The sequence below is a fragment of the Malus domestica genome, chromosome 15 (assembly GCF_042453785.1).
Source record: "Malus domestica chromosome 15, GDT2T_hap1".
Taxonomy (NCBI): Eukaryota; Viridiplantae; Streptophyta; class Magnoliopsida; order Rosales; family Rosaceae; genus Malus; species Malus domestica.
In genome coordinates this window covers 13,617,574-13,674,651 of record NC_091675.1, presented here as the reverse complement: position 1 = coordinate 13,674,651, position 57,078 = coordinate 13,617,574, and the positions used below count along the sequence as shown (strand labels likewise).

At 37.1% G+C, this 57,078-nt stretch overlaps 10 protein-coding genes across 13 annotated transcripts in view; 7 read left to right on the top strand and 3 right to left on the bottom strand.

Moving 5' to 3' along the window:
- The first annotated feature begins 5,386 nt into the window (after window positions 1-5,386).
- On the top strand, window positions 5,387-7,969 carry LOC103424923 (zinc finger CCCH domain-containing protein 39-like). Its single transcript, XM_017329443.3, has 3 exons — window positions 5,387-5,718; window positions 5,823-6,717; window positions 7,427-7,969. The coding sequence occupies exons 2-3, from the start codon at window positions 5,949-5,951 to the stop codon at window positions 7,678-7,680; spliced, it is 1,023 nt and encodes a 340-aa protein (XP_017184932.2). The 5' UTR covers window positions 5,387-5,718; window positions 5,823-5,948; the 3' UTR covers window positions 7,681-7,969.
- A 371-nt stretch (window positions 7,970-8,340) lies between these two features.
- LOC103400448 (nudix hydrolase 19, chloroplastic) lies at window positions 8,341-10,842 on the top strand. The gene is made up of 6 exons (XM_008339098.4): window positions 8,341-9,113; window positions 9,326-9,466; window positions 9,550-9,654; window positions 9,775-9,874; window positions 9,984-10,076; window positions 10,294-10,842. Exons 1-6 carry the CDS (start codon window positions 8,511-8,513, stop codon window positions 10,578-10,580), a joined length of 1,329 nt encoding a protein of 442 aa, XP_008337320.3. The 5' UTR covers window positions 8,341-8,510; the 3' UTR covers window positions 10,581-10,842.
- A 1,251-nt stretch (window positions 10,843-12,093) lies between these two features.
- LOC103400532 (NADH-cytochrome b5 reductase-like protein) lies at window positions 12,094-15,821 on the top strand. The gene is made up of 13 exons (XM_017323009.3): window positions 12,094-12,376; window positions 13,237-13,279; window positions 13,493-13,568; window positions 13,741-13,800; window positions 13,904-13,954; window positions 14,113-14,167; window positions 14,288-14,358; window positions 14,439-14,490; window positions 14,734-14,811; window positions 15,018-15,107; window positions 15,208-15,321; window positions 15,436-15,504; window positions 15,612-15,821. The coding sequence occupies exons 1-13, from the start codon at window positions 12,218-12,220 to the stop codon at window positions 15,666-15,668; spliced, it is 975 nt and encodes a 324-aa protein (XP_017178498.3). The 5' UTR covers window positions 12,094-12,217; the 3' UTR covers window positions 15,669-15,821.
- Window positions 15,822-16,161: 340 nt separating this feature from the next.
- LOC103400530 (zinc finger CCCH domain-containing protein 32-like) lies at window positions 16,162-19,450 on the top strand. Of its 2 annotated transcripts, XR_011576752.1 has the most exons (4): window positions 16,162-16,479; window positions 16,799-16,909; window positions 17,414-18,999; window positions 19,085-19,450. XR_011576752.1 is itself a non-coding variant. In XM_070814778.1 (3 exons), exons 1-3 carry the CDS (start codon window positions 16,408-16,410, stop codon window positions 18,941-18,943), a joined length of 1,713 nt encoding a protein of 570 aa, XP_070670879.1. In that variant the 5' UTR covers window positions 16,162-16,407; the 3' UTR covers window positions 18,944-19,450. The 2 variants fall into 2 exon arrangements, 1 of the variants encoding a protein (XP_070670879.1); XM_070814778.1 differs by having other exon boundaries at window positions 17,414-19,450.
- A 1,079-nt stretch (window positions 19,451-20,529) lies between these two features.
- On the top strand, window positions 20,530-21,451 carry LOC103400445 (uncharacterized protein At1g15400). The gene has a single exon (XM_008339094.4). It carries the CDS (start codon window positions 20,928-20,930, stop codon window positions 21,267-21,269), a length of 342 nt encoding a protein of 113 aa, XP_008337316.3. The 5' UTR covers window positions 20,530-20,927; the 3' UTR covers window positions 21,270-21,451.
- A 4,678-nt stretch (window positions 21,452-26,129) lies between these two features.
- On the bottom strand, window positions 26,130-29,608 carry LOC103400446 (uncharacterized). Of its 2 annotated transcripts, XM_070814773.1 has the most exons (3): window positions 28,949-29,608; window positions 27,862-27,940; window positions 26,130-26,702 (listed from the first exon to the last, which is right to left on the bottom strand). In XM_070814773.1, exons 1-3 carry the CDS (start codon window positions 29,441-29,443, stop codon window positions 26,656-26,658), a joined length of 621 nt encoding a protein of 206 aa, XP_070670874.1. In that variant the 5' UTR covers window positions 29,444-29,608; the 3' UTR covers window positions 26,130-26,655. The 2 variants fall into 2 exon arrangements, with proteins under 2 accessions (XP_070670874.1, XP_008337317.3); XM_008339095.4 differs by lacking the exon at window positions 26,130-26,702 and having other exon boundaries at window positions 27,668-27,940.
- Window positions 29,609-32,662: 3,054 nt separating this feature from the next.
- Window positions 32,663-35,021, bottom strand: LOC103400447 (glyoxylase I 4-like). Of its 2 annotated transcripts, XR_011576655.1 has the most exons (4): window positions 34,620-34,944; window positions 34,194-34,299; window positions 33,487-33,906; window positions 32,663-33,072 (listed from the first exon to the last, which is right to left on the bottom strand). XR_011576655.1 is itself a non-coding variant. In XM_017323023.3 (3 exons), exons 1-3 carry the CDS (start codon window positions 34,772-34,774, stop codon window positions 33,643-33,645), a joined length of 525 nt encoding a protein of 174 aa, XP_017178512.3. In that variant the 5' UTR covers window positions 34,775-35,021; the 3' UTR covers window positions 32,663-33,642. The 2 variants fall into 2 exon arrangements, 1 of the variants encoding a protein (XP_017178512.3); XM_017323023.3 differs by having other exon boundaries at window positions 32,663-33,906; window positions 34,620-35,021.
- Window positions 35,022-48,360: 13,339 nt separating this feature from the next.
- Window positions 48,361-49,209, bottom strand: LOC139191703 (uncharacterized). Its single transcript, XM_070812700.1, has 2 exons — window positions 48,805-49,209; window positions 48,361-48,708 (listed from the first exon to the last, which is right to left on the bottom strand). The coding sequence occupies exons 1-2, from the start codon at window positions 49,207-49,209 to the stop codon at window positions 48,361-48,363; spliced, it is 753 nt and encodes a 250-aa protein (XP_070668801.1).
- A 3,824-nt stretch (window positions 49,210-53,033) lies between these two features.
- On the top strand, window positions 53,034-56,257 carry LOC103400441 (mediator of RNA polymerase II transcription subunit 17). The gene is made up of 8 exons (XM_008339092.4): window positions 53,034-53,260; window positions 53,374-53,572; window positions 53,674-53,787; window positions 53,875-53,960; window positions 54,254-54,626; window positions 54,713-55,177; window positions 55,263-55,580; window positions 55,763-56,257. The coding sequence occupies exons 1-8, from the start codon at window positions 53,172-53,174 to the stop codon at window positions 56,084-56,086; spliced, it is 1,968 nt and encodes a 655-aa protein (XP_008337314.3). The 5' UTR covers window positions 53,034-53,171; the 3' UTR covers window positions 56,087-56,257.
- Window positions 56,258-56,719: 462 nt separating this feature from the next.
- LOC103400440 (uncharacterized) overlaps window positions 56,720-57,078 on the top strand; it is a 2,815-nt gene continuing 2,456 nt past the window's right edge. The window contains exon 1 of the mRNA XM_008339091.4: window positions 56,720-57,078. This exon is cut by the window's right edge and continues 877 nt beyond it. The gene's annotated coding sequence lies outside the window, so the exon portion shown is untranslated.

The window sequence follows — 57,078 nt, the reverse complement described above, 5'->3', positions numbered from 1 at the left end:
AAATTAGGCTTATCATTTACCATTACACAAAAAGAAGGGTTTTTACAACCCAACCAAGCTCATTACCTAAAGGAAACAACAACAAACCAAATTGAAGAGATGTCGTTGCCCGGGATGCCTGCACAAAAGAATTGATTAGGGCTGGGTTCGGTTTGAAACGGTTCAGTTTTTTGCCAAAACCGAAACCAAACCGAAATTTCGGTTCAGTTCGGTTCAAAAATTTTTCGGTTTTTTTCAATTCGGTTTTTTTCGGTTTGGTTTCGGTCCGGTTCGGTTTTTTTCATTATTATTATTTTTTTTTTAATATCTGGATATTAGTAAACTAGCCCAAAAGAGGACCTGCCAAACTAGCCCAATAGATCCAACAAACAATACAGAGGCCCAAGCCATAAAATACAACAAAAGAAAACCTAAGGTTCTACTGCAGCATCCGCCGCCGAGCATCCCTACTAGCACTGTAGCACAAACCCTCGCCATCAACCAATCGACGCCTCGCCGATTGTAATATCCGGCCACGAGCACCTGTCCGAACACAACCAAACAGACGAGATCCAAGGGTTTAATAAAGAGTATAGATCCAAAGACCAAAGATCTTTACCACATAAATTCAAGAACAACATCAGCCAATTTTTCTTCAAAAATTCACAAAGCATAGTCAACAAATAAATTCACATAGCATAGTCAACAAACCAAAGAAATAAAAACTTTTAATCAATACATAAAAAAAATAAAAACTACCATTTTCAGCACTCAAAGAATTAAACAAGAAACAGGAAAAAAAAAAGGAAGAAATTGAATACTTACTATTAAAGAAATCCAAAGGAACAAAGATGGATGTCTGGACCGTGCGACCTCCATATGAATCCCAGATTAAAAAACTATTTGGCTTGTATTTGAAAAGCAGAGATCGAAAGTTTATGGAGAAAGCAAGGAATATTAGATGAGGAGCAGAGAGATAAGAGGCATACGATTTGGAGAGGGAAAAAATGGGGATTGTCAAATAAATTCATCACAAACCCTACGCCTCTTGTGGTAATCCTTTGAAAAGGTAAGTCCATGTTACAACCATGGACTTGGCAGGTTGGAGAGAGGAAGAGAGGAAGAAGAGTTGAAGGGAGGAAGAGAAGAATGAGGGAGAGATCGACTGAGGAAGCAGAGAGGAAGAGCAGCAGATGGGAGAGATAAAGAGAGAGTGTGTGTTTGAGAATGAAAAGGTGAAGTAGTGACGGCTGCTAGGGTTTGTAAGCTTTATAAATTTTACAAAACATTAAAGATTAGAATACCTATAAATATTATGCTGGTACAATTATAGCAATACAAAGCCTACTGTCAAGTTGGCTTGAATGAGCTATCCCCAACCTAGACGGAAGGGGTTCGAATCTTCATTCCAGCAGGTTTTGAGTATTTTTATTTGATTTTCATATTTCGGTTCGGTTCGGTCCAGTCCGGTTTTCATATCTCAAAAACTGAAACCAAACCAACCAAATTCGGTTCAGTTCGGTTCATCAAATTCGGTTCGGTTTTTTTCGGTCTTGGTTCGGTTCGGTTGTCGGTTTTTTTTCGGTTTTCGGTTTTTCCAACCCACCCCTAGAATTGATAAGTTCATCACAGTTAAAGTTTCATTCCACTCCAAATACATAAGCAAACCCAGAACATAAAGAAAACGAAAATGGGTGACCTGCTTGATTTCTCCCCTTCTTCGTTTTGAGTTTTCGATGCACAAAGGAAGCACACGAGCAAAAGAACAAGGCAGCAGAAAAACAAAGGCTCTCGTGACTTGCATAAAAGAAGAAGAAAAAAAAAACCCTCTGCGATTTAGGAGGAAAAGAGGATAAGTTGGAGCAATTCAAAAGAGTTTGAACTCCACCAATCTTACCCATCTTCGTTTGGAATTCAACGGCTAAAAACCCCAAAAGGAATTTCAAAAAAAAGGTGAAAACATTGCGAAATCGACGGGGAGCTTGAGTATATCGACATCGCTGTTTGGAGGAATGAATACTGGAACTGGGAAGATCTCTAATTGGGTTTTTGAACTGTGCATCTCATGTGGGACTTGGAGTCCCACTTTCTACTTAAGGAAAAGACAAAGTCTGATTTCATTTTGAAACGTGCATCTCACGTGGGGCTTGGAGTCCCACTTTGTCTTCAAGTCTCAGCTACTTAAGGAAAAGATTGAATTGTGCATCTCACGTAGGGCTGGGAGTCCCACTTTATGTCTTCAAATCCTAAGCTACGTAAGGAAAAGACAAAATCAAACTCCTATTTCTCAAAGCCTATTAGGTAAATACCAAAGGTCATATATGGGTTTTAAATAAATCCAAATAGCTTCTCATTTTGCCAAAGTCTGAACACAAATCCAAATCAAATATCTCACGAACTACGCCGATTTGATTCCGTTAAAGATACGTAGGCAGTCTGATATCAAATTTTAGATGCAATCATAAAATCGAAACGAATCCCTGGTTTATATAAACTAAATTCACTCCTACCACTTTGACCAAGTAAATTACAAAATTCTACAAAAAGTAAAAGAGAAGTCTGCATCCCACGTGGGAATGTTGCTCACATGGAGAAGGAGAAAGGTTGCTGATGATAAGAGGAATTTAGAAGCCAAAGTCCTATTTGAACACGGGACCCTAATCTCACAAAAACCACGTTTGAGATAAAAAAGAGAAAAAAAGAGAGGAGATAATGATGCTTGCTGCCAGATTGGAAAGAAGCTTGGGTGTTAGGTCAAACGGGTTCAAAGTCCCACGTCAAATGGGTTTGAAAGTTCAAAAAAAAAAAGATTATAAAAAAAGGAGCTGCTTCTTGAGAATTCCATCAAAAGCCTTTTGTGCTAGGACTTCGACGCCACGTGACATCCTATCTGGATTGGGAAAATTCAAGTGTACAAGGGAAAGAAATAAGAAGTTTTCCGTAAACAAAGTTCTCAAATTAATTGGGAATGTCGCTCGCGTGGGACCCTCAATAGAAAATGCATCAGAAGAAGTTACGTTGATCAACCTTTCCCAAACCGTGTAGGATGAGTCTCACCATATGAAAAACTCTTAAAACATGCACATCACTGACTCAACAGGCATGATCACTCACTTGTGCCTAATTACAAGTGTACCAAAGGAAGGAAGGCATAGACAAAAAAAGTATGGTGAATTAAATCCAACCATGGAAAATAGCTCTACAAAAAGAGAGGCTTAATGCATTGATCCAAACTCACTCTTCAAGTTTTGATTGGTTATTTATCAAAAATGTCCATCAAATTTTTATTTAACGGCACGAAGCCACGTCAAGATTCAAAAGGCATGAAGCCGTATAAAAAATCAAATGGCACAAAGCCGCTACAAATGGCACAAAGCCTTTACAAATGGCACAAACCCGCTTCAAATGGCACAAAGCCATATCGAAAATCAAATAGGCATGAAGCCGCGACAAAAGTCAAAGGGCACGAAGTCGCGCATGCTCCAATGGCTCAAAGTCTCGCCCGTACGAGCTAAAACTACATAAGGCATCAAACACTCCTTGCCTGCACGAGCTAAAACTGCGCAAGGCATCAAACACTCCTTGCCTGCACGAGTGGAAATTGCATAAGGCATCAAACCCCAACAAATATGCAAAAAACTACGAGTGACTTGACCCCTCAACAAGGGTACGTAGGTAATCTAGGGCTCGACCTAGGTGCAATCACAAAATCAAATAAACACCAAAATCCCCAAATTACGATTTATTCAAATTGGAATCAAAGGGTATTCCTTTCCCAAAAGAAGAGTTGTAATTAATAGGCGCGTAGCCTAGAATGTGTCAAACTCGAATTAATAAAAATCATCTTCTGAAAAATGAACAATGGTGAAATTGTATCGAGTGGATTATTTGTTTACATATTCGTGTACAATTTTTGCTCAACAATGCAAGAAGCAGATAACTTATGCTTCTTGGTTCTTGCATGCATTGCTTTTGGAACCCAAAAAATTTTATTCTAAAAGTGTTTTCAGACTTCAAATTTAAATTGTTGTGCTTGTCAAAATTAATATAAACCATATTGTGATTTAAAATTAATAATATAGCGGTTGAATATTGATGACATAGAGATTGTTGAAACCAAATTCGCACACCACCATGCGTAGAGAAGATGCACAAACTCAACTACCTGTATAAGAGTAAACGAACGTAAGACAAACTGAGCACTGGTGGGGTACCGGCCAAAGGTTCCCTGATGATCAAGTTACTAAGCAAGTTATGAGACTCAAGCAGTGGGCAAGAAAACAGAGTATGTCATAATTGCTTTTACCATAGATGATTCCTAGATGAGTGTATTTAATATTTATACTAGTCGAGAGAGATCTTTTAGAGTGTGAAATCAGTATTGAAATAGGAGAATCCAAGAGAATATCTAGGAGTAGATGTAGTGTCCTCTTAGGAATGATTATTTGCATCGCACGCTAATTCCTAGATTATAGAAATCTCCAAGAATATAGGAAACTTATCTAAGCCCCAATCAGATCAGGTTTCGTATCTTGTAGAACAAGAATGATCAATCTCAGCGAAGACGGTAGACTCCGCAACCTTTCCGGAACACAATTGACTGGACTTCTGAGTTATTCATGTTTCGATCTGGCCAAGAAAAATCAAGGTGCCACATCGATTAAACTCTATTTTGGCACTTAGAGTTGGTTCATGTTTACGGGAAGAAGAACGTTGTGGTAGATGATCTTGCCATTTGAAGTTATAATATGAATCATGGGTGCCATTATTTTGAAAATCCACCTAAATGAATTGGAACTCATTTATTTGATGATATGATCGAAATCTCTAGGACTCAAGCTCCTTGTAATAATTTATTGATCTAGGTTTGCGCTGATCCATCCCTTATCTAAATTTTATATTAATGAAAATTTTATGGTCAATCAAAAGATGATGAAAATACATTTAATCTTGTATCACAAAATAAAGTTGTGAACAATAAATTAATTTTGCACAAACAAAACTTTATAGTTATTTAAAAAAAAAAAAACCACAAACTCATCCTCATTTTCACGTTCTATGTTTATCTTTCTCTCTTTATTTCTCATTTTAAAAACAAAAATAAAAATTATCCACACACTATGTAAGCCTACGCTAGCGTTACCCAAAAAAAACAAATATCCCATTTTGGTTAATTTCCCTCACTAAAAAGAAAAAGCTAAAGCAAAAATGGAAAAAGGAAAGAGAAAGTGAAAACCCAGGAAGATACACGTGGAAAGCCAAAGGTGGATGGCCCACAAAATTAGTAGTCCCCGCAGGTGACGTAACCAACCCTCCTCCGTGCGTGCATTTACAAAAGGTTAAACAAAAATTTACTGCAGCCGCCGTAACTACCACTTAGCCAAGTCAATACCCGCCAGTATTTTACCCCGAAATCGCAGGGTTTTGGGACGCGTTTAGGGGTTTAAGGGCTTCTTACACAACTCTTCGCCCACTCAGTAGTCGTGGGTGGGACTCTGAGAGCCAGTTGTGCTCACCGATTTCCCTTCTCAAATTAGGGTTGTTTTGGCGGCTAGGTTTTGACTCAATCCCAATTACAATTTGATTTCTCTGCAAATCCTATTGCTTCCAGGCTTTATGCGTTCATCTTTCCAACTCCAATTTGGTTTTTTAGCCCCAGTTATTCTCTGGGTGTCTTGATCAAATTTGACACTCCAAGTTGTGAACTTTGATCATCCCTCTCATCAGAATCAATCAAAGGTTGGTGGGTTTGTGTAGAAATTTGGGATTTTGCACAGGTTTTGTGATTTGGGTTTTCTTGAATTGGACTCTGCTTGTTGATCTGATTGTGTTATCTGGTGCAGGTCTTTGATTCTTGCTTGCTATCATACATTGAATTTGTATAGGTTTTGTTGGGGGATTGAAAGTTTTGATCTTTATTTGATTGGTTTACTGAGGAAAGTTTCGGCTCTAGAGTAGTTTTCTGAGGTATGAATTTTTCTGATCACTCACAATTTATGCCACCGCAAACGCCTTACAATGGCGGTGGCAGTGACGTGGTTAATTGCTGGCCGCCTGCGTTTTCAATGAACAATGATGACCAGCATTCTCAGGTTGAGCAGCAACCTTTTAAAAGGGCTAGGAATTCTGAAGAACGCCAATCGAATCCGATGCCATACCCGCCCATGAACTATAGGGTTCAGCAGCCGAGTGCCCCGGTTAACAAGGGAGCAAGCAACATTTTCTATAAGACCCGTTTGTGTGTAAATTTTAAATCCGGTATGTGTAGGAATGGTGAGAATTGTAACTATGCACATGGCATTGAAGATATCCGCCATCCCCCGCCCAATTGGCAAGAACTTGTTTCCATACGCGATGAGGATCGGCCATTGTCTGGTAATTGGGATGATGATCAGAAAATAATCCACAGGATGAAGCTGTGCAAGAAGTTTTATAATGGTGAGGAGTGTCCTTATGGAGATAGGTGTAACTTTCTTCATGAAGATCCATCAAAGTTTAGGGATGATTCGGGTAGGTTTAGGGAGAACACAGCAATAAGCATTGGAACTACAGGAGCACCAGTGGCTCATGGGAGTGGCTCTAATCCTCCTGAGGAAAATAGGCTTGTAAACACGGGTATGGATGCTTCCCGGGGAAATGTGAAGCCAGTGTATTGGAAGACAAAGTTATGTAATAAGTGGGAGACAACGGGTAAATGCCCCTTCGGCGAGAAATGTCACTTTGCTCACGGGCTAACAGGTTCTCAGTGCTTGTGCTTAGTATCTTAAATTAACATTTATCGTTATGCTTGCTTCTCTGCTTAGTATGATCAATTTTAACATCAAATCTATGTTAGACTTTAAATTTAGGCCAACAATCGTATTTGGAACTGAATCATTGTTAGCTTTTGCAATAGGAGTCCTGGCATTTTACTGCGATTTGTAGACGAGGTTAGAGGAGCAATGGTGCTATTACTTAAAGCATGTAGGTTTCGTTTTGAATGACACATAAGCTGACTGGCAATGTTGTTTCATAGATTGAAATTATTCTGAATACAGGGTAACAGAGGTACCTTTGTAAATAGATGTTTCGGGTAATTATTCCATTTCATTTCAAAGGAAACTGTTTCGGTCATGCGTGCATTTCTTTGATTCTTATTTCAAGGCCTATGCACGAGTGTACTGTGTGGTTGTTGGTGTGATTTTGAACTTTGGTATTCCTAATGCCTACTCTAGGAATTATATATTTTGTCATGTACTCAGTATATATGTTAACAAGCAATCTATGGAGGTGTAGCGTTTATTTGTTTTTTGCGAATGGCATGCTGTTAGATGATTAGGGATTTTTCTAAAGATATTTGTGTATCGTGTAAATGTTAAGGAAGGTGATTAAAGAGATGGTTAAAAAATGTGGGAACTGCCCTTTAGATGCTTGCACTGGTTTTCTACTATTGAACTTTTGATTTCAGAGTTGCAAGTGCCCGGTGGACGTACTGTTGAGGCAGAATTTCTGAATACCCCTCCCTTTTCAATACCCCAAGTTGTTGCTGCTGTCAACTCATCCGCAACTGCAATAGCAGCACTTCCTCCTTTAAATGAAGAAGGGGGGCAGAGGAAGAAGGGCATGCTAAAATGGAAAGGGTCTAAGAAGATCAATCGCATATACGCTGACTGGCTTGATGATGTTCCGCTGGTGCACCAGCACAACTTAGTCGAGAGCTAAATTTGAGTTCAAGCTCTTATCTCGGAGGCATTTTCGAATTGGTTCAAAAATTCCAGAGTGCTGCTGCCGAGTTTCTAAAGTTTTGATCTTGAGGATAATTGGATTACAGCATTTGATCATTGTTTGTTGGTCGGTCTATAGGTTTCTGTTTCTTGTTATTTATAGTATTGGTTCCTCTATCCTCAATAGAGATTGTTCTAATAATGTTGCAAAACTAGCTTCTTCTTTTTTTAATTTTTTTTATAAAATGACATTAATGACTGTGAATAAAGATTTTATGTTCAATTTCTATTTTTCTAGTTTTTTTTTTTTAACAATTAATATTATCTACACTGAGATAAGGTGTATGGGCTCAAACTCACAATGGGCTAGCAATAATGTGGCTCAAATTCGTCTTTGGGGAGAATTGAACCTAAAACCTCTCGTTTACAAATGAAGAGGAACATCTCAAAATTGTAGTGACATTTTATAAAAAAAAACTCAAGTTTGTACACCCAAGAGGCCTCGACCACCGAAAGAAAACTATAAATTTATAACTCTTATGTTCAATTTCCCTTCTCCCAATCTCACTTATGAAGAAAAGGAATTATCAATTTCTGAGAGGGCCCGAAGAAGGGGTCCAGTCCAAATATTTGAAGGCTCCCCCCCGGTTAACCACTTGGGCTTTCTCTGAATTGTAATTGTGTGTGGCCTTGTCTCATGGCACGGGGCAACGGCAGCTGTGCGTCTCAATCAGTGACAGTTGTCATCACTCCAGCCTCCTTAGTCACCACCTACCACCGTTCGCTTTCCTTCTCTCTCCTCTAAAACCGCCACCACCCAATGTAAGCATGGTCCGGCTCTATCTCCTCTCTTCTTCCACTCACCTCCTTTCTTTCTGTAGAAAATCCACTCTCCACACCCTGACCATACGAGCTCTTTCTTCCACCTCCACCGCCGCCACCATGTCCATAAGCCTCCAGTCCCACGCCTTCGCTGGCAATCCTCTGCTATCCAAGACCCCAAATCCCAGCGACCCGTTTTCACCATCCCAAGCCCTCGAGACCCTCAAGACCCAACTTTTGGAAGGGGCCCAATTGCCCTCTTCCCTCGGCTTCAAGGTTCTGCCCTTCAGAAAGGGCAGGCCTTTAGCCTCCTCCAGCGGTGGGGCCGGCGATTCCGTGCCAAATTGGCATCTGGGTTGGATCAGTTTGTCTGAGTGTAAAGGTTTCCTGGCCAATTGTGGGGTTCAGCTGAGTGGAGAGTCGCTGGTTTATCTGGGTTCTCGGCCCGAAGACGATGTCGTTTATTGGGCAATTGATGTTTCTGCTGAGAGTAAATTGGTTACTGAATTGGGTAGCAAGCAATTGTGTTTTGTTGAGCTGAGGACGCTTATGGTGGCTACTGATTGGGCTGATGCTCGAGCTATGGGGGAGTTGGCTATTGCTGGACATGTAAGTGCTGCTCAAAAGTGCTTAAGAATGCCTAATATTTTAAAATTGACGTGTTAGTGAGATCAAGTTCTTTGAATTGCAATGTGAATGTCTTTGGTATGTTTAGTGAATGAACCAATTGAAGTTTTTTATTGCCGTGCACCAGTTGTATGATGGTCTCAATCGGTATTGGAAATGGTTTAAGATATGTTGAATGATTTTGGTGTGATCAGGCCAGGGCTTTGCTAGAATGGCATAGTATATCACAGTTTTGTGGACATTGTGGAGAAAAAACAGTCCCCAAGGAAGCTGGGAGGCGGAAGCAATGTTCTAGTGAGCAGTGCAGAAAGCGGGTCTACCCTCGTGTTGATCCGGTATGGTTGTGCTTGTGAGTTTCCATTTCAAGCATTGGTTCAACCTCTTGTTTAGTTTTCCCATACCTTTACCTTTTGAACAGGTTGTCATAATGTTAGTCATTGATAGAGAGAATGACCGTGCTCTACTAAGTAGACAGTTTCGATTTGTACCTCGAATGTGGAGCTGCTTAGCTGGTTTTATAGAGGTGAGCTCTATGGGATATATCACTTTTGTTAACACTTAATAGTTTTAATATCAGTATCAATGCTAACTTTCGGGAGATCCGTAACAGTTTAACTAGTTTCGATCCTTTTGTTGTCCTTAGCCAGGAGAAAGCTTAGAAGAAGCAGTGAGGAGAGAAACGTGGGAGGAGACCGGAATTGAAGTAGGAGAAGTTGTCTATCATAGCTCTCAGCCATGGCCTGGTATAAACTTTGTGTATGTGTGTTGTTTACAGATTATTGTACACCCCATATGGATTTCTTTCTTTGTTTTATGTTGATTGATTGAGTTCCTGTTTTGGTTTGTTTCCAGTTGGACCAAGTAGCATGCCGTGCCAGTTGATGGTTGGGTTTTTTGCATATGCAAAGTCACTTGAAATAAATGTGGACAAGGAAGAGTTGGAAGGTACCCACTAAATTAGCTTATATTTACGATTTTATTGGACCTTCGACCATGTTTCCCCTTTGCTCTGTCCTGAAATTTATGTTTCCCATGAAAAAACCTGCAAGAATATAGTACTTATGCGAGGCATTGCATCTGATAGTCATAAGAGCAACCTTGTACGCAGCCGATCAGATGAATTTCTAATATTTGTTTCTCCTTAAATTTTTTGTTTAACTAGATGCTCAGTGGCACAGTAGAGAAGATGTAAAGAGAGCTTTGACATTTGCTGAGTACAAGAAGGCACAGAGAACGGCGGCATCAAGGGTAGAACAGATGTGCAAAGGAGTAGAGAAAGAGCAGAGCTTGTCTGCCGACTTCAATGTTGAAAGTGGCGAACTCGCCTCCATGTTTATACCCGGGCCATTTGCAATTGCCCATCACCTTATCTCTTCATGGGCCTATCAGGATGCAACCGATGGTGCTGCAGCTCTAAAACAATCTAGCGGTTCTACTTCGAATTTGTAGCATGGTTCAATTCTTTTCACCCGTACTCCAAATTCCCGGACTGCTAGTCTTTCGATAATCAAATAAGCTCCGATATATGTTGATTTGGATGGTGTAGGGTTATGGATGTTTGAATTTTTCTTCTTCTTCTTCTTCAAGATTCACATCATTCGATCATTGTAAAAGTTTATCGTTCAATTTTTATTTGATGACATTTTGGCTGTCCACTTGTAACTCATAAATCTGCGTATATATTTCAAACCAGAAGTTGATTTTATAAGAAGTTTCATCTGAGTTGATTTAAAGATTGTTTATATCTTCAGAAAAGAAGAGAGATGTGGCACAAATGGTTTGCTCCGATCTCTTATCCACCGTTGCCGGTGACCCTTGCCCATTTTATCGTTGACCTAGCCAAAGCGATCCATGGGATCGATACATTTCTTAAGAAGAAGATTGTCCGGAGGCAGAACGGCCTGCAACTCGTCTGAAACAATGATCACGGCGTTCACCGCCCTCACCGGCAGGGCCTGGACTACAATTCTTGACGGCTCTCGTGCCCCCTCCACGTCCTGTATTTTTATCGCTTTCAATTGCCGGAATCAACACATGCTCCATGGTTTGTGTGTCAGGGTACCACAACCTCAAAGCCCTGTTCATTGCCATGAGACCAGAAAAACGTTTTCGCCGGTGACTTAAAACGCAAGTGAAGTTTTCGAAGAAAATCGGAATTGGTATCTTCCAGGCTTTCACATATTTTTGATAAATATGTAAGCAAGAAAGTAACAATAAATTAACAAAATTGACTTTCTAGCTCTTCTTGGTGCACACCAGCCATCTAAGTTGCATCTGCAGCAAGCACTCCAATCCTTACATTACGTCCTTTTTCCAGTGGCTTCAACTTTGCTTCCCTGAGCTCCCGGGTCACACACTCATCGACGTGAAGGAAGCACGGCGAACAGTACGAACATCTATAAATAACACATGAGAAGATCCATCAAACTGCTTAGTGTCAAAATTTCAGAGCCTGTCAAATGATTCACTACTACTCTACAGCGATAGTCCTCAACTTAATAACACTAACATATATATATATATATATATATATATATATATATGTATGTATGGAATTGTTATTAGCACTCTAACAATCTCATTCTTCATTTTAAACTTTCTATTTTAAGAAAAAAAAAATACACTTGTGAGGAATTTAGAATAAGATTTTTAGGATACCAATAACACCTCTCTATATATATATTTTAATGCGAGACCTTATATTCTTCAACAGATCAAACCGTTTACTTTACTGCACAACTCAAGTGGCCTTGATGACCCAACAAATGTGGTATTTCAAGTATTCGTATTAATCATGTGTTTGTACTTTGGCGGGACCCATAAACCACATTGGATTAGTACGTTAGGCCTTAAGGTTCGACCAATGGGCCATTTGGATTCCACTTCAACAGACCAGGCCCATATTTGAATTCACGGCCCACCCAGTGAAAAGTATCCGATTCATAACTTGGGGCGTTGGGATGTTCGGCCCCGCCAATCACTGACTTCCACGCCATAGACGTAGAATTTACCGACGAAAAATGGAGCCAGAGTAGAAAGAAAGCAGCAAATAGTGAGCAGTATTTTCTTCTCTTCCTCGCTGAAAAATGGCTACCTTCTTCCAGAGGCTTTCCAAGGCGGCGCCGATCGCCTTCAGCAGCTCGTTCCGAGGCCAATCGAAGTCCAGCTTTCGTATTCCTTTCGGAGCTGTCGCAGCCGTCTCCGGCGGAATCTCCTACCTCTGCTACTATTCCTCGCCGGATTTGGTAATTTCTCCTGCTCATTTCATCTGGGTTTTGATCAGATCGTTCATTTATCTGTGAAGCAATGTGGTTTAGCTCAGTAATTATTTTTCTGAATTACGGTGACACTGATGTTATCTTAGTGGTGCTCCCAATTGGGTTTCTCGAATATTTCATTTCTTTTGATGGTATTAAGCATTTGAAGAAATGGGTTTATTTGTGATGGTTTTATTCATGTTTTCAACATTTGACTTATTTATTCATAATTTATAAATTAGAGTGCTGGGTTTGTGATTGTCTGTGTGCTTCTGTATATCTAATTTGGATTTTGTATGTTGGCTTATTAGTTATATATTTGTTGGCTAATGGGTTCGTATTCAGCTTTCTCTTGTCTTTCCTACTTTCACGAAAGAAAATCAAGGGGGTTTTTCAGGCTTAAGGTGGTTCGTGTTTTAAGACAAAGTACATGCCTGCATCTTATAGCTTTGAAAACGTGAAAAACCCCACGATAAACTATCCCTGTGGGTGATTGTATACCTTATCGTTGGATTATCTTTCTTTCTTATCGTTGAAATTTGATCATGTGGTTTTTTAAGTCTAAAGGTTATGTGATGTGAATATCGGAGTTGATGGTGTTTCATTTTAGGCATGTATGTTCCTTTCTAAGTGAAACCTGCATGTGATACATTTGCAAACTACAATTTTCGTAACATTTTGGGACTTGAGCTTCCTAATGAGATGAAAGGTTGTTCGTTGTTTTCCTGCTCATTTTGGTATAGGTTATATTAGATGATCTGCCAGTACTAGCAACTCATTTGTCATTAAGAGTTTAGGTCTCAAAGTCATTTTTCTGTATTAAAAACTAACACTCGTATTTTTCACAGGCTTATCTAGACGAAGACAAAGAACAAGCTGGCCCAAAAGTTGGTGAGTCTCTCTCACTCTACATCCCATGCAACACACGGAGAACATGACCATTGCGAAAAGAAAGTTGGCTGGACTTTTTGATAAGACTAATAGTTAAATGAAAGGCTTTTGTTTACATCATGAACATAGTTTTGTTTTTAAGTATCTAATACTTATGGTTTGAAGCTTAATTTATGGAAACATGCTCAATAGATGCGTTTACTGTGTTTTCAGCACTTAATCCAGACAAGTGGATTGAATTCAAGTTGCAAGATACTGCAAGGGTTAGCCACAATACACAATTATTCAGGTATTGTCCTCTAGTTTCTCTCCAGAAGCCTTGAAACTATTATTTGAAAGAAATTCTATATTGATCAGAAGCACTATAAACAAACGTTTGTAAGGTGTCCTGATTTATGTTCTTGTAGAATGTTTAAACATCAATGTGACTGATTTTTCTTAGTTTTCTCCAAAATTGGCAGGTTTACATTTGATCCAACTGTTAAGTTGGGTTTAGATGTTGCTTCATGTCTCATTACGAGGTATTCTGTTTATAGCTACTCTGCTTTGTCTTGAGATTCCCTATTGATAGGAGTCTGTCACTACATTGATTTACTTTTTTGTCCCTGTGATCATGTACTCTAGGGCTCCATTAGGACAAGATGCTGAAGGGAAACCAAAATATGTCATACGCCCGTAAGTCTCTTTCTGCCCCCATGTCAAATGCTGATCTTATTTTCTCCCAATTTCGGGACTTGAATATGTAACTTTGGAAGTCTTTGAATTTTATATTTCTCTTCTTGCATCCATTTGTATGGGTGATTGATTTTATTTTGGCTTACCTTTATGCTCAGGTATACTCCTATTTCAGATCCAGATTCCAAGGGATACTTTGACTTGTTAATTAAGGTATGCTGTCAATTATATTCACCTATCCTCCTGCTTTGGTTAAGTTTTTGAGGATTTATGGATCCTTAGATGTAAATCATGTAATTCAAGCTTCTTTCATTTTGTTGAAACTCTACGCAGGTGTATCCAGAAGGAAAAATGAGCCAACATTTCGCAAGCTTAAAACCAGGCGATGTAGTTGAAGTGAAGGGGTAATTTGTCCACATTCACAAGTAATAGTAGTCGATATACTCTAAATCATCTTCTAATCAGGTGCATCTGTTCCTTGCAGGCCCATTGAAAAACTTAGATATACTCCCAACATGAAGAAACATATAGGCATGGTATGAGTGACTTGAATAGAATTATATATTTAAGACAACAAATTTGCTTCACCTTTTATACGAATTTCTCGTGGGTTCCATGCATTTGCGTCGTTTTAGCTTTAGCATTTACAGTAGCGGTGTTCAGTTCTTTCTTGCATTGTCTGTTTAATCACGTGAATACTTACAAAAGTTAAGACCATCGGTGTATGATAAATCTGTGTAGTCACTTTGTCTGAAGTGCGATTTCATTCCTTCGTACAGATTGCTGGTGGTTCGGGTATTACTCCAATGCTTCAGGTTATTGAGGCCATACTGAAAAATCCTGATGACACGACTCAGGTAAGCAATAGCCTATATCATTAGTCTTCAGTCACATCACAAGATTCACAACTGCAGTTTCATCAATATATGTGTACCTATATACATAATACTAACAGTGTAGATATATTTGTGGTATTCAACAAAGTCAATTCTATGTAATTAATCACTGTATGACACTGTCCTTAAATATATTTTGTGTAAAATTGACGGTTTATGATGCCTAGGTGTCACTTCTTTATGCAAACGTCTCCCCAGATGACATACTGCTTAAACAGAAACTTGACATACTAGCAGCTAGCCACCCAAATCTAAAGGTAGAATTTGTCTCATCAGAAGATACTATCGCTGCATCACTCCAAATTTGGGTATTTATCTCATGAAATGAGGCTTTATTTTGTGAAAACAAAAATGCAGGTATTTTACACGGTAGATAATCCAACAAAGAGTTGGAAAGGGGGAAAAGGTTACATATCAAAGGACATTGCAGTTAAAGGCTTACCTGCTCCTGGTGAAGATACTCTCGTCCTGGTAAGTGTACTTGTCGATATCAAAGGACCACATACTGCAGAGGCACCATGTACTTGCCGATATCATTTTCTAGTTCAATTTAACTCATTGATCGAACTTCATTTGCTTGTGCAGGTATGTGGTCCTCCTGGGATGATGAAACATATATCTGGTGACAAGGCTAAAGACTGGTCTCAAGGAGAGGTAAAAAAATGCGTTGTCCAGGTTTTAAATTTTGCTGTAAAACCAATTACCATTTCTCTCAATGTTCTTCTCAGTTTTCTCATAAGTTTCTATTTGTTTTGTTGCAGGTCACTGGCATACTAAAAGAACTTGGATACACTGAAGAAATGGTTTACAAATTTTGATTCAGCGAATATGATTTAGCTTTTAAGAAGCAATCACTAGGCTTTAATTCAAGTTTTGTGCAATAAAATGTGTTCTTAGGAAGCATACGCGACTCGTACTCGAATTTGAACTCTTTTATTTAATAAATTTGGGTTGGCCTTTGATTTTAAAAATTGATTCTCATTTTGAAAACGAGTATCAAACTTGATGCAACTCGATCTTTAAAGCGTGCAGAAATGATTTCCTATTTTGAAATTTACGTATCGTTTGATTCTGTATAACGTAAATGTATGGACAACCACTTTGAAAATGACATTACTTATACCTTGTAAGTAAACAAATCATTAAAGTCATTAAACTCAGGCGTGAGGAAGTTGACCGTCCGTCGGAAGATCTGCTGGACGGTTGCCCCACCGGCGAACCGTGACACTGTTAATTTTTTATTATAAAGGAAAATCTAACATGTGTACGGTTACCTGAAAAAATTATTTAAAAAGAGCGAGGAAAAGAGCAGGGCCTATATAAACCGAAACGAGGAGTCGCAGCGCCAAAGGACCCTAAACGCCACAACCAGCAAAACCCAAACAACACACAGAAAGCACAGCACAGCACAGACCTCCCTCACTCTCCGTTCCCGATCTCTCTTTCGCCATCGCCGCAGTATATGCCATGCACATTTCTTAGCACCCTCCGACTCTGACATTTCTCTTCAAGTTTTTTTTTTCTCTCACCATTTTCTTCTGATTTCCGCTTCGAAAAATGGAGGAAGAGTTGGTGAAGAGAAACACCGATTGCGTCTATTTCTTGGCTTCTCCTCTCACATGCAAGAAGGTTCGGCGACAAAAACAATAACCCGTTTCGTTTTTTTGTTTGAATTTGATTTTACTTTTGTGTTTGATTTTGTCCAGTGCTGCGAGTTGGGGTTCTTTCTTTGTTTCCATTTGTTACAATTTGCCCTGCATTTGAAGGATTTTTGGGTTTTAGTGTTTCTGAAAGAAGGGCAGGATCTAGGGTTACAATTGCTTGATGTATCGAATTCGAGTGTTCATTCTTTATTGGGTTCTGTATGCACTGAATGTATTTTCAATTTAGCACATTTTAGTGTGATATTTGTTTGAGTAGTGACATTGGTGGTGGTGTTCTTTTTCAGGGAATTGATTGCGAGTTTCGACACAGCAAGATTGCGAGGCTCAACCCGAAGGAATGCTGGTACTGGTTGGCTGGGAATTGTCTCAACCCGACCTGTGCTTTTCGACACCCTGTACGCTCTTGTTCCCTTTTTTTTTCAACTGCATCATTGGGCTGTGCTTGATTTCTTTATCCTCGGTTTATGGATTCTCCTTTCTAGGTTATGTGTAGGTTGGGACCTAGAACATGATATGTTTAAGATGATTTTACAGTTTCACAATAAAATACATGTTTTCGTCAAAACAATATTCTTAATGTTTCATATATGTTTCTGGTTCCATGTGTGTAATCTTTTCATTGATTGTTTGTCCTTCTTAAGTTCCATATCACATGTCATTAGGGCGACAGAAACTCTTGATGTGTTGTTGACTTACGCACATTTAAGTTAGTGCTAGTAATTGACATTTAATTTGTACTCTAAATTTGATACCCTATCATATCTTGAGGATTTGCTTACACCCACCTTCTTCTTTTCAGATGGTTTTATGTAACGTTTATCGATTCATGACTGTTTTAATGATCTTTGCCCTCCCTTGGTCATTTGACAATGCCAACTGACACTTTTCTGTTTTGATAGCCCTTGGATGGGCATGGTGGAACACCATCAGAGTCTTCCCCGCCTTCTGTGACTTCAAACAAGACCAGTGTTCCTTGTTACTTTTACTCCAATGGCTTCTGCAGCAAAGGTGATAAATGCTCTTTCTTGCATGATACTGATGGTAACGCATCAAATGGGAAATCTTCAAAGACAGCCTCTGCATGTAATGAAGCACTTGCACTTACTTCAGAAAACGAGGCAGCTGCAGGGAATGGAGCACTTGCACGCATCTCAGAAAGCAAGGCACCTGCAGGAAACGAAGCACTTGCACGCACTTCAGAAAACAAGGCACCTGCAGGAAACGAAGCACTTGCACTTAATTCAGAAACCAAGGCATCTGTAGGAAATGACACAATGTCAGCGCCAAGAATCACACATCTCAACCCTTCTGAAACTGCCTCGAAGGCAATAGTTGGTACAAGATTCCATTACAAAGAGAATCTTAGTTATTTTGAGCAGCGGGTACAAAGAGATGTTCCACAGAAAAGTGTCTATACTCAGATTTCTACGTCTGGAGATGAAGAGACTGGTGAAATTAGGTCAGACTCGCTTCCAGAAGATAGCTCTATTCGTACCAAATCTCATTCATGGACAGATCAGAGTTCAGAGGATGAAGATGGTGACCTTGTGCCAGAGGAACGCTGGGAATCCTCCCCAGGATTTGATGTTCTTGTTGATGGAAAATCAGACAATTTGGGTTGTGACGATGATCAGGAGTACTTTCCAACACTTCACGGGGAGCACAGGGAGCTGAATAGCCGCTTCTTGGGCTATGATTTTGAAAATCCAGACGAGTATGTTCCCGAATATCCTGATGCTAGACTTCTACATGACAGAGATATGTACAATGACTGTCTGGATACCAGGATTATTTTTGGTAATCAGGGACCAAATCCGGTCTACACGAAGGAGAGAATGTCGGATTCGATGTTCTCCAGCAAGAGGAAACATATGCCAAGGGAACTGTTCGATGGTGACGAGGATTTTTTGGATCTCCGAGACCGCCTGAGAAGGCGAAGAGTGACTGATGGTCGTTCAATTACAGGCTTATCAAGAAGGCACGAATCACTTGGATTGTTTGGCAGGCCTCAAAGACATGGACTGGGTAGGGGGTTGCATGGAAGATTGGCATCAGTAATGGGAAATAACACTTATGAATCACTTAGGGGGAATGGAGCTTTCTCCAATGGTGGAATTCAACGCGGTTCACTTAGGCATGCACAGGAATTTAGATATAAGAAGCATCACAAGGAGAGAAGGCCGGCAAAGCAGCAGTTTCCTTGGTCCGAAATCTCAAAGAAACCATTTCCAAGGGAGAAGAGATGTGCAGGGCAGCCAACTACCTTTACAGGACCCAAGAGCCTTGCCCAGATCAGAGAAGAGAAGAGGAAAGCAGAAGAAAATGGGGGTAGCATTGGGGTACCAAAACGCGCGAGAAGAACAGTGGATTTCCAGGGTCCGAAACCCTTGAAAGAAATTCTAAAAGAGAAGGGGAAGATACCTGACTAGAGGGAAGGCAGTGCTGCTGGCAGCAACTGAAGTACTTAATGAAGAGCGATTTCCAGGTGATGACGACAAAAAATTGTCTGTTGTTTACCGTTGCTAGATAGAAATAGAATCATAGAAACACATTTTCCTTCATGTTACTAGATGAAGCTTGCATGGGCTGGTGGTGCAGAAGCTTACAAGCGTTGTTGAAAGACCCGTTTTAGAGTCTACATTTACTCTCGAATATGGTAGCAACTGATTCGGAAGCTTGACATGGTTGGGTGCAAAGGCTTGGCATCTCTTGTTGGCATCTTCATTTGCTTTTGTTATGGTTTTTGTACGCGGCCACATATCCTCTCATCTTAGTCATTGTCGTTTCTCGTTGATATTCGGTTTCTATTCTCGCATCAATTTGTACATTACATACCTTACGTAGCTCAAGCGGTCACGGGCGTTTATTGTTGTCCGATGTCTCGTTGTAGATATTAGAATTCCTTTTGGCTGAGTCAAACACAGTGGTTTAGGAAATTACATGTTAGAACAACAATATTGACCAAGTGGTGACCCATGTTGGATTGTTTTGGGCTTAACCCGACCCGCATTCATCTAAGGTCCACACGGCTTGTACACAGCAGTGATTGACCGTTGATCCAATTTATATACTTTTCAGACCAAAAATAAAAGAATTATATCTTTAGACGAGAGACGAGAGCTAACACGGAAGTTGGCCGACATCGGAAAATATGGAAAAAAATGTTACCAAATTATTTGATTTCTTTTCGGTTGATGTCCCGAACTTCTATGCAAAATGGGGGACCAACGGATGTGCAACAACTTGTGTGGAAATGGAGCATTATGAACACAGAAGTCGACATGCCATTGGAAGATTTTCTTGCTAGCTTTGACGATCTCAACTTCGTTTGGGAACGTTTTTGTCTTCTAATTAAAGAGAGTGAGAGAGTGAGAAATTAATTATTTAAGTTAGAAAGAATAATCGATTAATTTTGTATATTTAATTTTTGCTATAGTTGATTTTCCTTTTTTCTTAAATTGTAGCTCCACGTTATTAAGTAAGTTTTACTTTTACATGATTTTGCTCATTCAACAATTAAAATGACGGAAGAACATCTTTAAAGAAGATGTCAATTTTAAATATGAAATTCAAATTTGATCATCTATGTGACATTTTGATATCTTTTAAAAGTCCGTTATGCATTTGTTATGTCTAAATAAAATAATAATTAAATTTTTTTTGAAGTTGGTGTAAATTTTGGCAACAAAAGTAAGGACTGTCAATCCATGTCATGTCATATCAGATTAAATTTTTCAGTTGAAAAACATTGTTACTGCATTTTTTAACTGCTAATACTGATTCAGACATTTTAATATCTCATTTAAAAGTAAAGGAGCTTTGAAAAAATCTTTTGAACTTTATTCTTTGTAGAAAGATTAGGATGTTGGGTAAGTTTATATTTCCTTCTCACAGGAGATTTATTGGTTTTTCCTAGTTGACTATGATTTCATTAATGTTACTTTCCTTATAAGAACTTCCAATTCCTAATAATATTTGGAATTTAATACAAATTAGATTTAATGCCTATATAATCGCCTAGCTCAAATTTGTTACATTCATACTCCTTATTCACATTTTCTGATACACCAAAACTATCAAAATAATCAGGGAGAAGAAAAGAACACTAAAATAAGACATAGCAAATTAGCGATTAGATTTCACCTCCTTTATCTCTTTCCTCCTAACATTCATTTGTCACTCTCTCTCTCTCTCTCTCTCTTTCTCTCTCTCATCCCCGAAGCAGCGAGAAAAGTCCAACACCGTATAAATAAACAAACTCATACCATTATAGCAACTTGGACTTGCAAATTTTCAATCCCAAATTCCAAATCCCAGCCTTCAAATCCACATAAATCGAACCCTCCAGACTCCACAAACAAAACCCAGATCGTAGATTCAGAGATTTATCATAAAATTTCAGAGATCAATCCAATGGCTGAGGGGCTTCAGAGGTCTGAGAGCACGTTTAGGAGGCAGGGCTCGTCGGGCTTGATTTGGGACGACAAGTTTCTACAGCGGGCGCTGAACCAAGTGGAGGCGGAGAAGCAGGCGGAGGCAGCTCAGCAGGCTGAGGGCGGCGGCGGCGGCGCGGCAGGACCTACCATGGAGCGGAGCCGATCCAACGGAGGAAAGGGGTATCGGACGGTCAAGGTTTCGCCGCAAGCGACGGACCCGCCTTCCCCGAAAGTCTCCGGCTGTGGGATCTGCGGCGCGTTTGGAAAACCGAAGCCGGCGTCGGCGCGTCGGCCGAGATCGAACAAGCGAAGGTCGTAGAATTAATGAATTTTTCAAATTTGTACTTAAAATTTGTTAGTTGTTTTTGGTTTAATTGGAACAAAAAACTGCATGCCCAGTTTTTCTTTTTTAATTTTCTGATATTATTAGAGAATTGTGGGAATGAAGGTGTGATTGTAATGTAATCTTGTTAAAAATTATAATTAAATACTTTTGGTGTGTCTGGTGAGCTACAATAATATCCTATTAGAATTCTTAATTATGTTCTAATTTTTCTTAATTGGTCTTTAGTTCTTGGGGAAGTTTTTGCGTTCACTTTTGGAGTGTCACTAGGTTTTTCGAAATTATGCATATTCTGAAGTTAATTACTAATTAAGCTTAGCGTTGTTTGTGCAATTCTCTCACCTGATAATTTGCATGTTGTGGTCTTGTTTACCAATCTTAATTACCAATAAGCTCTTAGTTATTTAGGATTTGAAGATGTTCTAAGTTCGAATGCCCTTAATTTTTTTGGGTTTGAAGATGTTCTGAGTTCGAATGTTCATCACGTATTGATGATTTGATAGAGAAAGAAAATGGTTGCCATTTGGAATTATAATTCAAATGCTATAATCCGCTTACTCTATTATTCAAATATTACCATTCGTATTCATAATCAGAGAATATAGTCGACGGGTTCACATATGAGTTAGCGTATACAATTGTTATACGTGAAATTATACGAATATTTCTTCGATATTTTTAAGCATTATAAAATTTTACATGAAATAGATTTACCGTCGTATTCCTAAATGTATATACATTATCATATAAAAAAAGAATTGCATTTGACAATATATTATTAGATATAGAACACCATGTGACGAAAGAGCAACTAGCTAAAATGGCGTTTCGATAAACCTGAATCCGCTAACTAATCACCTCAGTAGATTCAAAGAAAGTGGGAGCCGGAAATTTGATCTATTCAACTAAGGGCATTTTTTCATGGTTAATGTAGGGAAGACTGGATTTGTAATTAAATTTTGTAAACTAAATGATATAGAAGCTGATAATTGGATTATTACTTAAATATTGATTAACGCATTTATTTCTTATTGGTATCACATTAATTAGTCGCAAAATTTTTCTATAAACTTAATCTATCTAGTATTAATCTTTTTTCATAAAATTTTTTTGACGTGTTTTCGATGTGAGATAAGAAATAAGAAATAAAATTGTAGGATCTTTTTACAATATTGCCCTCTTGGAGGACAGCGCATTGCATAATGCAGCCACGCGGTAGCAGCTAGCAAGCATATCAAATTAACAACCTTTTTTATATTAATATAATATAATGTCTGAAAATTGTTGTGTTTAGTTGGGAATTGGATCTGCTCTGGACACTAGTCTGGAGCTTAATGATTAATTTATCTGGATCATTGATTTGTGTGTAAAAAATATCAAAACTGTTAGTTTGTGTGGTTGGTCAAGAAAATAAGTTTAAGGAGACCGTTAAATTTAATTTGTGCGGCTCAAATTAGTTGATTATTAAGGTCCTGATCGGATCCAATTTGGTAAGTAGCAATTAGCAACTTTTGTTAAATTCTAATCATTTTCTAATAATTATTGTCTTTTGAAAATTAAGAGCCGGCCATCAGATCATTCTACTATTTGTTGTCTTTTACTTTTAAGAGTTTTGTTTTAATTTTGTTTAAGAATATACCACAATGAAAGTAATCCTTGACATCAACGTGCACTCCCCAAGTTTCCAACGTTCTTATATTTGCCAAGTGCAAGAGAACAAGAAATGGATGTAACACGGGGACATTTCAGGCGGATTCACTGTTTTTTTAATTGAAAAACATGTTGTGAATGAAGAGATGTCTAAGAAGCTTATTCGTTGCTTACTTTTCAAACAAACATTTGTACATCTGTATATAAATGCTAGTTCATTAAGATACGCAATAGTTCAAAACTAATTGTTCATTATCTAATGATTTTTTTTTTTCCTTTTAATACTCGAGAGTTTTCAGTCTCTTACTATTACTCTTACATAAACTTGGTTAGTTTTGCGTTTTTATAAATATTCAGTGCATGTGAGCTCGTATGGATTGCATCGTTTTTTTTTCTTTCTTTTACACTTTTAAAATGAGAGATATTAAAACAAAAATACTTCAAACAATGAAGACCAAAAGTCAGTTCTACTACCAATTAGAGCTCAGCAATTTTTGCCCAACGGTAGAAGGGAACATTTTTGTTATAACAACCAGAAAATAAAAAAGATAAGGCACTTTAGCCAAAATAATCATTGAGATTAGACTAACTCCTCACTTTGTTTGATGAGATTTTAAAATTGATAGAAGTGATCATTGAGTTTGTCTACCATAAATCATTTTGATCATTTTGTAAAAAATCTTTGTTAAATGAGGACCAAAATGAAAAAAATATTCTCAATTTAATAAACAACGGCCAAAACGATTTGACAAAACTTGAGGATGTTTTTGTCATTTTGGTCTTATTTAAAGGAGATTTTTCACTTAAGGACCAACATGATTGACGGTGGATAAACTCAGGAATCACTTCTATCGATTTTAAATCATATGAACCAAAGTGAAAAGTTATGACAATCTCAATGATCATTTTGGCTAAATCGCCAAAAAATAACGTGAGAATATTCAAATAAATAGGACTAGTTGTGAAGAAGTTACAATTTATTTTGGTAGGTCCCAATAACGATAATTTTTTTTCTCAAACGTTGAATTTTATCAGATTAGATGCTAGATTAGTCATCGATGGGGTTTGAACCCAATAACAATAATTAATTAAAACAGAATTGTGTGGCAAAGTTGACAGCTAATACACCATCAGCTAATTCATCTTCTAATCCAATTTTCTATTGACAATTTGGCTTGCTTTAATTAGGTTTTTTGACAAAAATAATAATCAACTAGGGTTAGGGTTAGGGTTAGGGTTAGGTCACTGCTATTGGATTTTGACAATTTCGGATCCTCTTTGTGATAATCCTGAAGATCCTCCAATCATATCCGTTCATCGTACATCGTGCGGTCATAAATTTTTGTAATTTTTGTTATTTAAAATTGAATTTAAACAATATCCGACAAAAACTGACAGCACGATGTACAATGAACGGATGTGATTGGAGGATCCCCGGAATCCTCACAAGAGGAGCGAGAATCCTCTCTCTTTGACAATAACGTTTTCCTGCACTCAACTTCCTCAAAACAATCATTTTTGACCTTTTTAATACTATTTATTCACGATTTTCTTCATTGTTGAGTTATTAAGGATCCACACCATGTGAGCGTATGAATTTTTTTCTTCTCAAGAAAGTAGAGTACATAAACATAAATGACTCACTTGTTTTTTTTTTTTTTTAAATGAAATTACCAGTGGCGGGTTCAAAATTTTTTAGTGCAAAATGACTTCTGTCAAACAGTTTGTTCCAAAACAACTATGCTGAAGCTTAACTGCCATGAAAATTCTACATTATGTGTAGCGAAAAGGGCGAGTAAAAGTAACAACCTCCACCACTCGCCCTTAAATCTGCCTCTAAATAGTCATATCAAATATCTTTAAGGTAGTTACACAACTGATAACAATAAGATCAAGAGTTTAAGGCGACCTAGAAAATAAACGGTTTAATTATCACGAAATATTGCAAGATAAAATTAAGAGACAGAAAAGATATAATAAGAAATTGAATTAAAAAAATTGCTAGCATTCCTTGAATTTTAATTATTGTATTTGATTTGTTTAGCAGTTCGAATCAAAAGGAAATTATGCGTTTCCGGAAAGACCTTCCGTGACTTCATCGTTGGCTCGTAATTGTATATGTTCATATATAAAATTGCGGGGTTTCTGTTTCCATACACTCCAAAACAAGCATAGTTTCCTAATTCCAGTATATTTAAAAGCTTAGGGATAATAATTAAAACTGATTAATCATCATAGTTTCACCTATTATTTAAAGAGAACTTTAACGAAAAACTCTCGTTACTGTTTATTTTAACGAAAAATCATATTTTTACACTAAAAAGTCAATCATGGTACTATTCATTTTACCCTTTATTTTATCCTTATCGTTAAAACTTAAAGTTTTCAAATTTTTTTCATTAATTTTTTTTATTTATATGCTTGGACAAATAGAAGAAGCCAAATTAATTAAGAAAGTAGCAATCAGCAGCCGCAACCGAAGAACCTGACCGCCCCGGTATATATTCTTCTGCCTTAAGACGTGTTCAACTAAAAAAAGCCAGCCACAAGGGACCACGAATTGGTCAGACTCCAGACCAATCTGGCAACCCATATGCTTGACTCCTAATCCCACCTTCTCTCTTTCTTTTTCTCCATAACTGCGCATGATTGTTTCTCTTTTTTTTCTCTTTTTCTTTTTATTTTTTATACAAAAGATAGTTTACTTTAAATAATTCAATCTCAAGTGCAAAGAAGAAACATATTGTTCTAGCTAATATATATTGTTTCTATGCGTTTAATTAATTAATATTAATTTATTCATTATTTTGCCTCATTTTTGTTGTTTTGTTTCGTCGCGACAAAACAATAAAACTCTAATTTTAGTATCCGTTATGTTAATGAACATTTTGGATGCGGTTCCTAAATACCAATGTTATTTGACTAAAACCTTCGTGATTTTTAGTTTTTTATCGAAGTTCCTAACATTAATGTAATAATGTATTTTCATTTAAGTTATTATATTTTTAAATTAAAGATAAAATTTGTAGTTATTTATATTAATGAGATTTTAAATAAAACCCATAATTTATGAGATTAAAAATATTAAAGATGAATTATACTCTCCAATATATATATTTTTGTGTGTATATATATATATATATATATATCAAAACTAACCAAAAATTTGTTGTAATAAAACATGGGTACATTAAAAAAAATAATATTAGGCTTAATAACATTATTAAATTTCTTCAATTAAACTTGATATTGATACATTCTCAAATCAACAAAATAGAATGTGCCCATATAAATATAAAAAATGGATTAGAGAAAAGATTGAATGAATTTTATATAAAAAATGTGACACACCCCGATCCTAGAATCAAGGCGTGCTGGTTGTCACGCCTTTATTCTAGGATCGGGGTGTGTCAGTTTGGTATCAGAGCCTAACCCTGGCCGTGGTGTGCCAACGAGGACGTTGGCCCCCTAAGGGGGGTGGATTGTGACATCCCACATCGCCCAGGGGAGTGATCCTTAAATGTATATTTCCATCCCTACCTAGCACGCGAGGCCTTTTGGGAGCTCACTGGCTTAGGGTTCCGTAGGAACTCCAAAGTTAAGCGAGAAGGAGGTTAGAGCAATTCCATGATGGGTGACCCACTGGGAAGTTGCTCGTGAGTTCCCAGAAACAAAACCGTGAGGGTGTGGTCGGGGCCCAAAGCGGACAATATCATGCTACGGTAGTGGAGCGAGCTCGGGAAGTGATCCGCCCCGGACCTGGATGTGACAAAATGAGTACATTTTATATTAAAAAAGGTACATTTTTCATATAATAAATTGGTATATTTAAGAATGGGTACATATATGATTAAAAATTTAAAAAAAAATTCATAAAAATTTAATGGGTACAAACTTATTCTAATTTTAATTTTTAATTTTGGAATTGTTTGAATTGAAAATTAATTAGGAGTTTAATAAGGGTGTGAGTATTAAAACTCTAAATCAATTACTAATTTTTATTCTAAAAATTATGTAAATTACATGTAATTCATTAACATATTAATGTTAAGAACTTTGATCAAAATCTAAAAATTAATAAGATCTTAGTCAATAAACATTAGAAACTAAAGACCAAATACTAATTTTTACTACGTTAATTTGCAACTCCACCAGCTTCAATAAAACCCTAATTAATTAGAGCCCAACGACGTCAAAAAGAATAAACTCGACTACCAGTCACATCTTTCACGACTAACTTGAAATCTCTTTCAATCGAACAGTCCTCGTTCTTTCAAAACCATACAAATCTTTCAATTGAAATTGATCTTTAACCTGGAAAACAAGTCTCTCCAATGATTTATAAAAACCTGCATGCGGTAAAATCCCGAAATCCTAATCGAAAAGCTGCATGTGGTAATTAAAATAAACCCTAAACCCTAATCCAGAAGCTGCACGCCGAATTGCAGGTCATCTCTGGATAACATGGTCCACAAGCTCAATTTGTGTTTTCATTGATGCCTTTCTAATTACTTTTGTGATTTCTTTTTATGCAAACGATATTCTAAGGTAAACTAATTTAAATTACGAAAGCGGTGATTTAAACCCAAGTGCATAAAGCAGAGAAAATCTGCTCTAACCAATGTGATTATGTGCCCATATTTGCTCCTACTACTACTAGTACGTCCATGACTTCAATATGGCTATGGACCAAACTTGGAAATATGATTATGTTCTCTAAATAATTAAGGTCGAATATTTGAGATTTATATAAGCACACTCTAATCCAGTGTTCTTGTTTAATACAATAGTGATTACTTGAACCCACAAAAAAGAAATAAATAGGTAAATGCAGACATCAATCAGTCTACTGCTTTCTGGATTTTAGTTCTAAACAAGAGAATGCACAGTTTCTCCATTGAAAAATATAGGAAGCAACCTGTTGAATGGGTCACAAATGACCCGAAACCCGAGCCCACTATGCAATGCCATGCCGGCCCGTACAATTTATCAAACTCCTGCATAAATCAGAGACCCCGTGATTAATCAATGAATATAAGTTGTTTAATTGTGTGACTAAGAACATGGGCTGTTGGAAGCAGCTGGAACATGAACCCAGTCCAAATTTGCAGACAGGTGGACAACTAAAGCAGAAACACAAGTGCTGCCAATTCAGATCCATTGATTCAAGATCTAAACTCTCTCATAAAATCATCTGATCAATGGGCCCATTGATAGAGAGTTAGAAGAGGAAGGAGGCCTTGTAAATGATTGTTGTATACAACTGCATGTTTATTTCGTACATAATTGTTTGTTAAGTAACCTCATATTAATTCAAAGGCCAAGAAGAAGATCTGTCTTCATCACCGACTTCGTGTATGTGTCTATCTTATGCAATGCATTTCATGTGTCTATATGATCATAGTACGGTAAGAAAAATACACACATGACTATGCACAACCAAAAACACTTAAAAATCTTCAAGCGTAGAAGAACCAAGAAATATATCAGATCTGGTGATCGGTGACTCAATGTCTATCTAAATATTTTCATTAATTGATCCCATGTGGTCTGTGGGGTTTGTATGTGTCACCGTATGAATATGATCACACATGAACCCAATCATCCAAAACAAGACCCTATGAATCGTATGAATATGATCACATATGAACCCAATCATCCAAAACAAGACCGTGTGAATATGATCACACATGATCCCAATCATCCAAAATAAGAGATATGAAGGGAAGGAAACTCCAAAAAGAAACACCACTTAGAAACCAAGACCAAAAAAAGAAAATAATTTTATCCTAGACATTTGTCTTGGACTTGTTTCCCCTCGAGAGATTTTCGGGTGTTACTGATTGTACCAGTGATGGGGCAGAATTTCTGCTTCAAAACTCATAATATAAACCTTTTTCTTTTGAACGATTAACCTTAATTAGTTTTAAGAACAAATAATAGTGGTGAAATAAAGTAATTACAATATAACATATGTAGATCTAGGGTTTGAATTTGGAACATACCTTTTTTAAGTTATAAGCCATGTGTCTTGTGCTAAACTTCTCCAAGCTGTCATAAGTTCGTCTAGCGCTACGAAAGGCATGAACTTGCATGAACCCAGGCATGTCCGAGACCAACACCTTCACTTGAAGAAATGAAGCCACTGATGCCAAATTAGTTTCCACATGAGACACAGACTTCCTCGCCACCATCACTTCTCCACCTCCTCCGCCTCCCCCTCCTAGTCTTCCATTTCCAAAATTACCACCTAAACTATAAGTTTCATTCCCGCCCTGCTGCCTCTTCTCGTCACAATGGAGTACATCAATTTCTGGACGAGGTTTTGGTTTTCTCATGGATGAATTGAACCAGTTTCGTAAAGCATGTGTTTTATCCGCCATTGTAGTAACAGGCCTGGATTCCGGCTTTAAGTGACGGCCGCTGCTCGGATTGTATTTGTACGTGGACATGGCTCCTCCTCTCTTCTGCTTCTCATGGCTGGGAGTGCTACTCGCCATTTCTCAGTTCTCAGACTCTCTCTCTTACTCTTTCATGTGTTATGGAGGTACAAAAAATATATAAGCAGGATAGGGGGACTGTTTCGAATCACCAGGACAATCAATGGGATATTAATTAATGGTTGATTAGGATGGCAACATAATCTATAGTAGCAAACCATGTGTTTCTGCCTGTAATCTTGGATATTAAAATGATGTTGAAATTGCTACTTTTGTGACTTACATTTCTTGATTTTGATTAGGAGTAATAATGTTTCACGTCGTTTATCATTTTTTATATTTACGTTGAATATATATACTAGTCGATCTAATTCATTTCGATGAAAAACTTCGTAATAATGTCTTTTATTTTTAAAATTGTGATATCGTTAGCTGTGTATATACTAAGTTGTTTATTGATTTTGATTTATATAGATATTAGTCAAATCTTAATTCATTTCAAACATCAATAATACACTCAATCATGCATGTGACCTAATATTAATTGTATTTACATGATCAATCAGTCATGTATTTGCATGTTAAGTAGTGATTAGAATTCGTGTTAATATATCATATCATTTTACGAGTTTGTTGTTGCTTGAAATTGGCGATGGTTGGATATTGGTAATTACTCGTTGGGGCATAATGGTCTCCGATCGATGGGCGGTTTATGTGGTTTTGTTTTGGCGACAAAGCAGCAGAGGACCCCCGACCTCCCTACCTTCGACCGCTTAATTATTTTGTTGGTGGTACACAACAAAATGGTCGCTGTCTTTGCTGTATGCTGTTATTTATCCACATATATACATATATAAACAATTAAATTACAAGAGTTGATAGCTCCTAACTTACAATTGACTATGATATTGTATATGCTAGTGTATATTTTATAACAACCTTTGTTTTCTTCAAAGCACCTTTCCTAGAAATTAACAGGATCACAAATTATTAAAAGATTATGATATAAAAAGGAATTATTAAGGGCAACAAATGAAAATTCTTTCTTAGACTATTCAATTTTTGATTTGTAATATTGAACAAAATCGAGTATCTATTTCGGTCAGTTAGTCACGATTTTATGTTTATCTCTCACTTTTAATTCAAAATTTTAATAATGTAAATTAAAATAGTTGGGCAGAAACAAAATCTGGTAGTTTGATCATGTTTTCTATTTTTACTTTAATAAAAAATATATAAAAATTATATAGGAAAAATCAGGGAGGAAGAAAAGAGGTATTACATAAACTACTCTTGGCATTCGTTTAAGAGATTTTCAATCAATGAAAATTACTGCATGGGCATATAATTATCTATTAAGCATCACCATCGGGTCAACATGATCACATGTCCTATACTTCTTCCAATATGCTTAGAGGTCAAAAAGTTCTGAAATAAAATTCTCTTTTTAAAAAAAAAATTAGAAGGTCAGATTTTACTTCCTCATAATGGTGCAGTTCACTTTTGATTTTATACGATGTGTTTGATTTGATCAACGATTACTTGAGAATAAACTGACAATTCGAATCATTAAAAGACAATATATAATAAAACTTCACCCAATATCCTTCAATAAAAAACACATTTTTTTTATAATTTTGAGATATATAGCGTCTACCGTCATCATAGACTCAAAATTTTGGCCAATTTTGAGCCACATGGCCAAAAGTACTTAGAACCCCATCTAAACAGTAGAGTTCACCAATCACCATATTATTCTCTTTCCAAATTAAATGTTACGTAAATTATAGGGAGCATGTTTGTTAGAAGACATTAATGGATTTTGATTGGTGAATTTGTATTTTAGTTCCTTATCGTTGGCACCATATATAATATAAGGGTATAAATCTGCATGTGGGGCTTCGGACTTGGAAGCTCCTGAGTGACCTCTCCCTTACCCCCAACACGCCCCCACAAAAAAAAAATTACTTGTGGGTTAAAAGCTCAACAACAGACCTTTCATTCAGGATGGTCTTTGTTGATAATTAAAGGAAGAGGAGCCCTCAGTCTCATTCTTCATGCATTCATAAACAGTGTAAGGCAAAATGATATAGTTTTCTTTGAAAGCGATCGGGGAGTCAAATACAAGATCTCAAGTGAAAAAGCGAGTCATTCTAAACTACTTGAGTTGCGTGTCCCCCTTCAGGAAAATCTTGATGCCAATTTGTAATTGCTACATAAACATGTAAGTGTACTGCAAGGCAAAATGACCTAGTTTTCTTTATACAAGCGATATTGGATAATAGGGAAATCGAACAGAGGACCTCATATGTAGGAGTAACCGTTCTCAACTACTTGAGTTACCTTACCCTTGCAGGCAAAATGAGCATTTAAGTAGACAAAAAAATGGTTAGGTTTTGGGATAGAAGAAAGCTTCCAATTTTTGTGAGGGTAGGCGAGTAGATTTAATAGGATAGTAAATTTTAGCTAAGTACTAGTTTGGTACTGAGGTGCTTTTATAAAAAAGTGGGTATAAAAAAAAGGCTGAGCTCAAAAAGGTGTTTGGTAAACACTTAAAAACAGCTTATTTTCACAATTTTGGATTAAAAAAAGTTGAAAACGTGAAGTAGCAAAAATAAGCTTATTCTTAGCAGTTTTTTTTTTAAAGCACATCAATACAAAATCAACCCTAAATCTAGTAGCTAAATTGTAGTGAGAGTCAAAAGTGTGGGAAGAAAGTCAATGAAACGGTTAAGGAAAAAAAAGGAATTAATGTTGGATGCAAAAACGATGTTATTACGCTATCGGATATTCAAATATCGATAGTTTTGGAACTTAATTTGAGGTGTAGTTAGCAAGACCACTTACAACTACAATTATTTTTCTGCCGCTTCGTAATTTTTTTGCATTTGTACACTATCAAATAAAGATTATTCTCTTGGTTAGTTAGATGTCACAGTTCTACATCAACGCTTTGGCATTCATCTTCAAGCCATGGTTAGCTATAAATTCACACACCATTTTCATTCCTTCTAATCTTTCTCAGCTTTCCTTTTCTCTTTTTTCAACTAAATTCATTCAAAAATTGCAGAAATGGGAGTTCCATGCAACCCAAAACAGCGACTATGAATGAAATAGTAGCTCTTCCCTTTGGACTGAAGGGAGCTCCCAATTCTTCTATTTTGTTTCCTCGACAAGGGACTTACAACTAAATTAAAATATCTAACCCTGCAACCAAAGTCCTGTGTTCTCCTAGCACATATTCTTTGCTCGTATAAAAAAAAACATAGCGCTCATGTGTTGTAGGTAAGTTATTATTTTTTAACTTTTATCTGCTCACTGATGAAACTTGAATCAGTACATATGTACAACAAAAACAAAAACAAAGTTTTAAAAAAACAAAAACTAGTTATTTTCAACTTTTATCTGCTCATGCGATCTGCTGCTGATGCTGTTGAGGTTTCATTTGGATTACTAGTTTGATGAGATGCGGTGGCTGCCGTTGTTTCTGAGCACTACTACTGACACGTGTGCAGGATCTGATAGGTTAGCTTTCTGGTGGCACAATTACAGATCTCAATCACTGTACCATTTGGGGCATGGAAGAAAAGCTAATTACAGTTGATCCCACCTTCCTCCACCCCGCGCTTCACGTACTCGATCCCATCGATCTCCTTCAAATTTTTATCCACCAAGGCCATGCTCTCATACTGCAAAGAAAGCAAACAAATGTTTTTATACTTTTCTAGTCATTTCACATGACCAATAGTTCAATACTCATACACATATACAAAAGTTAATATTCAATATGGGAAACGGGAAGAACAATATGGGAAAGGGGAAGAAGAAGCAAAATAAGGCAGAGGCAGAGCCTTCTTCGGCCGAGCCTTCTTCCGTTATTCGTCTGAACCTTCTTTGTCCTCCAAAAAAAGAGCTCCACGCGCAACAGCACACTGAACTTACAGTGTACAAATACACCAAATGTCCAAGGACAGAAGCCCTGAACACATCGACAGCTTGAAATTGTATAAAAAAAGTACTCGTGTGATGTGGGTAAGTTTTTATTTTTATTTTTATAACTTTATCTGCTTACTGATGAAACTTGAATCAGAACAAATACATACACATTCTGATTTCAGGAACATCGTCAAGTTGGTTGACCAAATTAAACCTAATATCTCTTCCTAAAAACTCCCCATTCATGCAGAAGGCAGGTAATCTTTCTTGATGTGCATAGGAGGGAGGCATATATGCCATCTGCTGCTGATGCTGTTGATGTTTCATTTGGACTGCTTGTTTGATGATCTGGTGTGGCACTTGTTCTTATGAGCACTGCAGCTGATACGTGCTGCAGGATCTGATATAGGTTGGCTTTCTAGGGGTATAACGGGAAGGTTGTCACAGTTACAGATCTCAATCATTGTGCCATCTGGGTCATGGAAGAAAAGCTGATCAACGTTGATCCCACCCTCCTTCACCCTGCGCTTCACGTACTCGATCCGCATCTCCTTCAACTTTTTCTCCACTAAGGCCATGCTCTCACACTGCAAAGAAACAAACAAATGCTTTTTGTTTTCTAGTTATGCCACATGATCAATAGTTCAATACACATGCACATATGGAAAAACATAAGAAGACTTGTAGTTTAAGTGGTTTAAAAAGTATGTTCTACGTTTGGATATATTGATAATCACATGATCAACTGTCTAACTACACTAATTAGAGATTGATCATATGATTTTCAACATAATATCATCAGCGATATCGGTCTTAAAGAGAAAAGGAAAACGAAAGATGAGAACATATGTACAAAAAGGAGCTAGAGAGAGACCTGGAAAGAAATGTGGTTATCCTTGGGATTAATCTGGCTGATCTTGGGCATTTTATCAGGGTCTTCAGATTGGAGAAGATGGATGCCAATGCCATAATTGAATAGCCTATTTATGATTAAAATTAACCAAAATTAACACAAAATAATATATCCACTATAGTCTCAAAATCATAGTAGAGAGTTCACAATATATTATTTTTGGTTGAAATTGACACTTTATTCGAAAAGTAGGTAGCATAAGATTTATAAACGACAGTCAAAATGGTCCATGCATTCACAACCCAAACGTGACTACCAGGAAACAAAAGCGGAATCCTAACTACAACGAAATCAACAAATTGAAGGGTTCTTGTTGGTTTTACAAGTTTATACGGATTATATATGATCTTGAATAATGGAAATTAATAACAGTGGTAATACATATACCATGCACCAGTGAAATCTAACGAGCCAGGCCTCCTGATTGGGAAGAACCCTAGATCATTCTGGTAGAAATCAAGGGATTTCTCAACTGATCTGCAAGCTATCGAGATGTGATTCAAGGACTTCAAATGCAGCGGATTTCCCATGCTCTCTTCCATATGATCCAAATAATATGATATTTGAAAAATATTTGGTTAGAACTATACATATTTAATAAAAAGGATAGGGACGAGAGGCATGGAATAAGTGAATATATAGAAAACTGGATTGAAGACTAGAAATTAGGGTTTAAATAAATAGAGTTGGGAGGAAAGAAATGGAAGGTGTGCTGCTGCTACATTTCGTAATGGCTTTTGTTTTTAGGTTTCTGATGATTTTTCCAGATTGGTGATGACCGGCCATTACACGTAGGTTCCACGTTGATGACTCATATCAAGATTGGTATTACTCATTTCTTTTTCAACACGTAAGGGCTTTTCTGACAACCTACCTAAACTAGCTAATTAATTGGTGAACTTTTATTTCTCTCTGTTTTATGGAAAGGGATCCTCTCCGGATCCCTTCCACCAAGTCGTCATCATCAACTTATCCGGACCGTTGAAATTTGATTCAACGGCTACAAATAGGAGCTCACTTTAAAAGTTATAATAGCTTTAGTTATTGGATCAAATTTCAACGTACCAAATAATTGATGAGGAGGACTTAATGGAAGGGATCCGGAGAGGATCCCTTTCCTTGTTTTATAACCATCTCTTTATTTTGCATGTAATTTTACACAAAATTTGAATGGACAAGTTGCATGCCTTTGATCACAGGTGATGGAAAGGGATCATCTCTGGATCCCTTCCACCTGAGCCACCTGAGCCACAAATCCGGGTTTTTGAAATTTGATCAAACGGCTAAAAATAGGAAACCCCATTAAAAGTTATAATAACTTTAGCCATTTGATCAAATTTCAAGAGCCCGAATTTTGTGCTCAGTTGGCGCAGGTGGAAAGGATCCGAAGAGGATCCCTTTTCCACAGGTGATAATGAAAAAAGTTGAAGTTACACCATAATACAACTTGATAATATGAGGAGTAGTCCAACTATTTATAAGCACATGTAAGATCTCTCCTTTAATCAATATGAAATTCATTCTTAACATGATTCCTCAAGTGTGGCAAATTTTCAAGCCAAATACGTGGACAACACAAATAGGGTGACATGGAGCTCGTTTGGCCGTTGGGCTTCTCACGTGGGACAACCTGCTCTGATACCATGAAGAAAGTTGAGGTTCTACCATAAAATCAATTAGTAATATAGGAAGTAGCCCAATCACTTATAACCACATGCAAGACGGATCTATTAAGAGATTTGGGACCACCCAAAAGCTTGGATAAGTGGCTTTGAGGAACTCTGAGGACCACCAAGTTTGGGCATGCAGTTGGCAAATGGCATTAAGACTTCTCAATGCCATGGACCATGGGCCTTGGCCCATGAAAGTCATGAATAGTAGTGGCCAACCTTGTGGATTTGGAAACTCACATTTTCAAGTTCAAATCAACTTCACTTTCACTTCCTAATTATGTATAGTAGTGGCCAACGTTGTGGATTTGGAGACTCTCATTTTCAAGTTCCAAATCAACTTCACTTTCACTTCCCGAATTAGGCAAGGCCTTTAACACTTGTTTCAATTGGTAAACATATATCGTCGTTCAATACATATTTCCATTAGGAAGTCAAAACGATACCTGAATTTCGTTAAGAACTCTAGGAGAAACCTGTAAACCAAGCTATAATCACAGAGAAGAATGTGTAGTATTACGCTTGAGAGAGAAGAGAAGTAAGATAGAAGAAGAGGAGAGAAAGAGACATAGATTTAGAAAGAGAAGTAAATCTTTCATATGGTATATTATGTGTGTTACAATCTTATCATCCCTATGACTATATATTCTCTATTTATAAAACTTGCTATCTAAGTCACAATATACCTAATTCTAACAACCTTGCTAATCTATTGACAAGTGTCTTATTATATCACCATTGATACTATCCTTAACATCCCCCTTTAAGCTCAGGAGGTGGAACCAGGGCTGAGATTACGACAATGAGTTTGAACAACTGGAGCAGATAAACCCTTGGTCAAAATATCTGCATACTGCTCACTGGAAGACACAAACTGAACATGCAGCTGCTTCTTTGCAACTCTTTCTCGAACAAAATGAATATAAACTTTAATATGTTTTGTGCGCTGATGTAAGACCGGATTTGATGTTAAAACAATAACAGACATATTATCACAAAACAGAACTGGTGAACTGGGAATATCAAGATGCAAAACCATCAATAATTGCTTGATCCAATCCAATTCAGTAGCAGTTGCAGCAAGAGCTCGATACTCTGCCTCAGTGGACGATCTGGACACTGTTTGTTGCTTCTTAGAAGACTATGAAATTGGATTTAACCCAAAAAATACCATAAATCTAGTAGTAGATCGTCTGTCATTCGGATCTCCAGCCCAATCAACATTAGAAAATGGTCATACAGTATCGGAATTAACCTCCAAGCCACCACTAACATAGTGAATGCCCAAATTCAGAGTGCCTTTAAGGTATCTTAGTATCCGCTTGACTGCACTGAAGTGAGAATCCATGGGGTGCTGCATAAATTGGCATACTTGATGCACTACAAACGTTATATTTGGCCTGGTAAATGTTAGGTACTGTAAAACACCAACCACACTTCTATAGAGAGCATGATTGTTGTATGGTTTGCCATCATCAAGAACTAACCTATTATAAGGCAGACAAGGTGTGGAACAAGGCTTGGAATCTAACATTTCAATCTTGGTAAAGAGATCCTTAACATACTTTTCTTGAGAAAGAACCATACCATCATTTTGAGAGATAATCTGAATTCCCAGAAAAAAATGAAGAAGACCTAAATCTTTTATGTCAAATTCTTTGTCAAGGCAGAAATCACATCATGAATCAAATTTGGGGCATTACCAGTAATGATAATGTCATCCACATAGAGGAGTAATATCACTACAGATGAATCAATCTTTTTCACAAATAAAGATGAATCTGCATAAGTTGTAGTGAATCCAAGTGAAGGCAAAAAACTTGTGAACTTGTCATTCCAGGCTCTAGGAACTTGTTTTAAGCCATATAAGGACTTGTGAAGTTTATAGACATATTCAAGGTGTTGAGGATCAATGAAACCTGGAGGTTATGACATATACACCTCTTCCTGCAATACCCCATGTAGAAATGCATTCTTAACATCAAGTTGTCTCAAATTCCACCCAAAATGAGTAGTCATGGCCAATACAAGTCTCACAGTTGTTGGTTTAACAATTGGACTGAATGTTTCCCCATAATCAATGCATTCTTCTTGATTGAAACCGTTTGCCACTAGTCGAGCCTTATATCTCCCTATAGAACCATCAACATTCTTTTTAATTTTAAAAACCCATTTGCACCCAACAAGGTTTTTCTGTGCTGGAAGAGGGATTAAACTCCATGTGGACTGAGTATGTAAGGCATACAACTATTCTTTCATTGCATCAACCCATACTTGACACTTTAAGGCAAACTTATATGTTGCAGGTTCAACTGTAGATAAATCCACTGCCCCATTCTCATGAACTGTAGTAAGTAATGCCATATTTTTGGAAATACCACTCTTTGACCTGGTTTGCATTGGATGCAAATTCAATGGAGGAATAGAGAGAACAACTTGAAGTCTCTAAAGTTGAAACTTAGGAACCACAGGGTTAGAAATTTGGACCACATGATTCTTAGAGTGGACCTCAAAAGCCACATGGATATATGGAGATGAATACTGATCATTTGAAGTCATAGATGATGGAGAAGGTAATAGGTGAGAACCATCAGATAATGGGGATAATGGTGATGTAGGATTGAATGAGTGAGAATATTGTGAAACTAGATAAGTTAGTGAAACTAACACATTATCAAGATTAGGCATTGATGGTTGTGGGAGAGGTGGTTGATGGTGAGATAGGATGGGTTGTGAGGTCACATGTGATGTATGGAGACTAGGGGAATGTGATGATGCAAGAACTGGATAGGGAAATTCAGATTCATCAAACAACACATGCCTAGAAACATACACTTTCTTTTTGGTGACTTCATAACACTAATAGCTTTGTACTTTGATGCATATCCCAAAAAAAATACACTTTGTTGTCCTAGGTTGTAACTTTATGGTGTTTATGGGTCTTAAAAGTGGAAACCAAGAACAACCAAAGACTTTAAGGTGACTGATATCAGGGACAGAACCATAAAGAATTTCAAATGGGGACTTCTGATATAGTGTTTGTGATGGCATTTTATTAACAAGATACACTGATGCTTGACAGGCAAACGACCAAAATGTTGCAGGTAGGTGAGATTTTGAAGAAGGGTAATTGTGGTTTCAATAATATGACGATGTTTCCTTTCGGCCAAACCATTCTATGTTGGTGTATAAGGACAAGACAACTGGTGACTTATACATTTATAGGCAAGAAATGTTTGTAACTGTTTCCCTATATATTCACCCTCTCCATCACTTTGAAGTGTTTTGATTGAAATTAAGAATTGATTAAGTATAAACTGATAGAATGTAATAAATGTGGCACAAATATCAGTTTTATTGATAATCGGAAAAATCCAACAGAATCAAGTACATTGGTCTATGAAGGTAACATAGTACTTAAAGCCTTCTAGAGACAGACACGAAGTAGGACCCTATACATCACTGTGAACAACATCAAAGGGATTAACAAACTTATATGGAACTGAATGAAAGGGTAGTTTGCTAATCTTGCCCTCTATACAATTTGAACAAAGAATAGGTGTAGAATCAACAATACTAGGGATATTTGATTTCTTAAGCATAAGAGAAGCAACATTGTTTGATGGATGACCTAATATATGGTGCCATAGGCTAGAGGTTACTTGTTTGCCAATGTAAGCAGCCATTGGATAAGCTTTTTGTATATGAGATGAAGATGGTGTGAAGGGAATAGGATACAATCTATTATTGCAGAGACCTTTGAACAATATTCTCAGTGTGGCTTTGTCCTAAATCCAAAAATACCAAGCATCAAAGATCAGCCAACAATTATTGTCAAGACTGATTCTATGCACAGAGAGTAAATTCTGAGATATTCTAGGTACATATAGAACCGAATTTAACTTTAAATTATAAAATAGAGTCTGCAATATGGAAGATCCTCTATGGGATACTTTCAAACCTTCACCACTTGCAGTTTGAATCATCTATGTTGAAGGAAAATGAGTTGCCAATGACAGATTATTCAAATCTGTAGTCATATGATTTGTTGCACCCGAATCTGTAAGCCATACATATTGTGAAAGATTGGATTCCAGTGGTGGAGCAGAAGCATTGACATACATAACATTCATGGATCCAGAAGTGGAGGTTAAGTTTGCATTCTTAAAGTGACATAATTTTGCACTGTGATTCTTTTTTCCACATATTTGACACCCATCAACCATTGCAGAATCAGTATTCCAAAACCTACAAATGTCAGCAAGATGACCATATTTGGCATGAATTGCCAGAATTAGACAACTGCTGTTGTGGTGAATTTCCAAGAATCCCATAAGTAAAAGGGCTTGTTGGTTCTAAATTTAGAACCATATTGAAACTTCCCTTTGCCTTTGTTCTTGTTGTAAGAATGTCGATATTGAGATCCAGCAGTTTGATTGTTGTAAAGCAGCTGTTGACCAAATGTTCCTTTAAAATTTGTTTGAGACCCACTATTATTAGCAGCCATTGCAATAAGAAAATGGGTTGCAGGGGCATTGTCAAGCATTGCTTCTTCAGTAAGCAATTGAGATCTCAGATCTTTAATTGAAATAACATGTTCCTTGCCTTTAATGATTGATCTAATGGTGTTATACTCAAATGATAAGCCATTAAGAGTAAGAATAACTATATCATCATCCTCAAATTTAACCCCAGCTGCAGAAAGATAATCTCTAGCCTCATTGATTCTTTGCAAATACAGAGAAATAGAATCATTACTCTTTTTGATATTCTGCAATTCTGACTTCATTTGGAAGATAATTGTTCTTGTAATAATCGAGAATTGTTCCTTGAGTCTTGTCCAGAGATCCTGAGCACTAATGCTTCCTATCGCACAAGAAACAACAGATGGTGAAATAGTGGCAGTGACCAACTGCATTAGAGCATGATCATGCATCTTCCAAATCTTGTAGTCATTACATTCTGTTTGAGAAGTAGTTCCTTGAGAATCTACCTCAGACCCACTAGAGGTAGCCCTTGTAAATCGAATAGGACAGGGGGTAGAGCCATCGATAAAACCCAAAATACCATGCCATTCGAGAAGAAGCAGCATCTGAAAATGTCAAACCAAGTAGTTTGTCTCATCAAGCTTTACTGTCACAGACGTTGAAACAGTGGAGATGAGAGAAGTAATTGGAGATTGGAGAATCTGTAATTGGGAAGCAGTAATCATTGGTGCAAGAAATCAGAAAACTTGTTCAAGAACAATAATTGAGGACTTGTATTGAACACTTGGAATGCATAAAAGACGAACGCCAAGAAGAGTGATATGTAGAAGATGATGAGCTCCAAAAAATTACACAGAGCACCCAAAGATCAGAAACAGCAAAGAAATCAAAAATGGTGAGCGGAATCAATCCACGATCGAAGATTTTCAACCGAGCGATTAACTATTCTAGCGAAGATACCATGTAAACCAAGATGTAATCATAGAGAAAAATGTGCAGTATTACACTTGCGAGAGAAGAGAAGTAAGACAGAAGAAGATGTGAGAGATTTAGAGAGAGAAATAAACCTTTCATATGGTATATTCTGCGTGTTACAATCTCATCATCCCTAAGACTATATATTTTCTATTTATAAAACTTGTTGTCTAAGTCACAATATAACTAACTCCAACAATTTCGCTAATTTGTTGACAAGTGTCTTATTATATCACCATTGATACTATCCTTAACAAAACCAAGCATTTGAAACTTGTATAGGAAAAAGTTTGATCAGCAAACTCAGTTTCCTAGTAATTTGTGTTTTGTATGCTTTAGTTCATGCTAGATGCAATCCCTCCACCAAAATATTTTGTATTACCTACACTCTTATGCGATCGAGTTTGGATGATTTTTGACACTGATCAAATGTGAGTTGCAGTAATTAATAATTAGATAGTTGCTCATGTGTGGAAAGAAAATTTAAATTAAAGCATAAAGAGAGAACATGTTGCTCTAACTAACTTGAATACACCAAAGTCATGCAGATTTGTTGCTTTAATAACTTGAATATGTCCTAGATGCTTAAAAAATGAATCAACGATGGTCATTTAGGAGGGAAAGGAAACTCACACCGATAAAGAAATGAAAAGAAATGTCACAACATAATATCTGTTAGGGTGATTTTTTTTTTAGAGAATTAGTAGGAACTAGGAATAGAGTATATTCAAACAATTTAGAATTTCGAATGACAGTTAAAAATACATATTGAGATATGGTTTAGTCAAATTAAGATTTTAAGGGATTTTAAATCACTTTTAAATTTTATTGTAGTCAATTAAATTTTTAAAAGACATTTTAAAAGTCAATTTAAATTCATATCTAGTCAATTAGGATTTTAATAAATTTAATTTAAATAAGTGTATACAAATTTAGGTGTAGTAAAAAAAATTAGGAATTTGATCGTATTTCATTTTCTAGTGGATTTTAGTGGATTCTATGATAGAAGATATACATGTCAATGGCCATAAACAATTCTACCCTCCCAAAAGATTTCATTGGATCCTTCTCCCCTCACCATGCAACCTTACCGGCGGCTATCCACATCGACCAACCATCATTAGGGATGAGCAATGGTTATGGCGGGCGGGTAACTGCGATTATTTACCCATAATCATTTATGTTCATACCCGCATAACCGTTTAACCATTGGGTAATTGCATAAACAGTTATACTCATACTCATAACCCTTTGTAAATGGTTAACCATACCCATAACCGTATACCCATTTAACCATAACCGTTAACCTATTTAAACATAACCATAACCGTTTACCCATTTAACCATAACCGTTTGAACCCGTTTATCCTTTTTTAACCCATTTACCTCTTTTTTCACCAATCTACATGTTTTTTTTTTAACAACTTAAAAATTACAAAATTCGGGGATTTCGAAGGCTCGATAGACGACTAAACATCACAGTCACACAGTGCATTTTGTTTCACAGCATATACAACATTAACGAAGACCCATTTTTCGACATTTTAGCTCATCAACCATAGAAAACATATTACTTAATCCTATAAAATACAAAGTTAGAAGGTTGTCTAGCATAAATTGAACATCTAAAAATCATATCAAGACCCTTTTTCTCCATTAACAAAAGAAAAAAAGAGTATGATTATTCTTTAACACGTAATCAATTATATAGAAATTCAAGCTTCATCAATTGCTAAAGCACAAAAATTCATAAAAATATCGCAATTCTTGGTGAAACCCAATTCATGAAACTTGAAATAATGAACAATCAAAACCCAGCACTGAATAAGAGTTAAAAAGAAACAAATTAAATTTGAGAAAATGCAAGAAAATATGGGAACTGAAACCAAAGAGAAACCGAGAGAGAGAGAGAGAGAGAGAGAGAGAGGGGAGGAGGAGGAGGAGGAGGGGAACATAAGGAGACACTTTTCGAGGTAAGAATCTTGAGAGAGAGAGAGAGAGATGAGCGGCAGAGATGAGAGAGAGGGCGGCGGAGGTGAGAGATGAGCGAGGACGGGGCGTTTCAGACTCTGGCAGAGAAATTGAAAATTTAAGGTTTTTAATTTTTTTTTAATTTTACATATATTAAATTAAATGGGTAAATGGATATCCGTTATAACCGCGGATAATACCCATAACCGATTGATGCACATTATAACCTTGGGTAATACGCATAACCGTCCATTTAAATTTCACAGATAAACGGTTATACCCATAATCATTTGTTCGTCTAAACGGTTATTCATAACCGTAACCGTGAACTTTAAATGGGCAGGTAACCACGGTTACCCAAACCCATGTGTATTTTGCCCATCCCTAACCATCACCTTACCCACAACCCTTATCCCAGCACCACCTGGCCAATTTCCAACCTTCTCTTTAACTTGGACGGCTTCAACGATATGAGAGGCCACAGCCCACATGTGGATATTTGGAAGATGTCGTTCCCTTTTGGTATTACAAAGCCTCGCATTCTCATCTGCTTCCATGAATTGGTTTATGTTTACCTTCAGAACATGAACTTTGGACCTTCTACTTGATTTTCTCTACCTTGGCATGAATTGGTTTAAATTGCAAGTTGTGCAGATTGGTTTAAGCTGCTCCAAATTCAGCGAACTTCTTGTGATGATTACAGCCAACAAACACGATAAATGGTCGATCCAATTCTTTTTCCAAGTATATATGGTTCATAGTGTTATAAATAGATAAAAGTTAGAGAGATAACCTTTCTAAGGACAGAAGCGAAGCAGGTGCAAAATATCACATTATAACTTTAGTAGCTATAACACAAAAATGATGATAGATAAAGAGAGGGAGGGATACTGATATTATTTCTCTTGCTTTCTTTCGCAATGCGTCTCAATAGCACATGGAAGGCTTTATTTATAGAGTCACTTCCGTGAAATCTTACAAATGAGGAATGATTACATTTTGAAAGTTTCAAACAAACACTCTTCCCAAGTCTCATTTTTTTTTAGTGGGCATTCATTCACCCATTATCTCTACAACACTTCCCCTTGGATGCCCACATATCAACATCAGTTGCCTCGTTAAAACCTTGCTTGGAAAAACCCAGTGGGAAAAAAAACCATAACGAAGGAAAAATAGTACAACTTTACCTGAATTGTTGATATACTGTCAAGTATGCTTATGTTGCCTCGTCACAACCTTGATAGGAGAAACCCAGTGGGAAAACTCCTAGTCGAAGGAAAAAGAGTACAACAAGCATGTATCATGAATGCTCCCCCTGATATTTATCTCCTTCTGATTTCGCATTCTTCAAGTTTAGCTAATTGGTAAGTTGACATAATCCGATACTATGTCTGCACTAACTTCTGAAATGTGCACTTTGGTAGAGACTTGGTAAACAGGTCAGCCAGATTTTTATTGGAACGAATTTGTCTGATTTCAATAACTTTAGCCTTCTGAAGCTCATGTGCACTGAAAAACTTTGGAGATATATGTTTAATTTATCGCCCTTAATGAATTCTTCCTTCATTTGGGCAACACATGCTGCATTATCTTCATGGATGACAGTTGGATTGTCTGTCTTCGAAGGTAGACCACATGAATTCCGGATATAATGGATCATTGATCTTAACCAAGAACATTCACGACTTGCTTCATGTAAAGCAAGTACTTCTGAGTGATTTGAAGATGTAGCAACTAATGTTTGCTTTGTTGAGCAACATGGGATTGTTGTATCTTCATTCTTGAACACATATCTAGTTTGTGAGCGAGCTTTATGCGGATCAGAAAGGAAACCAACATCTGCATATCCAGTAAGGATCTAGTCATTTGTGGATTTCTTTGAGTAGAAGAGACCCATTCTGTTGTCCCACGAAGGTATCGCAAAACATCTTTGACTCATTTCCAATGACGAATTGTTGGAGCAGAGCTATATCTTGCTAACAAGTTAACTGAAAAAGCTATATCTGGTATAGTACATTGTGCTAAATACAATAAAGCACCTATTGCACTCAGATATGGTACTTCTGGACCAAAGACCATTTCATCATCTTCTTTTGGACGGAATGGATCTTTCTTAATGTCCAAAGAACGAACGACTATTGGCGTGCTGAGTGGTTAAGCCTTGTTCATGCCAAATCGCTTCAGGATTTTTTTTCAAATTTAACCTGATTGGTGGACCAAAATTCCATTAGCAAAATGCTCGATCTGCAGGCCGAGACAATATTTTGTTTTCCCAAGGTCTTTTATTTCAAATTCGCTTTTCAGATATTCAGTAGTTTTATTGAGCTCTTCAGGAGTTCCAACTAGGTTCATATCATCAACATATACTGCCACTATAGCAAATCCAAAATTGGATTTCTTAATGAACACATAAGGGCAAATGACATTATTGATATATCCTTCTTTGATCAAATATTCACTGAGACGATTATACCACATTCGTCCAGATTGTTTCAGCTCATACATTGATCGCCTTAATTTGATCGAGAGCATACCTCGTAGTTTGTTAGTTGTTTCATGCAACTTAAGTCATTCTGGGACCTTCATGTATATATCAGTATCTAATTCTCCATATAGATACGCAGTGATGACATCCATAAGTCGCATGTCAAGCTTTTCTGAAACCACTAAACTTGTTAAGTAACTGAATGTAATTGCATCCATTACAGGATAATACGTCTCCTCATAATCAATTCCAGGTCTTTTTGAAAAGCCTTGTGCTACGAGTCGTGCTTTGTATCTTAAAATCTCGTTTTTCTTATTGCGTTTTCTTGTGAATACTTATTTGTAGCCCACGGGATTTACATTAGGCGGAGTTTGAACTACTGGTCCAAAAACAATTCACCTTTCCAATGAATTTAATTCTGCCTGGATTGCATCTTTCCACTTAGGCCAATCTTGTCTCTGTTTACATTCATCAATAGAGCGGGGCTCAATATCATCATTTAATATGATTTCAAAGGCTACTACGAATGCGAACATATCATCGATGATTATTTAATTCTGATCCCACAATTCATTAGTACATGCATAATTTATGGAGATTTCTTTTCTTTCATGTACTGTTGTCTTTTCAGGGACATGTGTCTCATCAAGGACATTTTCTTTTTTTGGAAGTCCAGAATCATGAATTGTGGATTTGTCATTCATTCTCTCTTCCAGAATGATTTCATTTGGATTCAGCTGTGCTCTTGTCTTTCTCTTTCGAGGGGCTGAATCTTTTGAACTTGGGGGTCTACCAAGCTTCAGGCATGCACTAGATGAATCATTCGCCGCAACTTTATTTTGTCCAACAGAGACATCAATTCTTGCAGGTGCATTTACAGCTGGTATATGTGATTTTGTCACTTTCATAGCATCATTAAATGCATCTGGCATTTTATTGGCAATACTTTGAAGATGAACGATCATTCACTTCATTTTCACATTAAGTGCTACGTGGATCAAAATGAGATAAGGTGGGTACAACCCATGTCAGCTCTTGTCATTTTTTTGGAATGGTATTTTCTCCCCCTAATGATGGGAAAACTGTCTCATCAAAGTGACAATCAGCAAAACGAGTTGTAAACATATCACTTGTCAAGGGTTCCAAATATCTAATGATAGATGGTGAATCAAAACCCACATAAATTCCCAGTCTACGCTAAGGTCCCATTTAAGTGCGTTACGGCAGTGTAATAGGCACATAAACAGCATAACCAAAAACTCGTAAATGTGAAATGTTTGGCTGATGCCCAAACACGAGTTGTACTGATGAGTATTGGTGGTTGGTTATATGTCTCAATCGAACCAATGATGCATCATGTAAGATGGCATGTCCCCATGCAGAAACTAGCAATTTTGTTTTCATTAGCAGAGTTCAAGCTATTAACTGAAGCCGTTTGATCCATGCTTCTACTAAACCATTTTGAGTATGGACATGAGGAACATGGTGTTCAACATCAATGCCCAACGTCATGCAGTAATTATCAAAGGTTTGAGATGTAAATTCGGATTGACTTAATGGGGTAATCTGGGAACTGTGCTCGTAACTTAATTATCTGAGCAAGAAGTCTCGCAAAAGCTACATTTCGAGTCGACAAGAGACAAACATGTGACCATCTGGTAGATGCATCAACCAAAACCATAAAATATCTAAATGGTCCACAAGATGGTTGAATAGGTCCATATATATTCCCTTGAATTCTTTGCAAAAATGATGGGGATTCAGCATCAACCTTTAGTTGTGATGGTCTAATTAGCAACTTCCCTTGAGAACAAGCCTTGCAAGGGTTATCATTTGAGATAACAATGTCTCTGCTCAATAATGAATGTCCATTAGAGTTGGTAATGATCCTACGCATCATGGTGGACCTTGGATGACCCAGACGGTCATGCCAAAGCATGTAAACTTTTGAATCAATGAACTTCTGGTTCATGACAGTATGTGATTCAATTGTCCTTATGTATGTATAATACAATCCACTCGACAAATCATGCAACTTCTCCAATATACGCTTCTGGGTATCATTGGAGGTAATGCATAGATACTTCACATTTTATGCACTTTTCGTTTCAATGTGGTATCCATTTAAACATATGTCTTTGAAACTCAACAAATTTCGAGTAGATCGAGTAACATACAATACATTCTGTATGGACAATATTGTTCCATTTGGTAACATAATCTGGGCTTTCCCTGAGCCTTCAATTATATCTGATTGGCTTGATATTGTTATTACCCTTACTCTTGTAAGCATCAAGCTTGAGAAATACTTTCAATCACAAAGTATTGTGTGTGTGGTTGCGCTGTCTGCAAGACAAATATCTCCGCCATTTCTCAAGTTTTGAGAATAATCACAATTTTTATCCATGCTTTCTGAGTAAATGGAATCATAGTTAACAAACAATTTATAACAGAAAATTTAAATGCCAGTTTTATTTAATTGAAATGCTGGTTTTAAACTACAAGTTCATAATAATAAAAGTACAGCAAACATAAATGATTCATTCGGACCGATACACTTCATTCCCCATTTCCAGAATGAAGTTCGAGACATCTAGGTGGGTTGTGTTCAATTGTCCTGATAAGTTACACATTGGGTCAGGTATATCCATTGGTCTAGCCTGGTCGAGGAAATTAGTCTCGACACCCTTCTCCTTAAGGGATGCTTGATATAGATCCACCAGATGTTTTGGGGTACGACAGGTACGCACCCAATGCCCATCGCCACCACACCTATGGCAGGCTTCATCAGAGTTTCTAGGAGCATTGTTCATACGAGCTTTGCCTTTGTGGCGATTTCCATTTTTAAAGCTCGGGCCTGAATTTTGCCTTGGAACCTGGTTGTGAGACTGACCACCATGGTTCTTGCATTTCCTGTTCCACTAACCTTGCTTATGGCCACGTCCTCATTTATGATTATCGCCACCAGAGGATGTGGCGTTTACTTCGAGGGAAACAACATTCATTTCTGGGAATAGTGCAGATTCAGTAAGTCGGAACTGATGATTTTTCATCAGTAGCTCATTATTTTGTCCAGCTGCCAAAAGCACAAATATCAACTGGTTGTATTCAGTGAAGACTCGCGCTCTATATCGCTGCTGCAGGAGCACGTTAGAGGCATGAAATGTGCTGAAAGTCTTTTCCAGCATATCTTCCTCAGTAACAGTATCTCCACAGAGCTTCATCTGAGAGGTAATTATGAACAACGCAGAATTGTACTCAGCCACTAACTTGAAATTTTGGATCCTTAGGTGAGTCAACTCATAGCGAGCTCTTGGAAGAATCACCGTTGTCTGGTGATTGTATCTGTTTCTCAATGCATTACATAGAGCTAATGGATCTTCAACCATTAAGTATTCGCTTTTTAGTTCCTCATCAAGATGGCGACGAATAAAGATCATGGCATTCGCCCGATCTTGAGAGGATGAGTTGTTCTCTTCCCTAATGGTATCTCCAAGATTTCATGCTTCTAGATGGATCTTGGTATCCAGTACCCAGGTAAGGTAATTTTTCCCAATAATGTCCAAGGCAGCAAAATCAAGCTTTGCCAAGTTCGCCATTTTCTTTTCTAAAAGAAAAATGAGATGGGTAAGAACTTGCAATAATATGTATTCCTGGGAAGTGTAGTGCTAGAACTTCTGGTTCTTACAAATTTTTCATTTTTGATCTTCAAGCCAAAAATGATAAGCACTCGAAACTTCAAGCTCGAGATTTTCATGATTAATGAGAAGGGCGATTGTACCTCACTATTCTCATCGAAATAAGCATAGGATGAGCGATTATTCCGCACCACTTAAACAGCAGGAAAATTTAAATACGCAGAGCAATGTGGGCGATTATACCGCACCACCTAAAATTGCAATGAAATTAAACAACATGCAAATTTAAATATGTAGGGTAGGGTGGGCGATTATACTGTTCCACCTAAAATTTGCAGTAAAATTAGATCTGCAGTCCAAGATAGGCGATGATACCGCACCATCTTGGATTGCAGTAAGATTAAATTTGCAGTTCAAGATGAGCGATTATACCGCACCATCTTGGATTACAGTAAAATTAACATAAATAAACACTGGATTAGAAACCAGGAATTGCACCAAACAATAAATCAAAGATATAAGTAACTGTTAAATTTAGAACGAGAAGTAGGCATGGTGCTAGCAGTTCATCGTGAGGATGCATCACGCAGATGAAGCAGAAGAAGAAAAAGAAAAACAAGAAAAACCTTAAAAGAAGCATTTTTTTTCTTTCGGTTAAGGGAGATGTGAACTATTTAAGGTTAGAGAGTCATGCTGATAACGTATTATAAATAGGCAAAAGTTAGAGAGATAACATTTCTAAGGACAGGAGCGAAACAGGTGCAAAATATCACATTATAACTTTAGTAGCTATAACACATTATTGCATGGTAGATAAAGAGAGTGAGGGATACTGATATTATTTCTCTTACTTTCTTTCGCAGTGCGTCTCAATAGCACACGGAGTGCTCTATTTATAGAGTCACTTTCGTGAAACCTTACAAATGAGGAATGATTACATTTTGAAAGTTTCAAACAAACACTATTCCCAAGTCTCATTTCTTTGAGTGGGCATCATAGTCTAAAATATCCATAATATCTCGATATTTCCATCGAAATTTCCGTGTTTTTGGACTACCGATATTTCTGATATCATCGATATTTTAGACTTTGCTAAGTCACTTATGTATCTTACCATGCAATGTATAAAGTGTAAAATATTGTACTAATTCATTATATATAAATGATTATAGTGTGTTTAAACTTCTTTCATTAATTATTACATATTTTCTATACTCACAATGTTTGTCAGCTCACTATATAATCAACTTAAATTAGTTATATCTATCATGCAATGCATTTCCTTCCAATTTGTTGTGATAAACTAATAGATAATTGACTAAATAAACATCCTGCAAAGTTTCAATAAAAATTTCCAAGTTTTTCTTACAATTTCCATGGTTTTTATTCAATTTTTATTGATATCGATAATATCCTGATATTTCATTGAAATTTCCGTTTTTTTGAACTCTCGATATTTCCGATATCATCGATATTTTATACCTTGGTGGGCATTCATTCACCCATTATCTCTACAACACATAGAAGTTTGTTTGGAAAAGTACTGTAGCACGGCTCCAACTTCTCCGTATGCCATTTTTTTATTTCCAAGTATGGTTCCATGATAATATTTTTGGTCCAGCTTAATACATTCCAAAGATTCTCCTCCACCTGCTTGTTTGCTTATTAACTCATAAGTCAACTTAAGTGGAATCCCCATTTTTTTCAGCCAACTTAAGTGGAATCCCCATGTTTTTTCAGCCAAGTCTACTTGAGTGGCTTGTGATGCTGTGATTTTCGGTGGGATGGTAACATATGAACATATTCTTTCTTTACTAGGGATGATTATGTTGTTTAGCACAAGTATAAATATAAATATCCTAGTACGCTTATCCAACCTAACTCCCATATGAGCACCACATCCAGTCCTCGTCTTTGCTCTTGATCTTTTAATCATATCATTTCGCTTATCTATGGATCGAAACCCTTATTTAGCACAAGAAAAAATTCTTGAAGTAAATTCACCAGTCTTTTAATTATTGCCACTGCTTTCTCTTCGAAATTTCAAATACTAAACCCCATAATTCCACCATACTCTTGTAGAAATCATATGATGCCTTTTCGATATCAAACTCTATACATTTTGTAGATTTCAATTTCAAAGTACCTTCTAGTCGTCATTTGGTTCATCCATTATATCACTTACTATCAAATTCTACCACAAAAATAAACCGAGATTCAGAAAACTTGAGCAAAAGCATAAATTTCCAACGACGACAAAATAAAAAAGGTCATGTATTTTAGTTCAGCAACTGACTTGTCTCTTTTCTACAGAGGCAAAGCAAATTACATTTTAAGCCACTGCCCTTTAATGCTATCTAATTGCAGAAATATCATAACAAAAAAGAACTTCAATAATGGAAGACTGGCCTTTCGTTATTGAAGACTAGTGGCAGAAATATGAAGGATTTGTAGAGGAGAGTTTGGGAGAAGATCATTGTGGTGAGGTTGGGCTGAGGTCAAAGAATTGTGTTTGCTCTCCGGTTCGCGGGGATGGTGGCAGCTGCTATGCTGTTCATCCATTTTGTTTGTTTTTCATTTTGTGAAAAATGTGAAAAGGTGTTGTGCTCTTACATAAAGATGTGAATTTGAATTCCGTTAGTGATTAATGTAATATCTAACTTAATAACGCTATCACGCGACTAAAAGAAATGTCCAAGTTTCATCTTAAAATGGCAGAAGTTCTAACCGTTGATTGATGCAATTTAACTAAAATACGGATTGATCTTGTATCAAATCCAGAATAGGAGCGGCTCGATAAAGAGCGTCTCAACTTGGTCTCTCTCACCTCGACTCCTTTGATTTGGTCGAACGACGTTAACTTTACTAACGTGACAGTGGAGGAAGACCAAATTATGGCGATGCCCTCACTTCGGGGACAAAAAGTACTAGTAGCTTATCAGCGAATTTCTGGTATATGAATATACTTCTTTTCACTTGACTTTCTCTCTCTTCTGCCTTTAGCTTAGTGAAGAGCGGGGGCTTCCGTACCTAAAGATTATCTTCTGTATGACAATGTTAAGAAGACTAACATTTTATACTAAAATTTGTAAATCGTGTGACGTAGTTGTTGGTGATTGAATTATTAAAATGTTGATTAACGTGCTTATTTACTATTAATGACATATTATATGATTTATAAATTTAATTTTAAAAGTTAATTTATCATGATTATTTACAGTACATCGTGCAGTTAGAAATCATTTAAAATTTAAAATTAAATATAAATAGTACTTAATGAAAAATGATCGCACAATTTATAATGAACGATCATGATCACGGATTCTAAGATCCTCAGGAAAAGAATCCAATGAGGATCATTTTCCATACAAAAACTAAAAATCTAGTTAAAACTTAAAGGTCAACAAAGAATAACCCTATTAGAAAAAGGTTGTGTCATTCACATATATCTTTTTACTTTTTATATATTATTATTAGCTTTGATCATTGATTTTCTTTATTCTTTTAATCGGATGTTTGAAAATTAAAGAGAAAGTATGGAAAGTAAAAATAGATGTGAGAAAAATGTCCGGAATAGGCAAATACGTCTTTTTACACAAAGCAATCCGCGACTTTTCCCTTTCAGTGCCCAGCTCCCCACTTCCCGGTCCTCCTAGTGTTCTGCCCTAATTTTCTCTGAAAATTTTCACTTTCCCGGAAAAAATTGAGAGAAAATGGACGGAAAAATGGAGATCTCGCTCGACAAGCTTCCCATCAAGCGCTTGGAAGTCATTGAAGAAAACGGCCTTGAACGATTTCCTCCGTACGTCGTTATTATTTACCCTCTTTTTGTCTGATTTTATTTTCTCGGCAACCAAACAGGCATCAACTTTTTATTTTCTCGGAAACCCTAATTGTCTATTTCTTCGATTAAAGTGATGTAGGCTACGACGAGAAGCGGCAGAATTTGATTCGGAGAATCGATTTCGCTTGGGCTGTGGAGAAGGACGAGAACAAGAAGCAGAAGAAGAGTTCGAAAGAGAGCGCGGCGACGCAGTGGCAATGGCAGAGCATGGTGGAGAACTTGCAGCTGGCGCACCAGGAGCTCTCCGTTATCATAGATCTCATCAACACTGTTAAGTATTTCGATTTTCATTCGTTTTCGGGGAGAGATTCATTTGAAGGAGCAATGCTTGCTGTGATTGAGTGATTCTAATGGAATGTGAATGTGTGCAGGTAGAAACAAACGATGCTGTAACAGTGGCTAGCATGACGCGTCCTAAGCCGCTTCCTAATGAAGCTATGTCTGATCTTGCTGTGTCTGCAGCAACCAAGCTTCAATGCTTCAGGGTAAATTTCGTAAATTTTTTAAATTCGGTAACTTTTTGTTTGACTGTTCGTGGATATCTGTTTATGTGTTATTGATTACTATTTCAGCATCTAGGAAAGTATTTTAAGCAGTCTGCCAAAGCTTTGGACCGACAGGTTGCTCGAGAAGCGAGATTTTACGGTGCTCTAATCAGGTGAATCTGCAATGTTTAGTGATGCTCTGGCAGTGATGTTAGGTTGTTGGCCATTGATTCTTTCTTATCACCCAGCAAAGCTATTTGCTTTAATTGTGTATATTTGTGCATGACTTTTTTGTATCACCAATAAACAACTTCAATAAGCCCGTTGGTTTCTTCTTGCACAGAGGAATTTGGGTAACTTAGAATTTGTGATACTCTGTTTGTGCATGAGTGAAAGGAACTTGGTACGATAGTATTCATATATTCTTGAACAATATTCTCTATCTCGTATATTGACAAGCGGATAGATTGCAGCAGAACTGGAAAGTTAAGCGGCAGCGTATGGCAGCTTCAGCTTCTGGAAATGAAGGCTTTACCATTGATCTGTTTGACAATTCATTATATGATCCAGCTGCTATATTTCGGCCAACTGCTCTGTCTACAGTTCGTGTTGAACATGACTCGGCTGGCATGCTGGCGATAAATCTACCTCCAAATTCATTTCGATCTCTTCAATTTGGGTTTCTTGGTGCTGATCCAGGTGATACTTCAATTGAATCCAGTAAAACCAAAGTCTATTCATCAAGGGAAGCTGAGAAAGAATCAGTAAGTGATGATGAGTGTGTTAAAGAAACGCATTCACTTCTTCGTGAAGTTCATCAAGCAATCTTCGATGAGCAGGTATATTTTTCACATTATTTTTTTCCTTATTTATCCCTCTTTCACACTTCTTTTTAATGGTTTTAACTCCTGGTCTTATGGTCCAGGTGTTTAATTTGGTAAATCGTGAAGCTTTCAATCAAACTCTAGGAGTCAATGTAACTGGAATACAAGAAAACTATTTGCAACTGAACATTGGTGAAGGAACATCTGTGTTCATATCACTTAGCCCGTCTAAAGATGAACAAACAGCAGACAGTCCAAGCACCCAAAACATAGAGAATGCAATTTTACCTTTGGACACATTGGATGGCCTGCAGTTCCCAGAGGATGATAAACCGGAAACCCCAAAGATAAAGTCAGTAATTCCTGATCAAATTAGTTGTGAAATATATCTGCAACAGATTTTTCACCAGCATGTATTTGTCAAAGCAAAGGATATACCAACTTCAACAGGTGCTCGAGTATCTGGTCAACCAGCCAAAGAAGGTTCTGGACTTCTTGGTCATTTCTGTTTGTCTTTGGCTCATCGGATCTTTTCAAACAAAGTTCTTAAGGAGCTGGAAAATGTGGTAAAGCTCAAATTCTTGTGAAGACATCAATGCTTGAATTTAAATGTGGTTGAACTTTTTCTCACTTGTGTTCATGATTCTGTAGGTTAAAGGGATACCATATCTGCAGCTGTTATCTCACCCCACTTGGCATTCGCGGACATCATCATGGATGCTCTCTGTGAAGATTCCTCAATCTATTCTACATGCATGCCAAACCCGAGCATCTGACATGCGTCACATGAGGAACGTTGCCAAGTCTCAGTTTCATACTAAGGTGGTTGTAACAGATGATTGCATCAATGTAGAAGGGGAAGGTGCTCCTAATGTGGTTGGCCTGTTCAACGAGAATTCTGAGGAAATTTGTTCAATGAACAGATACGATTGCGACTTGGCAGATCTTCCCGTGATAATTTTGCAGCAGGTATTTCTTATATTTCTGAGGCGGTTTAACCGGTTTTAATTTATAAAAAAAAGGGTAGTGTTGTGAAAAACAGATTATTGGCAAACACACCATTGGTGTCTTGTGATGCCTGTTTGCATATGGTTGCATGTGGTACGCTACAACTCATGTGTGCTTAACATGATTGTGGAATTTGGCAACAGGTTGCAGGTCAAGTTATTCGCTGGCTTCACGAAGAAGCTCTTACAGTTGGAATAAAGGCAAAACGAGACTTTCTTTGTTTGTCATTTGAGCTGGATCAGGGCGAAACACTCAGTTTGGTGGCACATGTGGACCCAGAAGACAGTGAAGGATGTATCTCATGGTGGTTGGTCATAGACGGCGGGTTTATAGAGGAACGAAAACTCAGTATAGACGCTTCCGATGCTGCATCAGAAACTAGGAAGTTTTTAGGTCATCTATCCCTGGAAGTGTTATATTCAACACTGATGGACTTGGTTAGCCTGTGCAACGGAGGCGGTAACTGACGATGAAGTAGCTTCTGGTTGTTTTTTTCTTTTTTTCTATGTTATGTACAAATGTCGTTGTCATGTAATCGATATACAATCCCATAACCCATTGTGGCATGTCCTTTGTACCTTCAAATGGGGTACTTTTTGCCCCCATTAACTACTGTAATCATATGTAACCTTTGTTTTTGTGTGGGAGAGCAATAGCTCTAGCGTCCCGCACTGGCCGGCTCGAGATTGGCACAACCCTCGGCCACTAACAACATCTGAATGCAACATTCTTCCTTTTGCAAGCATGCAAAACAACGTCAAATCAAAGCCAGCAATTTGCTTGCTTGCCTTCGAAGCAGGCAATCAACAAGAAAAGTAAAAGTCAATTGGGAAAGATGAACCTGGACGTTTCGCGTTTGGGTCAATCACCCCTCGCCAACTTTTAATAGGCGTGACTTTTAAACCATTCCATCTCAATCTTTCCGTTGTGCAGTCAAGTTTGAATTCGGCTTTCTCTATCACGTCGAAAAAATAATAAATCTGTGATAATTAAACCAATTAGTGATACAATTCTTTTCATGTTGCAGCCGAGTTTGAATTTTTGTACTTATATGATACAAAAAAAGTAATAAACTCAATGATAATTAGTTTGATATCATTGGGTTTGATTTGTCATGCGAGTGTTCTCATTTTTTTTTTCATTTAAATTCGAATTCTCTTATTCCTATAACACAAAAAAGTTATAAATCACGATATATTACCTAACCAAAAACATTAAAGAGGGAAATTTAAAAAATTTAAAATCAAAATTGGAAGGTTCTTTTTCTTTCCTAACATTCTTTTTCTCAAACGTCCAAGAAAGGAATAATATCCTTAATTACTTGTTCCCCAATCCCTGCAAACTTGCAATCCAATCCAAACACTTTCTTTCTTCCGTTGATCCAATTCTGTCTTCCCTCTCCAAACACCTGCACCAGCTCGCAAAGACCAAAAAGACCAAAATACCCCTCTAGAGTTCC

Excerpts from the sequence above, each read along its gene's own strand:
- LOC103424923 (XM_017329443.3), top strand. The coding sequence starts at position 5,949 with ATGAATTTTTCTGATCACTCACAATTTATGCCACCGCAAACGCCTTAC. Across the intron at positions 6,718-7,426 it reads CTTTGCTCACGGGCTAACAG|AGTTGCAAGTGCCCGGTGGA; the intron begins GTTCTCAGTGCT and ends TTTTGATTTCAG.
- LOC103400448 (XM_008339098.4), top strand. The coding sequence starts at position 8,511 with ATGGTCCGGCTCTATCTCCTCTCTTCTTCCACTCACCTCCTTTCTTTC. Across the intron at positions 9,655-9,774 it reads GCTTAGCTGGTTTTATAGAG|CCAGGAGAAAGCTTAGAAGA; the intron begins GTGAGCTCTATG and ends TGTTGTCCTTAG. Across the intron at positions 10,077-10,293 it reads GGACAAGGAAGAGTTGGAAG|ATGCTCAGTGGCACAGTAGA; the intron begins GTACCCACTAAA and ends TTGTTTAACTAG.
- LOC103400532 (XM_017323009.3), top strand. The coding sequence starts at position 12,218 with ATGGCTACCTTCTTCCAGAGGCTTTCCAAGGCGGCGCCGATCGCCTTC. Across the intron at positions 13,801-13,903 it reads GCTTCATGTCTCATTACGAG|GGCTCCATTAGGACAAGATG; the intron begins GTATTCTGTTTA and ends CATGTACTCTAG. Across the intron at positions 15,322-15,435 it reads GTGAAGATACTCTCGTCCTG|GTATGTGGTCCTCCTGGGAT; the intron begins GTAAGTGTACTT and ends TTGCTTGTGCAG.
- LOC103400530 (XM_070814778.1), top strand. The coding sequence starts at position 16,408 with ATGGAGGAAGAGTTGGTGAAGAGAAACACCGATTGCGTCTATTTCTTG. Across the intron at positions 16,480-16,798 it reads CTCCTCTCACATGCAAGAAG|GGAATTGATTGCGAGTTTCG; the intron begins GTTCGGCGACAA and ends GTTCTTTTTCAG. Across the intron at positions 16,910-17,413 it reads CCTGTGCTTTTCGACACCCT|CCCTTGGATGGGCATGGTGG; the intron begins GTACGCTCTTGT and ends CTGTTTTGATAG.
- LOC103400445 (XM_008339094.4), top strand. The coding sequence starts at position 20,928 with ATGGCTGAGGGGCTTCAGAGGTCTGAGAGCACGTTTAGGAGGCAGGGC.
- LOC103400446 (XM_008339095.4), bottom strand. The coding sequence starts at position 29,443 with ATGGCGAGTAGCACTCCCAGCCATGAGAAGCAGAAGAGAGGAGGAGCC. Across the intron at positions 27,941-28,948 it reads TGGCTTATAACTTAAAAAAG|GAGTTTGATAAATTGTACGG; the intron begins GTATGTTCCAAA and ends TGATTTATGCAG.
- LOC103400447 (XM_017323023.3), bottom strand. The coding sequence starts at position 34,774 with ATGGAAGAGAGCATGGGAAATCCGCTGCATTTGAAGTCCTTGAATCAC. Across the intron at positions 34,300-34,619 it reads TTAGATTTCACTGGTGCATG|GCTATTCAATTATGGCATTG; the intron begins GTATATGTATTA and ends AATCATAAATAG. Across the intron at positions 33,907-34,193 it reads ATAACCACATTTCTTTCCAG|TGTGAGAGCATGGCCTTAGT; the intron begins GTCTCTCTCTAG and ends GTTTCTTTGCAG.
- LOC139191703 (XM_070812700.1), bottom strand. The coding sequence starts at position 49,209 with ATGGTTGAAGATCCATTAGCTCTATGTAATGCATTGAGAAACAGATAC. Across the intron at positions 48,709-48,804 it reads TGAATGTTGTTTCCCTCGAA|TCTCACAACCAGGTTCCAAG; the intron begins GTAAACGCCACA and ends CATGGTGGTCAG.
- LOC103400441 (XM_008339092.4), top strand. The coding sequence starts at position 53,172 with ATGGACGGAAAAATGGAGATCTCGCTCGACAAGCTTCCCATCAAGCGC. Across the intron at positions 53,573-53,673 it reads TCATAGATCTCATCAACACT|GTAGAAACAAACGATGCTGT; the intron begins GTTAAGTATTTC and ends GAATGTGTGCAG. Across the intron at positions 53,788-53,874 it reads CCAAGCTTCAATGCTTCAGG|CATCTAGGAAAGTATTTTAA; the intron begins GTAAATTTCGTA and ends TTACTATTTCAG.